Raw genomic sequence first — 62958 nt, 5'->3', positions numbered from 1 at the left:
TCGGTGAAATTTTCCATTCTAAATAAGTTTCTTCCTCCCTCTGTGGTAAGGATTTAATCGAAGATTTAACATCTTCTCTTTGTAGAGTGGCCTGTAGTTTCACTAAAATGAGAATAGGTGTGGATTTTTCTTTTTTTATACTTATCCTATTTGGGATTTGTTGAGATTCCTTAACCACAGGATTCATGTATTTCATCAGTCTGAAAATTTCTCAGCCACGATATTTTTAAATATTGTCTCTTTCCCATTCTCTCTATTCTTTCCTTCTAATATTCTAATTAGGTGAATGTTAGCTCTCATTTGGCCCTTCATGTTTCTTAAACTCTTTTTCATATTTTTGTTCTTTTATTTCTCTGTGCTTCATTCTGAAAATTTTCCTCAGATCTATTTTCCAATTTGCTAATTTTTCCTTCAGCTGTTATTAATCTCTTGTTTAACCTATACATTTTTTTATTTCAATTGCTGCATTTTTTTTCCTTTTTTTTTTTTTTTTTAAAAGATTTTGTTTTAGGCAATCTCTGTATCTGATGTGGGGCTCGAACTCACAAACCCAAGATCAAGAGTCACACACTCCACTGGCTGAGCCAGCCAGGCACCCCTGTAGTTGTTAAAGTTCCATTTATTTCTTTTTCAAATCTGTGAGTTCTTTTTTATATCTTTGTTATTATTATTCCTTATGTTCTGAGTACTTTAAAAAGCATTTAAAAGTATGTAAACATACTTAATTTTAAATAACAACAAAGGCATCAGTGACACTATATGCCAAGCACTGTATTAGACAATATTATTAACTCATTTCTTTTCATAACATCCCTGAATAAGGAAATGGAGACACAGAGAAGCTAATCAACTTACCCAAGGTCACCCGGATAGTAAATACAGCACTTGGAGTATAATCTAGGCAGGGTGACTTTAGAACCTATACCTTAGGGGCGCCTGGGTGGCACAGTCGGTTAAGCATCCGACTTCAGCCAGGTCACGATCTCGCGGTCCGTGAGTTCGAGCCCCGCGTCAGGCTCTGGGCTGATGGCTCAGAGCCTGGAGCCTGTTTCCAATTCTGTGTCTCCCTCTCTCTCTGCCCCTTCCCCGTTCATGCTCTGTCTCTCTCTGTCCCAAAAATAAATAAACGTTGGAAAAAAAAAAAATTTAGAACCTATACCTTAAACCACTGTACCTTACTGCCTCTTTTATAGTTGAGTTGTCATCTGAAAAATTATGTTATCCGAAATCCTTGCTATTTGCTACGTTTGTTCATCCTTGCTCATTGTGAATTATTTCTTTAGGCAGATCACTTTTCAGTTATTGTGGGAATCTTGCATGGGTTCAGGGAAGTTTTACACTGTTTCAGCCCAAGGGCATCCCTGGTCCAGACTACTTTTTTTTTTTTTTTAATGTTTTATTTATTTTTGAGAGAGAAAGAGAGAGAGAGAGCATGTGCATGTATGCTTGAGCAAGGAAGGGGCAGAGAGAGGGGGAGACAAAGGATCCAGGGGCGCCTGGGTGGCGCAGTCGGTTAAGCGTCCGACTTCAGCCAGGTCACGATCTCGCGGTCCGTGAGTTCGAGCCCCGCGTCGGGCTCTGGGCTGATGGCTCAGAGCCTGGAGCCTGTTTCTGATGCTGTGTCTCCCTCTCTCTCTGCCCCTCGCCCGTTCATGCTCTGTCTCTCTCTGTCCCAAAAATAAATAAAAAACGTTGGGAAAAAAAAAAAAAAAAAAAGATCCAAAGTGGGCTCTGCACTGAGAGCAGCGAGCCCAATGCAGGGCTCGAACTCACTAACCATGAGATCATGACCCGAGCCAAAGTCGGCATTCAACTGGCTGAGCCACCCAGGCACCCCCAGAACCACTTTTAATGCCAATTCCTTATCTTGGACATTCCTAGACAATAGGGTATTGATTTTTTTTTTTAATTGTGCTTGCATTTATTTATTTATGTATGTATGTATGTATGTATGTATGTATGTATGTATGTATGTAATCTCTACACCCAACATGGGGGTTGAACTCACGACCCCAAGATTAAGAGTCACATGCTCGGGGCTCCTGGGGGGCTCAGTCAGTTAGGCATTGACTGACTCTTTTCGGCTCAGGTCAATCTCACAGCTCATGATTTTGAGCCCCACATCAGGCTCTGTGCTGACAATGCAGAGCCTGCTTGGGATTCTCTCTCCCTCCCTCTCTCTCTGCCCCTCCTGTGTGTGTGTCCCTCTCTCAAGATAAACTTAAAAAGATTCACACACTCTATCCACTGAGCCAGCCAGGCACCCAACAGGGTATAGACTTGAATTCAAAATCAACACAAAAAATCATCTTGTAGTTACAAATTCTCAGGAAAGTTTCCTGTGTGTTTTATTTTCTTTTTTAATGATTATTTATTTTTGAGACAGAGAGAGAGAGGGACAGCATGAGTGGGGGAGAGGCCGAGAGAGAGGGACACAGTACCTGAAGCAGGCTCCAGGCTCTGAGCGGTCAGCACAGAGCCCAACGCAGGGCTCGAACTCACAAGCCGTGAGATCATGACCTGAGCTGAAATCAGACGCTTAACTGACCGAGCCATCCAGGTGCCCGTGTGTGTGTGTGTGTGTGTGTGTGTGTGTGTGTGTTTTCACCCAGAGCCAGAAGCAGGTAGAAAATCTTCCTTGTTACCTCCCCGGGGACGTGTGTGTGTGTGTTTTAAGTCCACCCTTCAAAGGGTGTAGCCTTTTGAGGGTCTTAGCTTTATTTGGAAATTTCTTTTTTTCAACTTTTATTTATTTTTGGGACAGAGAGAGACAGAGCATGAACGGGCGAGGGGCAGAGAGAGAGGGAGACACAGAATCGGAAACAGGCTCCAGGCTCCGAGCCATCAGCCCAGAGCCCGACGCGGGGCTCGAACTCACGGACCGCGAGATCGCGACCTGGCTGAAGTCGGACGCTTAACCGACTGCGCCACCCAGGCGCCCCTGGAAATTTCAATTCCAACCCCCTTTCTCACGCAGGCACCAAACTCTTCTGTCCCCTTGGAGGATTCAAACTCAAGCCACTTAATTCCTGCGACTGCACCATATCCCCAGCCATGGCTGCTTCACTTTAACATTACATGTTTACTGCTATGGTTTTACGTTCCTGCTTTGTTTTGGGTCCCTACAGACTTTCCTTACTTTCTTGTGAGCCCAGCTATGCATTTATTTATTTTTTTTTTAATTTTTTTAATGTTTTATTTATTTTTGACAGAGAGAGAGACAGAGCATGAGCAGGGGAGGGGCAGAGAGAGAGGGAGACACAGAATCGGAAGCAGGCTCCAGGCTCTGAGCTGTCAGCACAGAGCCCGAAGCGGGGCTCGAACTCACAGACCGCGAGATCATGACCTGAGCCAAAGTCGGATGCTCAACCGACTGAGCCACCCAGGAGCCCCCCCAGCTATGCATTTAAAAGCTAGCATTTGGGGCGCCTGGGTGGCGCAGTCGGTTAAGCGTCCGACTTCAGCCAGGTCACGATCTCACGGTCCGTGAGTTCGAGCCCCGCGTCAGGCTCTGGGCTGATGGCTCAGAGCCTGGAGCCTGTTTCCGATTCTGTGTCTCCCTCTCTCTCTGCCCCTCCCCCGTTCATGCTCTGTCTCTCTCTGTCCCAAAAATAAATAAACGTTGAAAAAAAAAATTAAAAAAAAAAAATATATATATATACTTGTTCTATTTCATCCTTAGGTAGCATCTATAGGTGTGGCAGGAGGATTTTCAGAATATTTCATCCAGCCACGTGCCAGAAGTGGAAATGTCGCAGGCGTGTTTGCACTATGTTCTGGCCGTGGCTGACTGGTCTCAGACCGGCTGCCCCAACTCTCCCCGTGTTTTTCTACGTGTTGTTCACTCTGCCTGGAATAACCTCGTACATTCTCACCCTCTCCCCTGACGTATCTAGCTAACTTGTATTTATCCTCAGAATTCAGCCCAGAAATCTTTTTTTTTTTTTTTTTTTCTTTTCTTCAACCAAGACCTTCCTTGGTTCTGGCCAGATGAAGTTAGTCTCTCCCTTCTTTGGATTTTGTGGGTAGTTTCCTTGTGATGCCCATTAAGACGCTCTTGATCTTTTTTTTTTTTTTTTTTTTAACGTTTATTTATTTTTGGGACAGAGAGAGACAGAGCATGAACGGGCGAGGGGCAGAGAGAGAGGGAGACACAGACTCGGAAACAGGCTCCAGGCTCTGAGCCATCAGCCCAGAGCCCGACGCGGGGCTCGAAGTCACGGACCGTGAGATCGTGACCTGGCTGAAGTCGGACGCTTAACCGACTGCGCCACCCAGGCGCCCCTTGACGCTCTTGATCTTAATTGCCTGTTTGCGTACGTATTTTCCTGCTGGTTTCGTGCTTGTCTAGGGCGGAAACTGGTATTATTCGTCCGGGCTGAAAAATTGAATTCCTAACGAGGGAGGAACTGGGCTTGAGGGGGAAGAGGGAAGATCTTGAGAGAAGGTGAGTTTGAAGACTCAGAAATGCCGTTGGAAAGAGAGATTTCCTGGCTTGTTATCCACAAGTTTGCTCTTTGCCACTATATCAACAGCATGTCTGTCTACACAGCAATCCTCTCAGGGTTCCCACAGTTTTTTGGCCTCCTTCAAGACAGCTAGTCTAACCCCAAAATGCCAGGTCCGGATTTGAGGTTTCCCAGCAACTTTTTTTTTTTTTTTTTTTTTTTTTTGGTGTTTTTTAAAAATGTCTCTTTTCTAACCGTGTATTACATTGCTGGACCTATTAAAAAAAAAACAATCAATTTTTTGCATTAGAATAAACAGTAGCCATGGTCGATAGCATCCATTCACAGTCTTAAGGTTTGAAACCGACCCTCGGGTTTATTAAAGGAAGCCTTTCAATATCATAGGAATGCTATTTGCCCTTAGCAAACAGAGTTAAAAACTCAATTATAACAAGATACACAAGTATAAACCACTAAGACTTTAGACAAGTATAACGTGAAGTATAAACTGAAATTTAATGCCGATCAGGAAATAATTGCCAACCTCTCATTTATCTAATAAATTTATCTAGCAGAGTTATCTTGTTTCCTTATGACATGTTTTCCCATCCTAATAATTTCTCATTACGTGACTAATTAAAGCTTGTCATCTCCAGCTTTGATTACATTTCTACCAAGTTTTAAATTGGAAATGAGGCTTAAAATTTTATTTCCAGGGGTGCCTGGCTGGCTCAGTCGGCAGAGCATGTGACTCTTGATCTCAGGGTAGTGAGTTCGAGCCCTGTGCTGCGTGCAGAGATTACTTAAAAATAAATCTTGGGGCGCCTGGGTGGCTCTGTCAGTCAAGCACCTGACTCTTGATTTTGGCTCAAGTCATGATCTCAGTTGTGAGATCGAGCCCTGTCTGGCTCCAAGCTGGGCATGGAGTCTGCTTAAGACTGACTCTCTCTCTCTCTCTCTCTCTCTCTCTCTCTCTGTCTCTCTCTCTCTCTAAGGGCCGCTGGGTGGCTCAGTCGGTTAAGCGTCCAGCTTCAGCTCAGGTCACAATCTCACAGCTTGTGGGTTTGAGCCCTGAGTCAGGCTCTGTGCTGAGAGAGCCCGGAGCCTGCTTTGGTTTCGGTGTCTCCCTTTCCCTCTGTCCCTCCCCTGCTCACATTCTGTCTCTTTCTCTCAAAAATAAACATTTAAAAAAAAAAAAGGTCCTTTACTGTTTTGTTGAGAGAGAATGCCCCTCCCCTGCTCATGTGCACACACGAGCTCTCTCTCTCAAAAATAAATAAATAGATAGATACCATAAAAATAAAATAAACAATCTTGTTGAAAAAGGCATATCTCCATTTTACAGATAAAGACTGAGTCTTAAAGAGATCACACAGCAATAGTGATGATGTCAGGATTCGAAACCTGCTAGTTTGACCCCCAAATTCACATTCTAAACATGACATTGAACTGCCTGATTTCCAGCAGGTCACAGGATAAACTTGATAACTTTGAGTGCGTCGGAGTAGAGCTTTATGATAAATCTGTATGTGAAAAACAAACAAACATGCAAAGAGATAATCCACATGAAAATATAATTTATTTTAGAGTTGGAACAGAAAGAGTACATTCACCACCCACTGACCTATGCCTCGTATTTATTTGATTTCATAGTTCTGTAAGGCAAATAGTATGAACCCTGTTTTAACATGTTCCTCGGTTTTACGTGGCCCGAGAACTCCCTTAACCATTAGGTTAAGAGCTTCTGGTTGGGACCCAGGCAGACTTGGGTTCAAATACTGACTTTACCTCTTAACCAAATACGTCAAACTGAAGAAGGCCGTTCTGTGAAATGAGGTAATCTGTAAAATGGGGGTAATAATACCTACTTAAAGGGTTGTCCTAAGGATTAAATCACATAACAGTTGAAGGAACCTGACACAATGCTTGCCATATGGTGAGGCTTCTATCAATGGTAGTTTATAACACTAAAGCCAAGAGAGAGTTGGTAATCTCAGAGATATGCAAATCCAGTTACGTGGTGAAGCCACCATAGGAACTCAAGTCTGTGTCATCCACACTCTTTCCACTATACTATGTTGGCAAGCTATTTTAAGTCTCAAGAGTCCAGAGTTCCAACTCTCCAGATGAGTAGAATTTTTAATATTTTTCTATTATAAATGTAATACACTCATAAAAATATAAATCAACCTTACTACACAATCCAGAATTAACCATTAATATTTTATTTTCTTCAATCCAGAATTAACCGTTAATATTTTATTTTCTTCCTATCCACATTTTCTGTAAAGGTTTCCTAACTCATATACTTTCACCGGCAACAGTATAGGACAGGGCTTGGCTCCCATTAATAAAAAGAATTCTGCTCTTTTGATAGATGTCAAATGGTGTGCTTAACCTACTATATGATTAGCGGAATTAAAAATTCTTTCCTTCAATGTGTATTTCTTCTTTAGCGGATTGCCTGTGCCTGTTCTTTGCTCGTTTTTCTACAGGGGTATTAAGTGTTTCATCCTTCGAATTTGCTTTTCACAATACAAAAAAATACAAAAAAAAAAAAAAATCTGCCTGGTAGTCCAGGACTGCTGAACTCCGGCCAAAGGCCACAAACCCCGATCGCCCACTAGCGAACTTTATAGACCAGCGGGCGCCTTTTTTCTCCAAGGTGGAAGCAAGGCTTCCACAAATCACGAGGGCGCGAATTGCTGCAAAGGCGTTGGCTCTCCCGGCTTCTGGAGGAACGTCTCGCGGGATCTCAGCCGTCCTTGGGGCCTCGGACTGAACTACAAATCCCGACATACAATGCGCCTCAAGGCCCAAGCGCCCGAATGAAGGCTCAGGTCCAAGGTCATGTGTCTAACTGCGTAAGACGCCCGGTCATCTCTCCCACGCCTTTTTCTGCAGCTTCCACCTTGGCCGCCATTTTGTGAGGGAGGTTATGGAACCTCTGAGCCCCGCCGACTCTATGGTTGAGCATTTCGGGGATCGACCATTCGGAAGCCAGATCTCGGAGGAAAGCCCCGCCTTCACCCGCAGGGAGGCGGGAACTGCCACGAAGCTCCTGTGGAGAGAGAGGAAGAAGCTGCGGAAAGCCAATAAGAAAGGAGGACTTGAGGACGCTAGCCAATAGGGATGCGGGGGGATTGCGGCCAATGAGAGTGGTGGGACCTCGGGACACGTGGGTGGGGGAGCTGGACGCTGAGACCTAGAGCTAAAGCTGGGAGGTGAGTCAGTCACCTTGAGCGGGGCAAGCGCTGTGGTCCGAGCAGGGGCAGCGGGGCAGTGGGAGTGCAGGTGACTTGGGGCCGGAAGCCAGCGATTGGCAGGGGTGTGGGCTGGGCTGTGCGAAAGGGCGTTTGCCCCCATGGCCGGGAGAAGCGATGGGCGTCTATATCCTTAACTATTAATGTTAATTCCCAACGGTAATGAGCGATTAACTGTCCCCACTAAGGCGGGCCGAGGACAGCTGTGTAAAATGGGCAAGACTCTGCACGGCACCTACCCAGTAGCTGCCTCCAAGTCTTCCGGGGGACCATCCTCTTTAGGAACATTTCCTTCCTGGGGTTCGGGCCTTTTTCCTCTACTGAAGATCTCCGTGACCTTCCTTTGCAGATCCTTTCGCGCTATCCTCTGACCTCTAATGCCCTCCTCATCTGGGGCACGGTGCAAGGAACAACGTGGTCCAGGGAGGACGGGCGGGGTGTAGGAGACGACCGAAGGGCGCCACTATAAGCAAACGACTAGGTTGCCAATGAATCTTTTTTTCCTCTGCAGAGTGAGAAAATGCAGACCACCGGGGCACTATTCATTCCTTCTGCTCTGGTAAGCTGCGGCTCCGGTGTGATCTGTAGTGCCCGATGTGGGAGCCATCGATGTTTAATGAATGAACTGAGAGGAGCTTGACATCCTGATGATGTTGGCTCTCTGGGGAGGCCGTAGTGATGCAGTTAACCCCTGTTTATTGAGACCTGTACACCAATCTTTCTTGGCTTTGGAATGTGATCTGAGTCTGGATATGACCTTTACCCCCATTCTGGCTTGGCCATAGCCGGATAGCCCACGGAGGCAGTCATTCTCAACCTCGGCTGCGTGTTGGAATCATCTGAGGAGCTTTAAAAAATCCTGATGGCCAGGCTACACCCTATGGTGGTGGAATCCATGCATCTGTATTTTTTAGAACTCCCCAGGTGATTCTCATGTTCAGCCATGTTTGAGAACCACTGCCTTCCACTGAAATATTTCAAGAAAGCCACGTTACAGAGGGCTCTGCTTAGATGGTTGTTTCAGGAGCCTCACCAGGCTTACTGGCCCAGTCCATTCAGGGAGTGTAACAGTGAGTACACTTCAACAAAATAAGATTTCCCCCTTCTGATTCTTTGGTGATCTGGCTCCAAACCCTCCTACCCGGTTTGATGTTAGTGTGGGTTCTTGTTCCCTTCTGACATACCGACAAGGGCTGTGCCCATGGAAGTGAACTTTGGTACCTGCTTTTAAATGGGAAAGTTGCCACTGCAAACTACATCTGGGTCTCAGGGCAGCGGTCTCTGGTGCAGGCCTATCCGGCAGGAACAGGAATACATTAATTGACCTTGAAATATATTGGGCTTTTTTCCTGTTGGTAATTGTAGTTGTTTTTGACAGAAGTTCGGCGTGTGGGTTTTTCTGTACCCCTTGCTTGATCTGGAGCATGTGTCTTTCACTTTGCAGATCCGCTGTTGTACCAGGGATCTCATCCGGCCTGTGTCTGCATCCTTCTTGAGTAGGTCAGAGATCCCATCTAAACAGGTAAAGGAATATGGGCCCTCTTATAAATTTGCCCAGGGGCACCTGGCTGGCTCAGACGGTGGAGCATGTGACTCTTTATCACAGGGTTGTACGTTTGACAACGTCCCTACGACGGGTGTAGAGATTACTTAAAAATAAAATTTTGGGAGGGGCGCCTGGGTGGCTCAGTCGGTTAAGCGTCCGACTTCGGCTCAGGTCGTGATCTCACAGTTCGTGAGTTCGAGCCCTGCGTTGGGCTCTGTGCTGACAGCTCAGAGCCTGGAGCCTGCTTCACGTTCTATGTCTCCCTCTCTCTCTGCCCCTTCCCTGCTCATGCTGTGTCTCTCTCTGTCTCAAAAATAAACATTAAAAAAATAAATAAAAAATAAATAAAATAAAATCTTGGGAAATAATTAATTTCTCCAGAGAGGGGTTCTTCAAGATAGTGGACTGCGGGCCAAAGGGGGAGGACAGACAACCCATGGTGCCTTAACAGTTCTGAGTGCCCCAAGGGGAGAGCACCAGAGGTGAGAAGTTTGCAAAAGTGAGGAGGTCTCCCTGGCCCCTGGTCTGAAAATGGGCCCCGAGACTAATTCCCGGCATGCCCTGCAACCTGGGCAGGCTATACCTGCCAGGCAGTTTGCCAACGGTTTCGGGGCCCCGGTAGGTCGGGTCGGGATGGAGTCAGCCACCTGTCCTTAGGCCTCACTACCTCTCCTTCCCGACTTGCCCCTCTAGCCGTCCTACCGCAGCTCCCCGCTCCAGGTGGCCCGGCGGGAGTTCCAGACCAGTGTCGTCTCCCGGGACATTGACACAGCAGCCAAGTTTATTGGCGCCGGGGCTGCCACAGTTGGTGTGGCTGGCTCAGGGGCTGGCATCGGAACAGTGTTTGGCAGCCTGATCATTGGCTATGCCAGGTAAGATGGGGGGTGGCCTAGAGCATCTCCTAACAAATGCCACCCTGTCTGGGAGAGGCCTCAGTGGGAGCTCCCACTAGCTTGGGGGGGATTTCATCGACCTCCTGTTCTCTCCAGGGATCTCCGAATTAGAATTTAAATACATTTCCAGCGTGACTCATTTAAACTTAACCTTGTTGGCACGCTGCTTCCCTGTCTAGATCCCCAGGATATAGACAGGCTAGGCCCTTTCCCAGTTTCAGCAGCCCCCAGTCACCTAACTGACGCGTGTCCTCTCTCCCTCCCCTCTTCCTCTCCCCTTGGCTGGCATCGATCTCTTGTCCCTGGCAGGAACCCGTCTCTCAAGCAGCAACTCTTCTCCTATGCCATTCTGGGCTTTGCCCTGTCTGAGGCCATGGGGCTCTTCTGTTTGATGGTCGCCTTCCTCATCCTCTTCGCCATGTGAGGTTCCACGAGGGTCGCTCACCCGTCCCTGCTGCTTGGACTTCAGGCCATGCCTGGTGCTGGAGTGTGCTAAGCTTTACCATTAAACACAACGTTTCTGTAAACCCATATGCCTGCGCCTCTCTCCTTTGCCCCTGGGGGGGTGGGGGGGAGGGGCTTGGTGGAAAGGAGGGACAGGGCAGCGGGATCGGGTCACCAGTTGGTGGTTTGGAACTCCCCAGGGCTGAGAAATAGCACTGCAGTGATGTAAGAACATGGAGGGTTCCCTTCGCTCCCCGGAGGGAGCACGGACTTGTCTGAGTGATTGGCGCTTGTTTTTCCCTTCAAATTTAATACAACAATAGGTCACCCTTTGGAGGGGCCTAATTTGCACCAAGGTCTCATCCAAGCGTTTTACGAGTGTGTCAGCCACCCTAGAATTCTAGGTACAGTGGTTATACCTGTTTGGCACATGAGGGGACCGAGGCTTAGGGAAGCACAGCGTAACGCGTCCAGTGTGACAGAGCTGGTAAGTGGAAGAACTGGGGAGCCCACCTCAGGCCTTTAACCCTTTAACTGCCTGTGTTGTCCCCTCTGTTTTCACTGTGGCCACACGATGAAGGTGGCACAGACAGGGAAACCGTCCCAAAGAAGTTACAGAGGCCCGTTGGAAAGAAATGGAGGGCGGCCTCCTGGCTGCGTTTAGCCCCGCTTGTACGTTTCATTTTCATTCTCAGTTAGCCTTCTTTGAGTGTCTGAACGTTCCGGGAGGTACAGTCCCTTTTCTTGGAGAATTTACAATCTTAGCCTTGGGAGGGGTAAGAAGGGTGAGGTTTTTTTTTTGTTTCTTGTTTGGTTTTGTTGGGATTTTTTTTTTTTTTTTTTGGTTGGTTGGTTGGTTGGTTTTTGGTTGAACCAACTAACAAATTGCTTAGAGAGCCTTGTGCCCATCTTTATCTCAGCCTGTGCCCAGCAGGCTTCCCCAGCTTGGCTAACGTGGGGCTGACGGCCCAGCTGGTAAGTCCACAGCGGCTGCTTCCATTAGCTACAGCTCGAGCAAAACGTACCACGCTTTGTCTCCAATTGGATGGCTTCTAAAGGAGTAAAAGTGGGGTCCGCTTGTGAAAACCCTATCCCTCAACTTAACTCACAACTTGAGGGAGACAGTGAAACCAAGAATATCCCTAATTAACGTCAAGAACACCTTCTTAGCTGAAGGGCAGCTAGCAAAGAGGGTTAAAGACCAAAAACTGTGAGTTTAATAAGAATGGATTGAATTGATATGCAAAGAACAATCCTCAAGTGGTAAATAAACACCCTCCTAGTTGTCCCGGGGAAGGCAAGGAAATCTAAGGTCCTGCCCTTAAGGAGTTTGGGGCCTGAAGAGAGTCCTTAAACCATGAACAGTATTGCAGGACCGTGAACAGTAAACGGTACTGCACGTTGAATACCTGGGTATGAAAGCCGCGTGCTAGGGGTGCCTGGGTGGCTCAGTTGGTTGAGCGGCCGACTTCGGCTCAGGTCATGATCTCACGGTCCGTGAGTTCAAGCCCCGCGTCGGGCTCTGTGCTGACAGCTTGGAGCCTGGAGCCTGTTTCAGATTCTGTGTCTCCCTCTCTCTGACCCTCCCCCGTTCATGCTCTGTCTCTCTCTGTCTCAAAAATAAATAAACGTTAAAAAAATTTAAAAAAAAATCATATCATTAAAAAAAAAAAGAAACAAAGCCACGTGCTATAGATGAGGAAAAGCAAGGAAGCTAGTGTTGTAATAACATCAGCTAACGTTTGAGGACCTGTATGTCTGGCATAGTGCTAAGCACTTTCTGTGAATGGCTTCCAACATCCCTATGAAATAAGTCATTTGGTGGGTAAGGAAAAAGAAAGGCAGGTGTGGGGACCTGTGAAAGGCACGCAGCAGATTAGTGAAGCCGGAATTCAAATTCCAGAACCCAGGCTCTTAGCACTGTGCCGATTCCTCTAAGCTTCACAGAAGTTCACCGACCTGCTCCGTATCACACACAGCAGGCCATGGATTCCAGTCCGGGCCCCTCTAAGATTCATTCAACAAGCGATGGTCGGCTACCACAGGGTTTCTCAACCTTGGCACGTCTGGGGCCAGACGATTCATTGTTGTGGTGGGTTGTCCCGCTTTGGCCCTCTTAGCCTCTTTCCCTTAAGTAATTCTCTCAAGGTTGTCCACAGCAAGCCAGTGACAGACCCTGAAGCGGAGCCCAGGAATCTCCAAGCAAAAGACAAGGAATGGAACTAAGGTCGAACTGGCTGCCGAGGTGTCCCCAAGGGAGCAATGGATTAACTGGTAATGTTATGAAAACGGAACGGAGTAACCCTTTGGGATGTCAGGCTGGCATCCTTGCCAGGTCGCTACCCTCTAATGGTAATCAAGGCGTGGCCTCCAGGGAAGATGGTTTTTGCCAAGGGGCTGGCGGGAATTTACCTTGGTCATCGGCTCCAAACAGCCTTGGAATCGCTGGACTTACAAGTCTAAATCAGCCAAGTTGAGAAGGTAGTTGGTGGACCTGTGGAACCCTAGAGAATCAGGGGAGAATGCTTCCCCAACCTGTAGCAAGGCTAGTCAGTCCATTACCAATGAGATTCTTTAGTCTATGGTCCGTGGGTGGAGCCATTTTGCTTAGTGCAAAATATTGGTAAGTAGACACAGAGGTGTATTGAGAGAGGACCCATTATGTTCATTATATTCATTATATTCTCAAGAGAGGTAGTGACCACTACCTTAAAAGTTCAGCATGGGGGCGCCTGGGTGGCGCAGTCGGTTAAGCGTCCGACTTCAGCCAGGTCACGATCTCGCGGTCTGTGAGTTCGAGCCCCGCGTCAGGCTCTGGGCTGATGGCTCAGAGCCTGGAGCCTGTTTCCGGTTCTGTGTCTCCCTCTCTCTCTGCCCCTCCCCCGTTCATGCTCTGTCTCTCTCTGTCCCAAAAATAAATAAACGTTGAAAAAAAAAAAAGTTCAGCATGGATTTGGGAGTCAGAGGGGAGTGCAAACGCCATCCCTGCCACTTCCTAACTGGGTGGTTCACTCCCCTGAGACTCAATTTCCTCATCTCTAAAATGGGGATGAGGACAATTCATGGTGGTTGGGACAACCACGTGAGCTAATACAAGTAAACACATACAAAAAACAATTTAATATAGCTATTATTACTTAGAAGCCTCAAACCGCCAGTCCAAGTTCTGAGTTTTCCTTTTAGTCCAGGGTTTATGACCTGGATGGGAGCTCTTAATCTATCCCTGGCATCGAGCCCAAGACCAAAGGCCGGGGGCCCTGTAGGGAAAGGACTGCTCCGGAGGGGCACAGGACTTTGGGGAAGGGAGGAGAAGGATCTTCATGATTTATCTTTTTTAGACAGGGTGGAGTGACCTGAACTCTAGGACACTCGCTGGCCTCTGTCCTTGGGGGAGGACACTTGCCTTGAGGTCATGAGCAGGGTGCTACCAAATTTTGTTGCACTAAGAGATGGCTCAGTGCAGGGCACTCTCCAGTGCTTGGATCCAAATTCAGGTGGGAAGATGGCTTAGTTGGTCATCTATCCCCAGAGGACATGGGAGAAGCTTCAGAAGGCACACGCCTGCCCTCTGGCCACGTTGCCAGAAAAGCCACCAGGTGTTTTCTTACAAAAGTCGGTCAACACTGGACGAAGTAATGCCAGCTTGAAACATTCTGCTAGCCTCTTCCTGGCCCTTCTCGTCCCCAGCTTAGAGGCTTCCTGGAGTTCCCCTGGTAAGTGGTGAGCTGGTCCTTTAAGCAGCTGCCATGCTCTACAGCCCGGTCAGGCCTTGACTTGAAGATTCATTGTGCAAGCTTGGCCCAGCCCCTTGGAAAGAAAATGGAGGAGGGGGGGAGGAAGGAGGGAGAATTCTAGAGATCATTCATGGCCGGGGAGGAGGCCAACTGGCTACCGTGGCCTCATTTCCTCTCTGTCCCCAGGTCTGCAGCAGTTACTAGTTCCTAGAGATCCAGGATGGGTGCCCCATGTTTTCTGCCCTCGATTATGTCATATGCAGTAGCTAGACAGATGAGTAACCAAACCACTAAAGTAAAAAGTAGGTGCTATAATAAAGGCATGAATTACTCCCGAGGATGGAGTAATTGTAAATGACTAGTTAATAGTAATAATAATACGCCTGGAGGTGGTAAGGTTTGGCAGAGAACGTAGTATTTCAACCTGCCTCGAAGATGAGTAAGAATAAGAGTTATTGAACATTCACTCCGGCCAGGTATGGTGCACATTCATTCTCACATCATCTCTGCTTTATAGCTACTGTCATGTTACCAATATTACTGATGAGGGACAGAGGCTCGGAGTTTCAAAAACTAGGATTTCCCCTGGTGGAGTAGAGGGGAAGAATATTCCAGATAGAGAAAATATGAGCAAAGGGGCGCCTGGGTGGCTCAGTCGGTGAAGCGTCTGACTTCGGCTCAGGTCATGATCTTGCGGTTCGTGAGTTTGAGCGGGCTCTGCGCTGACAGCTTGGAGCCCGCTTCGGATTCTGTGTCTCCCTCTCTCTCTGGCCCTTCCCTTCTCAAGCTCTCTCTCTCAAAATAAATAAACATGAAAAAATTAAAAAAAAAAATATGAGCAAAGGCCTGGAGGAGAGACGGGACCTGGGCAAATGGGAGGCTAATTATTTGGACGGTGCTTGCCACTCTACAAAACATTTCTGGGATTGTCACACATCACCCTCAGAAAAGCTCTGAGAGGTAGGAATCCTCACCATCCTCTGGATGCAGAAATAGACTCAAAAGAGGATATGTGCAGAGTGGTACAGATGAAGAGCTGGGCTCTCTTTCCTCTGGATCTAAGGTAAATGTTTTCTGTCCATTGAAAACAACAGTCCGGTAGTGAGGAGGGGAGGAACCCTCTCACCCCGTGGGCCAACTTCAGGCCTCTGCAGTCTGGAGCCGTGGAGTAATGGAGTATTGTTTTTCTTGGTGTGAGATTATCAGCGAGTCGACTTTTGACCATCTTCCTAAATAAACAATACCCAAACAAAATCTCAGAATCCTCCAAACATGAATAAAACATAATCCGAATAGGCAATAGATGCACACAGTGGTTAGAACTTTTTCTCTGGAGGGGCAGCTGGGGGGCTCAGTTGGGTGACTCTTGATTTCGGCTCACATCACGATCTCACGGTTCATGGGTTCAAGCCTTGCCCGGGCTCCACTCGGGTAGAGCCTGCTTGGGATTCTCTCTCTGCCCCTCCCCCACTCTCATGCGCGCGCGCGCGCGCGCACACACACACACACACACACACACTCTCTCTCTCTCTCTCTCTCTCTCTCTCAAAAATAAATACATTAAAAAAAAAACCAAAACAAAAAAACTTTTTCTCTGGAGTCAGACAGATTTGGCTTACAGCCCCAAATCTGTTGCTTGCTCTCAGCGTGACTTGTGTGAAGTGACAGAACCTCTGTAAGCCTCTGTTTTTCCATCTATCAGAAGGGACTAATAATAGTACTTCATAGAGTCGTTGAAAGGAATAAATAAGACAAGGTATACAAAGTACTTGGCACATATTAAGCACTCAATAAATGTCAGCTAAAGAAACAAACGTCGAGCCTCAATAAACGTTCGCCATTATCATGCAAGTCCATGGTCCCTTACTGGAAAATTCACGACACAGTGAAAACTGGACTTCTCTTCTAAAAAACAAGCCGGGCGGCTAAATATAATAGAGTGCGGCTAGTTGTTTGGCTTGTATGAATATTCATACACTTTGCTGTCGAAATACCAATGTTGTTACTGGGTGCTGCTCCAGACCTTCCTGGGAGCGTTACTCTAAATTCTGAAACACATCTGGCCAAGGGTGTCCCGATAAGACTATGAGCCTGTGTTCTTGCCAGGGAGACAAGGGAAAGCTTTTTTTAGAAGGCTTCTGTTTTTCTTAGTCCATAGTATGGTCTTTCACCCTACATGTCTCAGGGGTCTTGAGGAAGCCTCCCAGAATTTAAACTCACAGTCCCTTGATTCCTGTGTCTTCAAGGACTTGTGGGAAGAAAAAAAAACAGACACGAGCTTGGAGTCAGGAGGCCTGATTTTTCTTCCTTTTACCAAGCTTCTCTAGGTCTGTTTCGTTATTCCTATGGCAACGCCTAGCAACAGTGCCTGGCATTTAGTAGCCCCTCCATAAATGTATACTGGATACACTCAAATGCGGGCGTTTTTCACTCGCAGGCTCGGATTCCTTCCTCTTGGTCCTGTTGCACGCCGGGGGCAATGGCAGCCTGCCCTCCGTGGGTGAAGGTGCGGGGAGCAAGGATAAATTAGAGGTTTTCAGACAGTAAACGAGCCCTCAGCAAGTCGGCTCATCTAGTCGAAGCTCCCCCAAGGAAGCTGGATCCCCAATTCTATCCCACGGACACAACCGAGGGTCGCTCCCGCTAAGGGTGGGGAGAGGATCCTTCCTTCCTCCTCTTGTCACACTTGAAAATAAAATATTCCACGGCACTGGGCTCTCGGCCGCACCTCGACGTCCCGGCACGCCTCAGATCCTCCTCCCACAAAGCGGGGGACCGACGCAGGCCAGTAGCCCTGGCGGAGCCGGCTCGCTCCCACCCCCTCTCGCCCTGGAGGACCGTGGGTGGACGCTCTTGCAGAACGCCTCTCGCTGGTCGGGCGGGGGTGGGCGGAGCCAGCGCCGCCCGGGCTGTGGAAGCGGAGGGTGGGGACACTCTGGCCCGGCTCTCGGTGGTGCGGGAGCGGGAGGGAGCAGCGGCCGCTCTGGTCGGCGGACGTGCTGCCGAGCAGTCCCGGAAGCGAAGCAGCGATGGCGGAGAGTCCAACTGAGGAGGCGGCGACGGCGACGGCGGGCGCCGGGGCGGCAGGCCCCGGGGCGAGCGGCGTCGCCGGTGTTGTTGGCGTTAGCGGCAGCGGGTTCGGGCCGCCTTTCCTGCCGGATGTGTGGGCGGCGGCGGCGGCAGCGGGCGGGGCCGGGGGGCCGGGGAGCGGCCTGGCTCCGCTGCCCGGGCTCCCGCCCTCGGCCGCTGCCCACGGGGCCGCGCTGCTTAGCCACTGGGACCCCACACTCAGCTCCGACTGGGACGGCGAGCGAACCGCGCCGCAGTGTCTACTTCGGATCAAGCGGTGAGCCGGGGTTTTTCCTCCCCCAGCCCCGAGCTCCGGGGCTCGACCTTCCCCGCCCCCGCTTTTACCCACTACCCCCCCCCCCCCCGCCCCGCCGCCCGCTGCCTCCGCGCTTCCCTCGCGGCGGCCCAGCTCCAAGGCCCACGTCTTGCCAGCCCGGAACGTCGCGATCCAAGTCCCCTCTTCCCCCGCCCGCAGCTCCACACGTACCAAACCCCTCCTCGAGTGCCCAGGTCCGACCCCGCCCCTCGGCTCCTTCCCTTGAGCCCTTCGTCTCTGTGCCCCATACCCTCCCCCATACCTCCCGCCCGAAACCCGACCCTTTCGCGCTTCAGCAACACCCCCTCCCGTCTTCCGCGCCGCCTCTCTCCCCCCTTCCCCACCCCTGCCTCGCTAGATGCTGCCCGGAGGCCCCACCCATCGCCCCCCCCCCCCCCCGTGTCGTCTCCTCCGGAGCCCCGTTTGTAACACGGCTTGCTTTCCTTGGCTTCAGACTCGAGGCCAGCCTTTCTTTTTATTCCCCATCTCTTCAGACCCTCTCCCCAAGTCTGGATCGCTTCCCTCACGTACCCGCAGTCTCCCCTTGAATCACTTCTGCAGAACCCCGAAGCTGTCCGCTCTCACACCTGTTCCAGGAAACGCACGCTTTCTCTCCCCACCCCCCCCAGTCTCACTCTGGCTTGTAATATCCCACTCAAGACTTTCTTGTGTTTTTCTCTCTGGATCATCTGGTTTACTTTTCTGAAGCAAATCCACCCTGCTCAAATATAGGAACAAAGGCCCAAGTCCTTTCTGTGCCTATTTCTTGGGTGACTGACCTTAGATCCTATCATTTAATAGATCATGGTTTTTTTTTTGCAAAAATGCTTGGTGTAGTGTTTACTGCATAGGAAAAGAGTAATGCTTTTTAGCTGCTTCTAATCCTGAGACCTGTTTCTTGATGACCAGCCTCTTCCTCTCCCGGTACCCCCCACTGCAGCCATCCTCCCCTGGGTAGTCCCATCCCCCACGCTCGGAGTCCCTTCCCCGTGTCTCTACCTACCTTTCAAGGTGGTGATAAAATTGAGCAGCCCGCTATGTGTGAAGTGTCTGGCCCAGTGCCTGACACATGCCAGCTCCATCCGGGTTGCCACCTCTAACTTCAGAACCTCAGCACCCCCCTCTCTACTCCTGTACAGTCTTCCATCCCTGACTTACCTGTGAGTTGCGCCAGTACCTTTTCCCCTCTGCTCTGTCACTTGTGTGCCCTTGATGTCCCTATGTACCCTAGCAAGTCCCCAGGCTTTTCCCACCTAGAGTGTCCTTTAGACCCTTGCTGACGGCTGATGCATTCTAGGTTGTGCAATACACCCTACAAATCCTCCCGTCTACAGCAGCCGCTGTGTGTCCTTCTCTCCTTCCCGGTGTGAGATTCTCGGCTATTTCAGAGGGTCCTCCTCCCCCTCCCGTTCCCCGCCCCCGCCCCCCCCCCCCCCCCCCCCCCCGCCAGTCTGAAGAGATCTCTCCCCCGCCCTTGGACTCCTGGGCAGGCAGACCATTACTGCCCCTCGCTAGCTCACTTGCTTCCTACAGTCCCCTTGCCAACAACGGTCCACTGTATGGTTTACAGCATTCGTTTCTTAGTGGAGTTGGTGATGTCTTCCCAGCTACTGAGCACTCTTCATTTAGCATTCAGTGGTAGTACCTGGGAATCTCGGAGGTGGGGAGTGAATGAATTGCCCTGTGGGAGGAAGAGAGAGTAAATGGGATGTGGCTTTTCCAGGGTGACATCTGATGCCATTGGGATCTCTGATTTTTTTTTTCCCCCTCCCCCTGAGGAAACAATGCCCTTTTGATAATAATTCCGCTCTCTGCTTGCCTGACGAGTACTCAGCTGAGGTTTCTCAGCCAGCGAGACAGTGCAGACGTTTGTGGTACCAAGCACCACTTTCTCAAACCCTGGCCTCATTGAGGTGATCACAACTGTTCTGCTCAAGGGATTCCCCTTTTTTCTCCTTTCCCTCACTCCCTTCCCCACCTCCTCTTGGTGTTATACAGGGATATCATGTCCATTTATAAGGAGCCTCCTCCAGGAATGTTCGTTGTTCCTGATACTGTTGACATGACTAAGGTATGTAACTCGGAAGGGGTTGGGGGCTACTGGGAAATTGGGCCCAGAAAGTTGGAAGAGCCTAAAAGATTATCCAGCCCACATCTCTGATTACAGAAATGAATAAATCGAGATCCCAAGAGAGTCCGTGGCTTGCCCAAGGTCACCCAGTGAGGTGGAGCAGAGACTTGAACAGGTGTCTTTTATTTGGGTGCCAGTCGGTCTGGCTTGGAAAATCCCTGTTGATGCCTCTTGTCCCAGCCTAACTATTGTCAGGACACTCTTTCACTCTCAAAAATGCTCCAGTTTGGCTGATAAATTATATGATCACCCTGTTCCTTTTAACTACCCAGTTCTTCCCCCATCCTGCCACTCTTGGCTTTTAAGTAGGGTGCTGTAAATCAGATGCGGAGAAGGTTGGGATGGGGTGAGCCTGAGTAAGCAGTTTATGCTTAAAGGGCCTTGTTCAGGCTCCTGTCCTTACTGGTTACTGTCGAATATCCGTTCCATCCCAAAGACCATTCCTGTCTTGTCCTCCGCATAAACATGGAGGAAGCTTAAATTCCCTTGGCATGGATACCTAGGCCTCTCTGTCATTGAGTGCTCTACCCCGAGGAGTCAATGTTCACTTGATCTGATGTTGTGAAGAAATCAGATTTCCTAAATCGAGGAAACGCTCCGTAGTTTCACATTCCCTTACAGTTAAAAGTTCAGACGTTCTAGTGTTGGTATATCTATTTTTTTGTTTTGAATAGGTTTCCCTGTACATGGATTTTTTTTTCTTTTTATGTGGTTGGAAATGTTTTTCCTGGGACATCTTGTCCTCAGTCAAGTGTCACTGTTCCTATGCTAGTCCCCCGGGTCCCAGAACTGATGTCATGTTGATGCCATTTGAGCTTGTTATTCCAAATGACTGAGGGCAAAAAGATAATCCGGGGTGCCACCCGCGCAGAGTTGGGACTGAGGCATTGGATTGCAGGGCCTCTTTCGTCTTGCTGTTAAAATTCTGAGCAAACCTAAATGCCTAGGAGCCTTTGTAGAAAAAGAAATATAACGGGGTCCGTTCACCTTTTCCTCCTTTCAGGAGAGGAAGGCTCGTTCAATGATTGTGGCCAGAGGAAAAGAGTTTAGCGTTCTAAGTGCTGCTGATTTTTTTTTTTTTCCTTTTTAAACTAACCTACAGTATCGGGGAAATTTCTGGGGATGGTCTGATGGCTCCAAATGGACCCTGAGTTTTCCCCGTTACTCTGTGTGTCTTTGACCCAGCTGGAGGCTGCCTGAGCCACATCCTCCACAGTCGGTTTGATCCTGTGCACAGGAAGCAGACACCCTCGGCCTCCGTCACAGCCCTCAGCTCGGCGCTGTGACTGCCACTGGTGCTGTGGCCACCAATCCCTCTGCTCTTTTCCATTCATCTTACACCCCCCACCCCCAGCTTCGTACCACGTGAACAGGGTGGAGTTGCCTCATAGGCATGTTTAACCTAGGCAGATCCAAACGGACGGACTCCGTGAAAACATGTATTCGTTTCTTAAAATCAAACACGCTAGGATAATATTTTACAGATGCCTACTTTAACTCGCACAGCGGTGTTCCATCTGCATTTGTTATATCTAACACTGATCAGGGAGGCCCAAACAAAAAGCCCACCGCGAGGGAGTTTTCAGGGACCCTCGAGGGAGGGTGATTTTGACGCGGTTCGATCTCCACCTTGGGCTCTAACCTTAGAACCATAATCCCTGAGTAAGGCGCCCCTCCACCGGAGTGGGATTTCTCAGAATTCCAGACATAACTTCTCGGTATGAGTGAGGACAGGCTGTTCAGGCTGCACGGTGAGGATGTGGAGGATGGAAACCAGATGAAGGTCCTGCCTCTGGTGTGGGTAGCAAGTGGAAGCCAGGAGGGGTTGGGATGGGACATCACCTCACAATTTTGAGATGGGGTTTTATTTTGCAGATTCATGCATTGATCACAGGCCCATTTGACACTCCTTATGAAGGGGGTTTCTTCCTGTTCGTGTTTCGGTGTCCGCCCGACTATCCCATCCACCCACCTCGGGTCAAACTGATGACAACGGGCAATAACACAGTGAGGTTTAACCCCAACTTCTACCGCAATGGGAAAGTCTGCTTGAGTATTCTAGGGTAAGAGGAGACTTCTAAGTGGCCAAGTTGGTTGTTAGCAAATAATTACTGCAGGCCAGCCTGTATCAACCAGGGTTCCTCGTCCGAAGCATGGAACACAGCAAATGACTGGAGTGACTGTTTCCTCATTTTTCCCCAGGATGGTACACAACCGTATATCATTCTAGGTGCAAAAGAGAGAAGTTAATTTATGACCCACAACGGATGCTTCAGCGAAGCGATTTCTCCCTGAGCGCCAACGGCACCTGGGAACTTGTGGCCCTGCAGATTCTGGGGTTCCACCCTAGACTTAGCACATCAGAAACTCCAGGGGTAGGGCCCAGCAGTCCGTGTCTTCCAAGCCCTCCAGGCGATGTCTGGCGCAGTCCAGCCTGAGAACCACTCCCTTAGGGCCTCAGGGCTTAACCTCTCTCCTGAACAGGTTGAGAAAGGCTGCGGGTCTGTGCCATGTAAGGTTTTGGGTGTCTTGTTTCTGAGTCTCTCAGTGAGTGGCTTTGGAGGCGGTGGTAGTGATGAACACGATTCTGATATGTTAACAACTGAATGAAAAACGAGGTTGGAAATCACATCAGGTCAGAAACAAGCTCCAGGAACATTTTGAGTCTGAGTGCTACTGAGATTTTGCTCCATGCAGTTCTCACTCGTTCCCTTTCATTGCCCTTTGGGGGTTACCAGTTCAGAGTGGAAACGTCTTCTGGATAGGTCTTTCTCGTGTGGGTGAATTTCCCTGGGGCAGAGAACAAGTACAGGTTGAAGTTGGGAAAGTTGCCCAAACCGGCGGTACTGTTTCCTCTCTTGTCCAGCAATGTCTGTCTTGTCCAGCATGTTTCCCAGTGTGCGTGGGGGAAAAGGCAGCTGAACCAAACTAGAGATCAGGATTTTTTTTTTTTTTTTTTTAATCTCTTAGATCCAGGGATGTGTTCTGTGATGGTGGCAGTGAGGAAGTCCTTCAAAAGAGGCTGCCCTTAAAGAGATCTTTTATGTTGTCAGGGTTTTTGTCTCTGCTGGAGGATAGCGGTATATATAGCCCACAGTGGTGAGGCACTCCGTTGTCTCCGTGTGACATTTGTGCGTGACAGCGTCTCTGTACGAAGTTCGCCGCTAGGCCAGGATAAAACTGTTTTGAACAAACAACAGCCCACAGTAGAAACAGGGGAAGTAAGATGGCAGGGTGAAAGTGGCAGAAATGGGTGGGGTAGAAAAGGAGAAGCTACCTTGACATCGTGAACTTTTCCCATGAAGCGTCATAGGGTAGAAGATTGGCCAGTCAGCTTGAACAAGCCTGTCCTGGCTTAGGTTGTGTTCAGCCTCCAGATCAGGTGCCAGCTGAGCTAAGAAATGTCATGTCCAAGCTGCCTTCCTCCTCCGATACGCAGTCACGTATATGGAGGAGAGGACCGGTCTTGTTCTGGATGCTTTGCAACTCTATTATTTCAGACCCTCTGCAGTGTAGAAATGCCACCTACCCCCTTCCTGTCCTTTGGCAGCGTTCTGTAGTCTTCAGAGAATTTGACGCTCTCTGGGGGCTGGATCCAGAACGGGATCCCTGATCATCAACACCCCCCCCCCCCCCCAACATGGCCTCTAATCAGATGGCTCCGGGCCCCTCTGTGCCTGTATCTCCGCTTCTGTCTCCTCCTGACTCCTTCACCACCCTTAAATAAGGAAGCTCTGAGATCCACACAGGTTAACATTTAGACTGCCTTTGAGGCTGTTTTCTTACCTTATTCCTTTCATTTTGATGAATGGAACCTTCCCTGGTTACTGTTTCTTTCTTAGGCCAGTGAAAATCCCTTCAAAGTTATCTTGCTTGCTTTACCCTCTTTTCTTTTGTCCCACTTGATAAGAGGATTAGGCAGTTGACTGACTTCTGGTGAATGAGGGTGAGACAGGCTGGGAAATTCCAGAGCATTAATAGTGAAAGAGAAACGTTGAGTCACTGATGGTGCTGTGGTGTGGCCAGGCCCCAGGGTACTGGTGCGCTAGTCTTTCGGTGGTGGCGGCCTTCGCGCTGGCCTCACCCGGCTACTCCCCTCTGCTGTGTTTTGCAGTACGTGGACCGGCCCTGCCTGGAGCCCAGCCCAGAGCATCTCCTCTGTGCTCATCTCCATCCAGTCCCTAATGACTGAGAACCCCTATCACAATGAGCCTGGCTTTGAGCAGGTAAGACCGGGGCGGGGCGCGGAACTGTGGGCAGAATACTGGGTTTGAAGAGATCAGAGAGGTCTGCTTCGGGGTCCTATTTGTTTGTCACCATAGGAGGAAAAGGGAGCTGGTTCGTGGGCTCCTTAAAAATGAGTTTTTTGGGGCGCCTGGGTGGCGCAGTCGGTTAAGCGTCCGACTTCAGCCAGGTCACGATCTCGCGGTCCGTGAGTTCGAGCCCCGCGTCGGGCTCTGGGCTGATGGCTCAGAGCCTGGAGCCTGTTTCCGATTCTGTGTCTCCCTCTCTCTCTGCCCCTCGCCCGTTCATGCTCTGTCTCTCTCTGTCCCAAAAATAAATAAAAACGTTGAAAAAAGGAAAAAAAAAAAAAAATTTTTAAAAATGAGTTTTTTTTCCTCGTAAGCCCGGATAACACCGTCAAGTTCTTGCCACGTGACTTGGGTGAATCCGCAACGTGGGAATGAGTGGAGTCATCCGGAAATTAATTCTAAGCTTTGGGGGCTGTTTTGCAGCCAGTGGCTTCTTCTGCACGTGTCCATTCTGCACGTCTACTTCCAAGTGCTGTTACCTAAAGAGCCACAGGAGCTAGTCATTAGCCAGGGCAAGCGTTTTTTGGTCAAGGGACGCCTGGGGGGTTCGGTCGGTTAAGCGTCCCAACTCTTGATTTTGGCTCGGGTTGTGATCTCACGGTTCGTGGGTTCAAGCCCCGCATCAGGCTGCATCAGGCTGCATCAGGCTCTGCCTTGATGATGCGGTGCAGAGCCTGCCTGAGATTCTCCCACCCCACCTCCCTTCCTTCCTCCCTCCCTCTCTCTCTCTGTCTCTCTTTCCCTCTCTTGCTCTGCCCCTCCCCCACTCGTGCGCACATGCACGCTCTCAAAATAAATAAACCTTAAAAAAAAAAGGAAAAAAAGAATGCTACCGAAGAGAAGGCAGAGGAAAGTCGTATTTTCCAAAGGTTTGCTATTTGCCAGCTACTGCCGAATTTTGATATATAGTATCTCATTTAATCTCTACTTGGGGTAGATGTTGTTATCCCCACTGTCAGATGAGGTGTTGGTCACGTGGAGAGGTTGATTAACTTTCACAAAGACACCCAGATCGTGGTAGAACCCAGCATTTGCCTGGAACCCATCGTTCTTCCATTGTTTAAAACTGCCTGCCAGGATTACTCATGAGTACAAGAAAAGAGTTCTAGTGATAATCCCCAAAGATTATAATTCTGTCTAGGTGATTAAAACAGTTAACTGAGTTTTAAACTATTTGGAACAAAGGGAAGTACCTTTTAAGAATGAACAAAAGTTATTCCCAAAACCATCCTTTCCCAACAGTGTATTTGATTTCAGGCTTCGGTAGAAATGGAAAAGGGCCTTACTCACTAACCAAGGAGCTGATTTTAAGGTCTTTCCTTGTTTGGAAATTCAACAGAGGTGACTGATTCTTTTCTTTTTTTTTTTTTTTAAGATTTCATTTTTAAGTAATCTCTGCACCCACTGTGGGGTCCGAACTCACAACCCTGAGATCAAGAGTCGCACGCTCCGCTGACCGAGCCAGCCAGGCATCCTGTGACTTTTATTCTTAATACCCCGAAACATTCTCACTTCACAGCCCCCTGGTGTCCAGGTGGCTTTTTCACAGCTCCCCAGAAGGAAGGAAGTGCCCAGCTGATCCATTTCTTAAGTCTTTTTTTTTTTATATACGTTTATTTATTTTTGTTAGAGACAGAGCACAAGTGGGGGAGGGGCAGAGAGAGAGGGAGACACTGCATCCGAAGCAGGCTCCGGGCTCCGAGCTGTCAGCACAGAGCCCGACGTGGGGCTCAAACCCACAAACCGTGAGATCATGACCTGAGCCAAAGCTGGATGCTTCACCGACTGAGCCACCCAGGCGCCCCCGTTTCTTAAGTCTTAAGGCTAAGCAACTTCTTTCTTAAGTGACTAAAATGGCTTACTGACAGGAAGAGTACCCTTGTCGGGCCCCACCCAGCCTTGAAGATCTTGGAATCAGATGCGATCCACTGTCCTCATTTGTCTTCCCCGCTGTTTTCACGTGCTACTTGTTGTTTATCAAAGTAGTCACTGACAGTCCAGCGTCCCAAAGATAACGTATCACCAGAAAGAACATAATGCGGGTAACAAAAGAACTGACCCACGTGGGGGATGCCTGGGTGGCTCAGTCAGTTAAGTGTCCGACTCCCGATTTCGCCCCAGGTCCCTGATCTCATGGTTTGTGAGTTCGAGCCCTGCATCGGGCTCTGTGCTGACAGCGTGGAGCCTGCTTGGGGTTCGGAGAACTGACCTGCTGAGCGCCAGCTAGTAGTTTGCGTGGTGTTTGACAGGTGGGGACTACTGTGGCTCTCCTCAAAACGTTCAACACGCCCCACGGCACCCCTGTGATCTCACTGTGGTGCATTTTGGAAACCGTGGCAATACGCCGAGGGTGTGTATCTCTTTCTTGTTCGTGCTGGGTTTTTAATCAGAGGCCAGGGTTCTGATTGCCGGGCTGGTGGCAGGAGGAGCGTTGAAGAGTAAAGGAAGAGTTACGAGGATGGAAAACTGTACCCCCTTCCATTTATACCCGTGCGCTCGTGCCGGCTTTCTCCAAGTTGGAGTTTTGTTTTGGAAGATTCAGGTTCCCCTTCGATAGATTCATATTAGTTGGTGCAGTGATGGCGGATCCCTGCAGACCTGAAAAGGAGTTAACCGGGAAGCATCCTGGTGTCTATAGAGTTCTTCGCTGAGACTCCTGATAAGTGTGCCTTTTTTTTTTTTTGTCCCGCCACCATCCCTCCTGTTGGTTCTTTCCCACAGAATCGACCTCAGAGGCCTCTCGTTTCACCGTTAGGAAAACGGTGACGGACCTAGGTTGCTGCTTACAGGTCGAGTGACCTGTAACGGAGGATGGGTATTGGCCCTCGTGGCGGGGGAGGTGAATGGTCCCAAAAATAAAAACTTGGTTGCTCTTCGAGGATCTGCTACCCAGCCGGAAAGGTGTTCTCTGGATTCGTCTGCGTGGGTCACGTGCCCCATGCTCATCGTGAAGTCTCCTCCTGTTGACTTTTCTCTTTGCCCAAATTTTGTACTTGCATACTCTGGTATCTGTTAACGTTGCAGGAGAGGCATCCAGGAGACAGCAAAAATTACAATGAATGTATTCGGCATGAGACCATCAGAGTGGCGGTCTGCGACATGATGGAAGGAAAGTGTCCCTGCCCTGAACCTTTACGGTATGTATGCGTCAGGAGAGTCAGTACCCACTTGGTACTCGGTATTCTTTTTGGAGGTTTAGCTGGTTCGTACCTTTGAGAGTCTTCGGGGCAAAATCCAGCGTTGGGCACCAGGGGAGATACGGAAAAAGGAAAGATGTGGCTCGTGCCCGAGGGTTACTCGAGAGGAAGTTCGGAGAGCTTCTCTTTCCTGGGAGAGTGCCGAGCCTGCTGGGAAAGTATTAACAGTCACTCTCCTTGAATCATCCCTAAGGTAGGAGAGAAATCAGCCACGGGCCGTCGGCTGTTCCTTTTTCCATTTGCCACCGAAAGATTTCTGTAGGATGCCACACCCGGGCTCGGGAACTCTCACTTGGTTTGGCAGCGAGGCTAGATGACGAAGGGGGGAGCCCTCCCCCGCCGTGTTCCTCACGTCAGCTTCTCTGCCTCTTTTCCAGAGGGGTGATGGAGAAGTCCTTCCTGGAGTATTACGACTTCTATGAGGTGGCTTGCAAAGATCGGCTGCACCTTCAGGGCCAGACTATGCAGGTAACGCAGCCCCTGCCACTGACTCCAGACGCCTTCCCGCAGACCATGTAAGCCCCCCGCCCCGGCAAGGATAGCGCCCGCGGCTCTCAGAAGTCAGAGCTGAGAGCAGCTTGGCCCAGTTTGAGCGGCCGCGGCCCAGAGAGGAGACTGCCTTGCCTGAGACACGCGGCATCGCTTCTCCGTTCTTGGCCTAAACGAGGCGCTCACGAGTAGTCCGAACTGTCCTGCTTGCTCATCTGGAATGCCTTCCTTTCATAGTAGTCTTTTCAAACTCGAGAGCTTTCGGCCTTCTGGGAATCTCCGCGATTACAAGGGCGAATCTCCTATTGGAGTTCGGTCCCTAGGTCAGAGGGGTGCTCAGAGAACGAGGCCGAGGGAAGCGTTGGACGTGTGGCGTTGTGGGTTGGAGGATTCCCGTGGCGAAAGATAGCAAGCCCTTGTGTAGTCTCTGCCTGTACCGGGGAAACGTACGTTCCACTTCCAATAAGAATGCAGCGCTTAGGGGCGCCTGGGTGGCTCAGTCGGTTAGGCTTCCGTCGGCTCAGGTCACAATCTCTGGGTTCGTGAGATCGAGCCCCGCGTCGGGCTCAGTGCTGACAGTGTGGAACCCGCTTGGGATTCCCTCTCTCTCTCTCCCTCCCTCCCCTCCTCATGCCCTCCCTCTCAAGTGCACTCTCTCACGTGCTCTCTTTCTTAAAATAAACTTTAAAACTCCTTAAAAAAAAAAAAAAAAGAATGCAGAGTTTAGACTTGTTTTCAAGAGGAGATTCTTACTAAACCAAATTGTAAATGGTCTCAAATATAAAAAAACCCGCTTGTTAAGAGGACGAGACTCCTGCTCTCCCGAGGACCAGGTCTTGTGTCTTTTGGCTCATTTACTGGCCATCTTGCTTTAGAATCCTGCTGACTTGGGTAAGTGACTGACATGTCCTTGAGGTCCCTCCCCAGCTCTTTCTGAGCCATTTCCCCCGCCCGGTCCTCGCCACCAGCCGCAGGGGTGAATGTCTTCTTTCCTCCGCTGCTGCTTAGAAATGGCGGTGTCCCTTTCCTTCCTTCACGGACTTTCCACCCACCTGCCACGTGCAGACTCACAGGGCAGGGGCGCCTGGCTGGCTCAGTGGGTAGGATGTGCGACTCTTGATCTCAGGGTTGGAAGTTTGAGCCCCAGCGTTGGGTGTGGAGGTTACTTGAACAAACAAAACGAAACGACCTCAGAGGGCAGGGGCGGCTCGGGGTTAACTTGTTTCCCAACCCCGTTTTTAGAGGACATGGGAGGTGCTTCCTCCCATGGTTTCAGGAACCCTTAGTGCTGGTATTTAAAAGCATTTCCATCGTTCACCCTGTGGAGGAAAAATAACTCGTGATGAGAGAAGGAGAGGGAGGGGCAGCGTCTGGGGAGGAGGGAAGTGGGTGGCTGTGGAGCCCGGGATGAAAAAGGGAAGGTTTGAAAAATTGACCGCCTCGGAGGGAGTGTGGCATCCAGCCTCGGCGGAGCGTAGCCCTCGTAAGTGGCAACACGCTGGAGCCCCGGGGACTGTGATCTGTGTTCCCTGGCCCCTGACCCTGAGGGTGACGTGTAGGTAAGAGTGTGGAAGGCGTTTATGTGCGAGAAGCAGAATGTGAGGGGAAAACCGGCTGGCTTTTCGGGACTCTCGAGGAAGGCGGTCCCCTCGCCTGAACCCCGGCCCCGCTGCTTGGCCGCCCTGTTCTCTCTCTGGCATTTTAAATTCCTTTTGTTTTTGCCCTGCGCTCCAACCATAGTTCTTCTTGAGACTCTTGGGACCGTGAACCCCTCTCTGCAGAGTGTTTGGAGATCTTTGATCTAGGATTGAGCTGGGTGGCCCTGGAGTCATGCCCAGGAACCTGGACAGGGAGGTGGTGACAGGTCTCCGTGGAAGAGTGCACGGGTGCTTAATCTGGAAGTCAGAGCTCCTGAGTTCTCGACCTGCCTGTGACGTTGGAAAAGCAAGTTCCCCTTTGCCGAGTGTGGGAAAGGAGGGTAATTTTTCTCTCGTGTGGTTTTTGTGAAGTGAATTGAAAACCAACCCAGGCACGCTTCACGATTACGGTTCTGGTCTTCAATTTCTGTTCCTTATCTACCTCTCCTTTCCCCTGACCTCCCGCATAGTGGCTTGATTTCAGGGAACAAAAGTACATTTTCACGTTGGCCCCAGCCAGACCTGTCTGGGGTGGTTCACATGCCATAACGTTCCTGAACTAGTCCTGTGTCATGTCGTCCGCTGTTGGCCCCTGTCGGTGCGACGCCCTCCTCCGCTCCCGGGACTCGGAAGCGGAGCGGGCGTCCCGCGTGGGCCCGGAGCTGCTGTCTCTAGGGTGAGCCGTCCAGACTCCGAATCTTCCATCCCGCTTGTCTCCTTTCCCCCACAGGACCCTTTTGGAGAGAAGCGTGGCCACTTTGACTACCAGTCCCTCTTGATGCGCCTGGGACTGATTCGTCAGAAAGTGCTGGAGAGGCTCCATAATGAGAACGCCGAAATGGACTCTGATAGCAGTTCGTCTGGGACAGAGACAGACCTGCACGGGAGCCTGAGGGTTTAGACCCTGCTCCCTTCTCCCCTTCCCCCACTCAAGAGTCCCAGCAAAGTCCCTTCCCCCCCACCCCAGGGACGGAGAGGCAGTGTGTATCTCCCTCCAGACGTGACGTCATCCTGCAAGATGGCAAGAACCGAGCAAGCTCGGATCCCAGGGTGTGGGAGCGGGGAGGCCGTTCCTGATCTGACCTCCCTGGCTCTCGAGCATCCGGGGCCATGTTCATCCCATAGCAGGGGCCCAGGTACCTATGCAGGAGCACCCGGGGCGAGGGCCTCTGGCAAAAACACGGCAACCGACACACCTCTCCACAGGGCCGGCTCCTTAGGGATAGGTGGGAGACAGGCTGTAATCCCAAGAGGGAGTGTGCCCACGCGACGTATGGGGTTATCTGGAAGGGAGCTTTGGGGGGGGGGTGTCTGTGACACTTACGCAGTCTGGGTGGTTGTCTGTCTGTCTGTCTGCAGTCTCGAAGCAGGGCTTCCCAGCGCCCTTTTCCCCCCTGCCTCTCTTCTCCCACTACTTCCCATGGGCCAGCATAATTTTGTGTTTCCTAATTTATAGTCACTGTTCTAGACAGACCAAAGAGAAGGAACAGTGGTGGAGTCTAGGCTGCTGATCAGTAAGCTTTACCTAGCACCTGAGCACCTTTCTCCTCTGCCCCGCATTCCCGCGCCCCTTCCCGGATTGAAGACGGAAGGGGACTGGCACCGGGACCGAACCGAGTCTTGGTTAAAGCCCGCACAGGCACCCTGAGAGGCTGATTTTGTTCCCGCAATCACTGATTTGAGAAGTTCCCCACACAGCCAGCTGCTGTGTATATGGGATTGGAGCCACTACATAGAATAGTTTCTTACAGATTTTCAAAAAGGCTGGTAGCCACGATGAGGGCACTTCTGAGGGCGGGGTGCGGCAGGGAGACTGATGCTCATCCTGTTGTGTTTCCGTTTGGCTGTCCTTGTGTATTTTCACCCCAGCCCCTCCCGCGCGCCCCCCCCCCCCCCGCCTCAACTTCAATGCCCAGGAACCTGTGGGGAGCAAGGTAGCCAATGGCAGGGGGGCGGGGGGGGGATGGCTGGGACTCTGGGCTCCCCTTCTCGCCACTCCCCTCCCTCTCCCTCCCAGCTGCTCTGCCGCTGGCTCTAAGGGGTGTCCCCTGGCTGTGTCGCTTCTCTGTATCTAGCTACAGTGATTCTTTAGCCGGTTGGCTCGGAAAAATGGGCTTTAGGTGCCCTGTGGTACTGGGCGTTGAGGGAATCCAGCCTTCCCCTTTTTGGTGTGTTTGCCCCATATTTTCCGGATTCTTCCCGTTAAGGCTCCCAGTGGGGTGTCGGTGACCCATGTGACGCAGGGCCTCAGGCAGCATCCAGCCACGTGGAAGGGAGAAGGGAGAGGAGCCGGCGTACCTGCCCCGCCCCTGCCGGGGAGGCGTCTGCCTGGGGGTCGTGGTGGGACTTCCCTGGGGGAGTTCCGGGGGTGGGGGGCACAAAGGAGAATGTCCTACTTGGGAGGGCAGGAAGCTGAGAAACTGGACAGGACGTGGGCTTGGGGAACGGAAGCTTATCTTGGATACCGAAGGCGGAGTCTCTTAACGAGACTCAAAAGAGGGACCCTGCTTCCCATTTCCCTCTTCCATTCCCAGAGCTAGCGCAGGGCTTAGAAGAATGCCCTTGGTCTGTTGGTCCAGTGGTCGTCTGTCATCCATTTTAAGTGTTCCCACTTTCAAGTGACAATCCTCTCCCTGGCCCTGCCATGGGCAGAGCATGTCTGGCATACGGGCCCGACTTTTACGCCCTAATCTTGAGTTGAGGAAATATATGCACAGGAGTCAAAGAGATGTCTTTATATCTGACTGTACATAAATGAAGTTTTTTGTTTTTTGGTTTTTTTTTCTTTTTGGTGCAATAAAGTTTGTTTTGGCAGAAGGAGGAAGCGCCTGTGGGTGTGGGAGGGTTTGCGCGAAGGGAGCGTGGGTCTCCTCGACAACCACACCTCTCCCCTGGGTCTGGAACCGTCAGGGAGGAAGAAAGCGCTCCGTGAACTGTCGAAGCTGGAAGCTCCCGGCAACGTGACCTGGGTGGATGGATGCAGGGCTGCTGGTGACCAGTTTCCCGCCCACCAGAAGGAGAAGAGCATTTCGTGAGCCCCCCCTCGGGCCGCCAAGGAGAGGAGTGCCACCTCGGCCTCAGCCGCTTCCAGAGAGATGCAGGTCCCACAAGGACGGGCAGGCCTCGAGTCTGGGCGCCTGGGCTTGGCCCGAGTGTCCCCTGGTAAGGACAGGGTGTCCACGTTCGGGATAATCCAAACCACTGGGTTTTCTGTTTTCTGGCACTTAACCAGCCCTCAGGAGCCCAGCGTTCGGAGACCATGGAGACGCTGCTTCGCGCAGCCTCCGCCCCACACCCCCGTCCCTACTGGGTAAAGGGAGGCCCCCGCTTTCCGGCGCAGAGGCTTTTCCTCCTGGCTGACCACGGGCGTGGGGAGAAACTTCGCGAAATGCCGCCCCGTGCCGTGTGCAGCCAGGATACGGGAAAGTGAGGGGGTCTGGTGGGAGTGGACCTAGGCTCTGGCTTTTCTCTTTGCTTCTTCTGCCTGGCGGCCTCTGGTAGAGGACTTGGACCCTTCGCCTGAGACATTAAGGAGACCTACTTACCCAAGTCAAGTCGTGAAGATTAGAGGGGATTCGCAAATGGGGTAGGTGGGGTAGGTGCTCAGTAAACGATGCCCTTGCCGCCACTGAGGCTAGAGGGACCCGGTGAGCGACGGGAGAGGGAAAGCCACTAGGAAACGGGAGAACTACCACCGTGTAGGGCCACTGTTGGTCAGTTCCCCCAGATTCCACGGTTTCCTCTAACCACCACTTGACTTTGACCTCTGTTTCACACTCAGCCGTGTCTGTCAGAACCTGCAGGGCCTCAAGGAAGCTGGATGAGACCGGACGAGTGGCTATGACTTACGGGTCCGTGAGGGTCTGCTGGTTTGAGATCAAAACCTCTTTCTAGGGACCAGCTTTGAGCCAGCGGGCTGTGATTTATGCCTCAGGGCTAGAGAGAGACTAGGCTGTCGAGCCAGGAGGCGGACAGCCTTCGTTCTAGACCCAGCTTTGCCGTGAGCTTGGAAGACCGGCCCGTAGAGGTCCTGCCCTCCGTGCTCGCTGTTCTGTGTAACTCGGGTCCTCCTTACTGGATAAATGAGGTTTTTCTCCACTAAAGATGCTACGGGAAGGCACTTTAAGAAAAAACAAGCCAATGGGTGAAGCGTACAGAGGGCGCAAGAAAACTTGGAACTCTTTCTTCTTGAAAGAAAACAGAGACAAAAGCAAAGTTGTTCGGGTTTTATTCGCCAACCGCTCTCCCCTCCTCTCCCTGCCAGCTGCTGGGCCCCCACCCCCCGGGCGCTCCCAGAGTCAGGGGAGGGCTTCTCTGGCCTCCTCGGCTGTAATCTCCTGGGAGTAGAGGTCCGTGAAAAGAGCGGGCAGCCAGTAGTGGGCCTCCCCGGGGGCCTGTAGGTCCAGCCAGGCCAGCCCTTCCTTCAGCAGGTGTTCCTGGAGGGAACGGGGAGGAAGAATCCTCTGGGACAAGGGAGCCCCCGTAGGGTAGACTGACAACCCCCCACACCTGTTTTGGCTTCAGTGGGGTTTTCAGGCTACATCTACACGAGTGCCTTCCCGTATTTACACAATGGGAGCCACCGTGCTTAGTTCCGAGTCCGTTACCTCGAGGGTAAACCTTTAGGGAGAAGGTAACGAAAGGGCTGTGTTAGCTTAGAATGGACTCCCCATTCCTACAGCTGGAAAGAGGCCCAAGAGGGGCTGGTTGTGCCCCACAGCATTAAATAGGTGTTTCTGTTACCCTGCTTTCCAGAAAAAAAAGGAGATCTAGTTTAACTGCCTGGATGAGGAAGAAGGTATGGAAGGCCAGGGTTTACAGTCTCACGCTCCTTCTCCGTAACATCGGCCTCTCGTTAGCGCCACGAAATCTGTATCTACAGAACTGTAACTACAACACGCAATGTAACAACGTGATCGTGGATGTGTCATTAAGTAGTTCACAACCCCCTCACTCTGTATTAACAGCGTTACTTCTGATACAAACTACGTGGTCTGACCAGGCTCTACAGGCCGGAGACAGGAGGGGGGGTGGGGGGGCTCGCCTGCCGCAGTCAGGAGCCTGCCTCAGTTGTACCTCTCAGGGCCACCCTCAGAGACATGGGGTCACTTCTGTGGGCCTTCAAGGCAAGAGGCCAGCGGAGCGAGGCTAGGTCCTGCCCGTGTGCTGCCTGTCCGCCCTCCTCCTCCCACCTGGGGCCCATCTTTTCTGGGCCATTCCAAAATTCACATACCAGCACTTGCCGTGCTCGCTCGGTCTCCCATTTAAGACTGGCTTTGATATCGCTGACGGTCACGTAGCCATTTTTCTGAAGAAAGGAGGGATGGGGAGTCAGGTAACAGCGTACTTTCCCTAAGAGCCCAGCATCCGCCCAGGAACAGCGGGTTTACCCACACGGGACAAAGAACTGCCCTTGGGCGAAGCCTATGAGAGCACAGAAAAAGAATGTTTAGAAGTCCCAGCAGAGAGAGAGAGAAGCAACTTTCAGGGTGACGAGGTGTGTGGGGGGAGGGGGGTGAGTCTTAAAAAGTGGGGTCCCTGGTACTAAAACCTTAGACTTTCTCAGAGAACTTTGGAGTCTGATCTGATTCAGGACAATGAACGGACAGGAAGGGACGGTGACCATTCCCCAGGGAGAAAAGCCCTCTCCTTCTTGAGTTTTGTTCGGGGGTATAGATTTAAGAAACCCGAACCCCTCTTTCCTAAAGCCATGGTAAGGATTTGGGGGGGGGGGACGTGCTGAGGAACAGGGGGAACGGTAAACAAGATTACACATTTGTTCTGCGGAATCGATACCCAGTTTTAAGAAGACCTCAAAGAACCCGTCTACCCAAGAAAATACAGTTCGTTGTCTGCATGTCCGCCTATTCCGCTAGACTGTAAGCTCCCGCAGAGCAGGAACCATGTGGTACCCGTCGTTCTGCGCCCCGCAGCCTGGCCCGGTGCTTGGCACTGTAGCTGCTCAATAAACGTCTTCTAAAGAAGCTCAGGTCTGACTGGTGCATCCGCTAGACAGTCTGGGCAGAAGACCCCCCCCCCCCCACCTCCCCGCCCCCCTGCCCCCCACCCCGCCCCAAGCCCCGCCCAGGCCGCCCCGCCCACACATGTGCACGCACACGCCTCGCCTCCCCTCCCCTCCCCGCGAGCCCTGGCCCCTCGCGAGGCCCGCGGTACCTCCGCCAGCTGCAGCACCACCGTGTGGTCCATATTGAGCTCAGCCGGAACAGACTGAATGAGGTAGGTGCCACCCACGGGGATGATGCCAAAGCCAGTGCCGAGCGCCTTCAGCTTCTTGATGGCCCTGATAAGGTCGTCTCTGAGAGGAGGAAACGCTGCTGAAACACCTTGGGCCGAGCGGACCTGGCAACGACGCACTTCCGGCTCGGCCCTTGGCAGGAGGCCCCGAGAGAAGACCCAAGAGGGCGGGCGACCTTCAGTGACATTAGCGAAGAGGCGGGGTCAAAGGGCACCAAATGATGCCGCTGCCAGTCAAGGGAGCGACGGTGCCCGGCGATCAGCCCGCGCACTCAGCAGACCATCCTAACCCCAGACAGAGGTCAAAAATACGCCTACGGGGGCCCGTCAGGAAATGTGAACGAAGGAGCTAAAGGCAGGGGACAGCAGGGAGCGGCGTGGACTACGGCCAAGTGCAAAACGCTTCTCCATTTTAGAGGGCCACCCGGCTGATTACTGCCATGTGGCTTTTCCCTAGTTCCCCACTAACTCAAACCAGGGAAAAAGAAAACCCGCAACACGGTGGGTTCGTATACCCAGCCCACATACTGACAGCATTTCTTTTTGTTTTGTTAAACCTTTTCTCACCCTGAGGTCCCACAGAGAGGCTGGCGAACCAGATCAATCTATCTCCCCTATCTTCTGGCCCCCACCCCTCTCCCCAGCCTTTCTCCGTGCGGGCGCGCTAGCTTCCTGAACCCCAAGTAATCCAGGGTCTACACAGCCCCAAGTTTAAAGAAAAAAAAAAAAAAAGCAACAATACATACGTAGACATGAAAAAAATAAATAAATAATGCTTAGAAGGAAATACACCGGAACGCTGGCAGTTGTAATCTCTCGGTGGAGAAGTTACAGGTGGTTTTTGGTTTTTTATATCTGTGCACTTTTGGCATTCTAAAAAAACATGCTGGAATAAAATGATTCCTAAAGAAGCCCAGACATACGAGCCGTAAAGAGAAAAGATTTCATGTGATTTCTAGAAGGGCTTTTCTACGCTCCAAGGGACTGGAGGGCACGACCTACTGGCTGACATCCTGTGCGAATTTGCCCCTTCCTTTTAACACCTGCTGATGTAGTTCCTCCAGAGTTATCAGACCTGTTGGAGGGGACAGGAAAGCAGATGAAGTCCGCTACACCAAACCAATTAAAAAAAAAGCAAAGGCAGCAGCATCTCCGAAAAGCTACAAACACTCGCTCAACGTCGAGGCTGTTATCTATTTACGGCCAGTGATTTCTAACTGGGTCTAAGCTCGCTTGCTTTCTTGACTTCAACACAGCCCATTCGATGCGCTCATTAGGAGGACGCCGCTGGAGGCCCGTTTTGGGGAGCACAGAAACTCGGCATCACCCTACTTTCCTGGGAATGGCAGGGCAGACCTAGAGTTCCTCGTGATAAAGTCATAACCCAGACAGGTGTATCAGGGGAAAAGGCCTTAGCTCCTACCTCCCTACTGTTCTCTATACTAACCAGGGGCTGGACCTCCCCGGGGCAAAGGTCTCTAGAGAACAGAGACAATCATCCAGGCCATTCCATTTACCCCTGGCCATGGAGACCTGGTATAGATTCAAGGGCATGAAGCGGCTGAGACGCTTCAGAAGACCAAACGGTTTCTCAAGATCTCACTGGCCTGCAGACTGAAAGCTGGAAAAGCTCATCTTTCAGGGCTCTCTCTCTCTCTCTCTCTCAGGGAAGCCCAAAGCCCAGTCAAGAGACTTCGCCACACTCACCTCCATTCCGGTGCTTCAGGGCCAGGCACACTTCGATGATCTGAACACCCAGCTCATAATAGAAATCTCCCACGCCCAGCATCTCAGACCAAAATCCTTTTCCAGCTAAAAGACAGAAAGGCAACAGTCTAGGTCATATGTTAGCCTACGTCCATAGTTTCTTTCAAAGCTAGATCAAAACATCTATCCTGTAAGAAGCCTGCCCTGCCTAGCCTAACACCTTGTGCTCCATTTACTACTCAGGATCCCCAAACAGTTGGAACTCTTGGAAATTCCTGCTAAAAAACAGGCTCAGACAGTTGTAAAGGGTGGGCCTTCTAAAAGGCATTTCTGTTTGGCTAAGTGGCTCCAGGATACTAGGAAACTGAGTTTTCCTTTCCCAGAGCATACAGGGAAATATAATGGGACAAGGCTAAGAAAAAAGAATATGCAGGGGTGCCTGGGTGGCTCAGTCGGTTGAGCGACCGACTTCGGCTCGGGTCACGGTCTCACGGTTTGCGGGTTCGAGCCCCGCGTCAGGCTGTCTGCTGACAGCTCAGAGCCTGGAGCCTGCTTCGGATTCTGTGTCTCCTCCTCTCTCTGCCCCTCCCCTGCTCATGCTCTGTCTCTCTCTGTCTCTCAATAATAAATAAACGTTAAAAAAAAAACAAAAACAATATGCAGACCAGGCATTCAAAAATCCATTGAAGGCCATAGTTTATGGAGTAAAAAATGCAGGCTATAGACTAGTAATTATAGCATAATCCAATATGTTAAAAAAAAAAGTGTATAAATACAATGTATGTGTCCAGCAAGATAACCTTAGACTGTTAATATGTATCCCTGCAATTAGGGGACAGGATCAGGAGACTTCTATTTTCTGTTTTTCTCTTTTCACCTTTGTTGACCGACTGCATAATTACACGCTACTTTCATTAAAATGAAATTCTTTTTTTTTTTTTAATGTTTTATTTATTTAAAAAAAAATTTTTTTTCAACATTTTTATTTATTTTTGGGACAGAGAGAGACAGAGCATGAACAGGGGAGGGGCGGAGAGAGAGGGAGACACAGAATCGGAAACAGGCTCCAGGCTCCGAGCCACCAGCCCAGAGCCCGACGCGGGGCTCGAACTCACGGACCGCGAGATCGTGACCTGGCTGAAGTCGGACGCTTAACCGACTGCGCCACCCAGGCGCCCCATGTTTTATTTATTTTTGAAAGAGAGAGAGAGCGAGAGCGAGTAGGGGAGGGGCAGAGAGAGGAGACACAGAATCTGAAGCAGGCTCCAGGCTCTGAGCTGTCAGCTCAGAGCCCGATGCGGGGCTCGAACCCACAAACCATGAGATCATGACCTGAACCGAAGTCGGTCGCTCAACCGACTGAGCCACTCAGGCGCCCCCGAAATTCTTTTTTAATAGGGGAAAAAACCCATTACAAAATCCCACTGTAGATCATTCAAGGGGAGGTCAGGCACACTGGCTACCAACCTACTCTCCAGCCTCTCCAGCTTTCCCATCAAAGCGGGCCCTCAGCCACCCTGCCAGGCCCGCACCAAAGACTACATCCTCTGGCTCTCCCTGCAGGCCCTTCTAGAAGATGCCCTGACAACAGTGATGACAAGGAGATGCGCTCCTGTCCCTAGGAGAATACCACACCCCTACAGCCAACTCCTTACAGGCCAGAGGATCCACGCCGATGGTGGCGCACATGTCCTGGAACTGCACCCGGAATTCTGGATTCTTCCGGATCTCCTGCTTATGCTTGCTGGCAAATTCCTCCAGGTTGGTCTTGAACATGTCCAACTGCTTTGACATCTGTAGGGTGGACAAGGAGGAGGTTAGGGGCAGCCCAGCTAGGTGATAGATGTCAAAAATAAGTTCCTGGCCCAGTGGCAGGGCAAGGGTTAAAATAACCCATTTCCTCCAGGCCTACTATTATGCTGTTTCTTATTCCCCCTTTCTTTTAAAAAAAAATTTTTTTTTAATGTTTATTCATTTTTGAGAGAGAGAGAGGCCGAGGAGGGGAAGGGCAGAGAGGGAAACACAGTATCCGAAGCAGGCTCTGAGCTGTCAGGACAGAACCCGATGCAGGGCTCGAACTCACGAACCGCGATCATGACCTGAGCCGCAGTCAGATGCTCAACCGACTGAGCCACCCGGGCGCCCCTTGTTCCTTCTCTATTTATCCCTAACTCTCCTTCATGGTTCTGCTGTCAGCTGACTTGGATGCTATAATGTTTCCTCAATTCTAAAACACACATTTTGGGGGACGCCTGGCTGGCTCTGTCAGTGGAGCACAAAACTCTTGATCTCAGGGTTGTGAGTTTGAGCCCCACATTGGGTGGAGTTTACTTAACAATAAAATGTTTTAGGGGCGCCCGGGTGGCTCAGTCGGTTGAGCGTCCGACTTCAGCTCAGGTCATGATCTCACGGTTCATGAGTTCAAGCCCCGTGTCGGGCTCTGTGCTGACAGCTCGGAGCCTGGAGCCTGCTTCAGATTTTGTGTCTTCCTCTCTCTCTGCCCCATCCCCACTCATGCTCTCTCTCTCTCTCTCTCTCTCTGTCTTAAAAATAAATAAAAAAACATTAAAAAAATATTTTAGGGGTGCTGGGTGGCTCAGTCAGTTAAGCGGCCGACTTCAGCTCAGGTCATGATCTCACGGTTCACGGGTTCGAGCCCCATGTCGGGCTCTGCACTGACAGCTCAGAGCCTGGAACCTGCTTCAGATTCTGTGTCTCCTTCTCTCTCTGCCCCTCCCCCACTCACCCTCTGTCTCTCAAAAATAAATTTTAAAAAAATTAAAATTTTTAAAAATAAATCAAACAAGGTATTTTAAAAAGAAACATAAATAAAAAATAAAACACATTTTTCCCCCCACGTGTTCCTGTTCTAAAGACAGGATGCCTCTAACAATCAGTGGCACATCTAATGTAGTGCCTTCTTTTTCTTTTTCCCACAGAAACTGTCATTACGTTGAAGGTGCACCTCATAATCCATTTTGTCTTAAAAATGAGGGGGGGGGGGAATGCCTGAGTGGCTCAGTCCGTCAAACATCTGACTCTTGATTTCAGCTCAGCTCATGATCTCATGGTTCCTGAGATGGAGCCCTGCAGCGAGGAACCTGCTTGGGATCCCCTCTCTCCCTCATGAGTACTCGCAAGCTTGCTCTCTCTCCCTCTCTAAATAAACTTTTAAAAACGAGGGAATGCAGCATTCAGAGAGAGGGAAATCTCCAGCCACGGACAGAAAGGCTGAATAGGAGAAAATGAATTAGGTGCGCAGTGACTATTTAATCTTTCGGTCATGGACCTTCTTGGAATCAACTCCAAAAAAAAGAATCCCTAAGGGAGGGGTGGGGGCCTACCAGACTGCATTCCAAAGCTACGGTGCTAATGATCTGGGGACTTTCTGACTCATGGCTGTGACTCCTTCCCTTTCTGTAATTGACAAAGCCTACTTTCTACTGCAGGGAGAGTAACCGCTCCTGGCCCAACAACTCCTCACTTGCTACATATTAGAAACATTATAATCACCATTTCCAGTTGATTCCCCGTATGTCATCTCCCTTATGAGTGGGAGCTTTTGAAGAGCACAGCCTGTGTCTCTTTCCTCGGTTCAAGGACCCCCATTTCCTTGCTTAACTGCTTCCTCCTCTCCTTCCCCAGTCGTCATAACTGAGTAAACTTGGGGCACGGACAGAAAAGGGAAGTGTTAGAAAAGGAAACCGCGGGCCCCGCACCCCATCACTGACACGCACTTCTGGAGGGGACAGCGGTGGTGCTGGATGGCACAGAGTAAGCAATATTTTCATGTCATCCCCCGGCAGGTCAAGTGAAAGCCTCCAAAGATCTAAGTCAAACGGCTCTACCAACTACTATCCAGGTAACCTTGGACAAACCACCTGAATGTCCTCAATTCTAAACTGGGAAGAAGGGAGCTCTCTCCTGATAGGACTGTCAGGATGAATGAACAAGACAGGGTGGAGAAAAAACGGGCACGCGCATGGGAGGATGAAAGCACGTAATCATTCAAAGATGTCAGCTATCACTGTCATTAGCAAGTCGGTAAATGGTCTGAGCAGTCCAGAAACCAAGATTTGCCAAAGAGTCGAGTTTTAGTTTGATCGGAACAACCTAGGGGCACCCCGGTGGCTCAGTCGGTCAAGCCTCCGACTTGGGCTCAGGTCACGACCTCGGGGGTTCTTGAGTTCAGCCCCCCCGCGGGAGGCTCTGTGCTGACAGCTCAGAGCCTGGAGCCTGCTTCGGATTCTGGGTCTCCCTCTCTCTCTGTTCCTCCCCCGCTCACACTCTGTCGCTCTCTCTCAAAAATAAATAAAGCTTTCAAAATGTTAATCCACACAATCTAGTTTACATCAAAGGCGTCCTGTCCACCCGGTCGGGTCTCCCTTCCTGCCTGGAGTCCTCCAACCGACTCACCTGGGCCAGCTGGTCCTCAGCCAAGACAGTTCCTCGCTCCTTGTATTTGGCCTGTCAGACAAAGAGACCGGCGTGAGTTGAGAGTCCTCCCACTTGTACTGCCCCGGCTGAAGTATGAAAAGAGGAGGGTGTCTTTTAAATGGTTTTTCTTAGGGAGAGGGATGAGGAAGAACAATAGACGACTGGTCTGTAGCCAAATTTGGGGACGCGGGGGGAAAGGGCTGGTGGACCCGGGGATGCTGACATTCCAACCCACCGGAAGCTGAAGAGTCTCAGTTCCCCGGGACCCGAGCAGCCTGCTGTCAGACTGCGATGGGGGGCGATTTGAGGGTACAGAGCTCTCCGCTCCAAGACTTCAGTCTCTGTCGGGTCGGGGGTGGCTGTGGGTCGGCCTTCGCCCCCTCACCTCGGCCAGCTTCTTCTTGGCGATGGCGCCGGCTCCCACCCCGCGGCGATGCATCCCAGCCCCGGGCCCGCGGGCCGCCCCGCTGCCGGGACCCCGGGTCTCCGCGTCCCGGGATCCGCCGCCGGCTCCCGACGCGGAAGCGCGGGCCGCGCGTCATCTCCGCGCGCCGGAAGCTACGCGCCGACTTCCTGCCGCGGGGCAGAGCGGCCCCGCCTTCCTCGGGTGGCCGGGTTGGGAGAAGCCCCGGCGGAGCCCCGCGGCGGGGAAGGACGAGGCGGCGAGGACGCGTGGCGGCGGCCTCCTTGTCGGCCGCGCGTCCCCCCACCCACGTGGGTGCCTGGGACCCTCGCTTGTTGGCGCGGCTGCCCTTCCGCCGCCACCCAGCCTCCGGCCGCCTGATACGGGGCCAGGCGCGGAGTCGCCCCGAAGCTTCCACATTGAGCATGGAACCCAACCCATTCTGCTCTAATGGAGCCGACCCCGTTGGAGTCAAACGCGGAGGTTCTGACTGGGGCAGGTCTTGCAGTTAAGAACTTGGACTCTGGAATCGGAAAGCCTGGCCCCAGAGCCCACGACCGCTGCTTATGATCTAGTAGCTTCCGGCAAAGTCCTGAACCTCTCGTGGTCTACTGGCCACGGTTGGTTTAGAGTAACCTACTCGTGAGGTGGTTGTGAGGATGAAGGGAGAAAATACGTAACCAAGCATTTAGGGCTATGCCTGACACATAAGTAAACATCCGCTATGATTGTTATTCACCAGATGTGGGGTGGAATCCGTCTGTGTGTTTACGAAGCTCCATAAGTTGTTTTTTTTTTTAATTTTTTTATTTTTTTAATGTTTATTTATTTTTGAGGCAGAGAGAGAGATAGAAAATGAGTGGGGGAGGGGCAGAGAGAGAGAGGGAGACACAGAATCCGAAGCAGGCTCCAGACTCTGAGCTGTCAGCACAGAGCCCGATGCAGGGCTCGAACTCACGAGCGGTGAGATCATGACCTGGAAGTCAGGCACTCAACGACCTGAGCTGCCCAGGTGCCCCTCCATAAGTGATTGCTATAGCATTGAGCCTGACAAAAGGACTAGTGAAGGATTCTTAGGGAGTAAGAAGATCAAATTCTGGTTTTTGGAAAAATTAGTGACAGCCCAGGACTCCTGGGTGGCTCAGTTGGGTAAGCATCCGACTTTTGATTTCTGCTCAGGTCATGATCTCCTGGTTCCCAAGACCAAGCCCCACATGGGGCTCTGCGCTGGCAGTGGGGAGCCTGCTTGGGATCCTCTTTCTCCCCTTTCACTGCCCCTCCCCCTGCTAACATGCGCCCTCTCTCTTTCTCTCTCTAAAAATAAATAAACTTTAAAAACAGAAAAATCGGTGACAACCTAGAGAGACTTAAGTCAGTCATAGCAATCCAACCTAGGAATGAGAGCTAGAGGGTGCCTGGCTGGCTCAGCCCCAGGAGCATGCCCACTCTTGATCCCAGAGTTGTGGATTTGAGTCCCACACTGGGTGTCGAGATTACTTAAATAAATAAAACTCACAAAAAAAGGAATGGTGAACGCTAGGACTAAGAGAGTGGCCACGAGGACAGGGAGAATGGGATAGACGGGATATTTGGGACAGACGGGTATTTGGAAGGCAGAATGGTAAAACCGATAGATGAGGGCAGTGTGGGTGGGGGGAAATGCTCCCGTTTCCTGGCTTGGGCAACAGGGGGGTGCTATTCAGAGAAGGGGTGTGGGGACAGGGATTGACACCACAGGATGAAGCTGGAGAGGTAATTAAGAGTGGTTTTGAACATGTTGAAATTGAGGTCTCTGTAACATCACAGGAGAGATGGCCAGTGGTCCTCTGGATGTGCTGGCAGAAAGGTCCACAGAAAGAGCTGGGCAGAGCTACACAGATCCAGAATCCGCAGCAAGGTAAAATCGTGAATGTGAGTAATGTTACCAGAGGTTTCAAGTTAAAGGATTAGAAGAGGATGGGCGATCGTCCGCCACCATTTTGGTCCTTAAGGGATAATGGAGCCAGGAGCCAATGAGCCTGGGTCCCTCAGGATTTCATGCAGCGGAACTGTCACTGTCACACCGGCCGTGAGCTCCCTGCCTCTGGATGATCTTTATTTTTGAGAGAGACAGAGACAGAGCGAGCGCGGGGAGCGGGGAACGGGCAGAGAGAAAGGGAGACACAGAATCTGAAGCAGGCTCCTGGCTCCGAGCTGTCAGCACAGAGCCTGATGCGGGGCTTGAGCTCATGGACTGTGAGATCCTGACCTGAGCCGAAGTCGGACACCTGAGCCGAAGTCGGACGCCTGACCGACTGAGCCGGGTTTTATTTTTTAGTAATCTCCACACCCAACGTGGGGCTCAAGCTCACAGCCCAGAGATCAAGAGTTGCTCGCTCCACTGACTGAGCCAGCCAGGTGCCCCTCATACCGTCATATTCTTCCTACGCCACTCCCTGACACAAAAACTTGGTCCCTTCGTGACTCACTGACACAAATAGACACACCTGCTTCATTTCTCACTCTTTGACTCACACCGTATGACCCCTTAAGATACATGCGCTGATCCCTCCCTCACACCCATATCTTCAAATTGAACTATCCATACCCTCAAATGCACACACACACATACTCACTCCCATAGGTGCAAACACCTGGCCCGAGACAAACCTTGTGACCACACTTACGCGGACACCCTCACTCCCTTATTCGGACACGTTTGTTCTCTCTTACAATTTTAGAGAAAGTATGTTGACCAGTAATGTGCTGGTAAATGTTTAACGAGCCCCTCTCCCGGCTGGGAGGGAGGAGCTCTGATTTATGGCACTTGTCAATTTCCACGGTGCACCCTGGCCATGGCCAATTTCAAGCTAACAATGATTCTACAACCTGCCCACAAAATTCCTGACAACTTAACCACGGCTCCCAGAAGCGCTCAGCCCCAGTATACGCTGTGTGCAGCCCATCACATTTGTCATCCCTTGCTTTCAGTGACTCACTGGCCTTAGCCGGAGCACAGGACTTCAGTTCTCTACCTCACGGAGGCAGTGTAGTGCATGGTTAACAGCTATTACGTTCTTCTCTTAAAATGATGTCATGAGGCTTTAAGTGATGTTTGTAAGGTACTGAGCACAATGCCTGGCCCGTAATAAGAACACTGTACCAAGATTATTTTAAATCATCCTTTCTGATTCGCTGACCCCCGGACAACCCAAGACTCCAGAGACAGAGATCCAACTTCTCCCCAGGACAACCAGCTCTACCATAGAGAATCACTAAACTATATCCTCTGAGCAAAGGCATGCTCTGAATTGTGTGACACACATTCTCTCCGACCTCAAGGAGTTTAGGGGAGAGGAAATCTACAATATCGGAGTTGGAAGACAGTGCCTGGCAGCCCTCAGGCAAATTCAGTTCTCAAAAGCGTTTTGTTTGGTCAGCAGAAAGCGTGTCTCTTCCATTTTCACAGTCCCCATCCTTCCCATTGTCTTACAGCCTCCCCACTTTTCTCAATTATGCTACTGGCCCGGCCCTTCAGCCGATCCAGCTGGCCACTCCCTGATTTAAAACCAATACCCTTGTATTTCTAAATTGAGGTTTAGGTGGGTAAATGATAACAAAAGTTAACTTTTATTGACCATTTACTTTGTGCCAGGCATTATCTGAATTAATACCTCAACCCTAGGAGTTGGGTAGTTAGGAATCTTCTTTTTCACAGACAGGAAACAGGCCAAGAGTGAGGAACTAACTAACTAACTTGCCAAGTCACGGACTGAGTAAGCGATTTGAATCTTTGAATCGAGGTGCGTTTGGCTCTTGTCTCCTAAAATAGGACTAGATCGAGGGGAGAGAGGGCATTCCAGGTAAGATAACCCGAGTGAAAGGGGTGGGTAGACAGCCCTGTTTTCTGTGGACACCAGGCACTGGGGGGAAGGCGGTGGGCGGAGGGGGGGAAGGGGGGCTTTGAACACTGGAAGATAAAGGTACTGGCGTTTGGACAAACGGAGTTGGCCCCTTTCCTTTCACTCCTACCACCATCATGCCAGGGTAAGCCTGGAATCCTGCAGTGGTCTTCCCTTCCCGCTTTCATCTCTGTTCATCTCAGTATATAGTCCTCACTCATGATTGTTTGGGAACGCTCCTAGGTCTTCCAACCTGCCCCTGCTCAGAATCCTTCAGGACCTTGCCCTTGGTCTGAGGATAAACTCCAAAAGCTTCACTATGACCTTTAAGACCCTGCCTCTGCCTACCCATCCAGCATCTGTCCGTGCTAATCTCCCATTGCCTGTTTTGCTTTGTGATAACACTGGGGCGATATCTATTAAGGCTCGCCTCATCCCTTGGCCATTTTATCCTTGCAAGTTCACTCCGCTTGGACGTCACGTTCTCAAAGGGGCCCTTCCGACCCCCCCCCCCACCCTATCTAGATGAGGCTGCTCCGTTCTTTCTCACAGCACCCTACTCTTTTCTTCACATGGCTTAGGATGTTAGGTGATTATTAATGTGTGTGTGTGTGTGTGCACGCGTGTGTATGTATGTTGAAGATTAAAGTCTGTCTCCATCACGGGACTGCAAATTCCTCAAGGGCAAGGACTGTGCTCATTTCCTTGGCTGCCGTATTCCCAGTGGTGACCACAGTCCCTGCCAACGTTAGCTTTCCAATAAGTGTTTGTAGACTAAAGAGACGAACTATGGGTGCCGGTGGGAGCCGTAGCTCCTTTGCATTGGGTGGCGCACACACACACACAGAAGACCATTCCCTGGTAGCGCTCGGTAGACGTCGGAATAAGTTTCGACCGTGGGCACAAGGATTCATTTCAGCTTAAACTTTATTGGTTTGGCTTCTCTCGGGGGCCCTGGGGTGCAGCTGAGGCCTGAGCAAATGAAGGGCAGAGTCCGGACCTGAGCTGGGTTTGGTCCGAGTCACTGAAACCTGGGGAGAGTGGAAAGAGGAGGGGTAGTGGTTGGAGAGGGGGGTCATTATCCACTTAGAGTCGGCAAAGCAAATCCATCCTGGTGCCCAGCCATGGTTCAGCTGCTCCTACCTCCCAATTACCTTCTTAATTATAAGTCATCAAAGTAAGTCCAGAAAGCACCCACCACCTTCCTACGGGGAGAATTTCTCACACTCTTCTCCATTGTTCTGATCCCGCCCCCCTCCCCCTTTCCCTTCCTGCCCCCTACAGGAAGCCATCCCAGATTTGGTCCCCGGCTTGCCAGCATGGAAGCCTGAGATGTATTTCGGTTTCCACGCCTCAGTGTTTGCAGCTTGAAATGAGTGTCCTTGGGGCGCCTGGGTGGCGCAGTCGGTTGAGCGTCCGACTTCAGCTCAGGTCACGATCTCGCGGTCTGTGAGTTCGAGCCCCGCGTCGGGCTCTGGGCTGATGGCTCGGAGCCTGGAGCCTGTTTCCGATTCTGTGTCTCCCTCTCTCTCTGCCCCTCCCCCCGTTCATGCTCTGTCTCTCTCTGTCCCAAAAATAAATAAAAAAACGTTGGGGAAAAAAAAAATTTAAAAGAAATGAGTGTCCTTTAGGTGGGCGGATCTCTTCACGGTGTTAGTCATCCCTTGCTTCTGGGACATAATAGATGAAAGGACTTCCTAGCCGGTGAGGTCGATTCAAGGACCACTGAGACCCACAGAGAGAGGAAACATGCCTCCAACTCTACAAGTGCCGTCACTGGGAAGGGGCCATGGGACAAGGATACAGTGGGAAAGCCGAGAATAGGATGGGGTGGGCGGGGAGGTGAGCGCAGCCTGTCACCTGGACGCAGTGGAGACAGAAGTTCAAGAAGGGATAATAGCCGCCAACATCACTGAACTCCTATTCCTCACAGGTTGCTCTCGGCTCTCTCCCTGGATTATCTCGCTTAAACCTGACAACAGTCCCATGAAGTGGTCTGAATAAGCCTTGATTTTCGTGAAAACACGGAGGTTCAGAGAGGCTTATGGGTTTGCTGGGGTGACGATCTGAACCCATGCGCGGCCCCAAAGCCCAAGCTTATGAGCGCTGTGTATGATGCCCAAAGCCGCCGACCGCCGCCCCCACCTGAGCCTGCAGATTTCCATCTGATCCGCCATCCAAGCCAGCAGCTCTCGAATCAGTAAATCCTTTAGCAGATCTTCATCACTGGGGTTCTTGGGTAGGGAGCTGCCAAGAAGAAAGCCTTCAGCGGGCTTGGCCATTTTTTTTTTTTTTTTTTAGCCTCGGCCCCACCCGGAGTGAGTAAATAGAGGGCCCGGGACTCCAAGGGGCAGCGGGGGTGGGGGGAGGGAGTCAACACAGCTGCTCTCTCTCTCTCATCTCAGCTTTCAAAGCTCCACCCTGGTCTGCAGGCCACAGGGGAATAGGGGGTCTTCGATACAGACGTCCCACCCACCCACCCACCCAGAATGCCTTCCCCAAACCCGAGAGGTGATTTAGCGCACATTCACTCTCTAGAATGATCCGAAGCTTCCTCAGCTTTCTCGGAGAGGGGGCAACTGACGTCAAGGGACTGGCTTTGGAAGGGTCCCCATTCCTCAAACACGGCCTTCCTGAAGTTTGTCGGGGAGAAGCGGGGAAGCCAGATTCCTGAGGTCTCTTGCCCTGCCCCCTCTCCTTGCCTCTGTGACTCTGCGTACTAGGTCATCAATCGTCGGGACTCTGGCCCCCAAACCCCTCCTTGGACCCCAGCCCCGATTTCTCCCAGGCTTCTCCCCTTAAGCTTGGGCTGGCCTCCGGGAACTCAGAGAAGACCCCTCTTTGAACAGAGAGTGGAAGGGGATGCTTATCTGGGGCCTTGCCCTGCTCCAGGGTCTGGGAGAGGGAACAATGAGGCCCTGCCCCCACTCCTTCCCTTGTGGGCTGACTCACCCCTGCTGCGCCCTCGCCGCCCCCTCCTTCCTGTTAGATTGATGGGCCAGCTCCAGGGCCCCGGCCTCCCTCTGGGTGATGTTGTGCTTCCAGCTGGTCAGGTAAAGATTAGGGGGTGGGTGGGGCTGGGGAGACTCCAGATGTCCCCCCCCCGTCCCCAAGCGCTCCGATCTTTGGGGACCTTAACCCAAGTCGCAGAGGGGACGTCTTTGTTCAACGGCCCCACTGCCTGTCTTCAGCTGCCAGAGAGGAGCTTTTCGGCGTCTACCGTGCTGAGCAAACAGCAAGGGCAGGGGAAGGGACTTGGCCAAGAGAAGAAGAAGGACAAGGGCAGTGTATCCTATTTCCTGAGTCCGAAGTGACCACCACCAAATCGTCATTGTCAGCAGCTCAGCGATCTCTGTCTTAGTCCCCAGCCCAGTGGGGATCCTCTGTGAGCCCCCCCAACCCCCCCCCACCCCCCGCCCGCCATCTTCCCTGATCCTTCTCCTTAGAAGAAGACTGGAAAATTGCCTTAGTCCCACGCCAGACTGGGCTACCGCCTGAGCCCTGGTCAGGGCCACCATGTTGCCCAGCTCCCCATCGGTGCCTAAGGGAAAGGCACAGCCTGGAGTTGAAGTACAGGCCCGCGTGGCACATGTGACATCCGGTCTACACGAAGGAAGGCACAGCCAGCCTGGGGCCAAGAGAGGGCAGGTGCATTGACTTACTCATTCTTCTTCCCCTTCTGGGCCAGCAGCCAGTTCACAAAGTCTTGTTGGCGGATCTTGTCCATAGCGATGCTGTAGTCACTGATGAAAGTCCCCTCGGCGTACCTGGGGCCTCGAGGTCGGGGGCCACTGACCCTAGTGTGGAGTCTGGGGGGGCAGGGAGGGGAGACGAGAGAGAAAGCAGGACACCGTGGGAGGGGCAGGGGGCGAGGGGACTCACGATGCGGGGACAAACGATCGATCGTCACTGACAGGAGGCTGATGTTTGAAAACAACCCTCCCCCCTTTCTTGGGAGTCAGTTTTTATGGAGACGCCCTGTTGTCTAAGCATCAAGCCCCTGGGACTCTGTCCTCAGCCCAAGGGCCCACTGCATCCTTAGTGGGTGTGGCTCTCGCTTCCGGGCAGAGAGGGATCAGGGGTCCCCCTGAACTCAGGGGACTGATCTCAGGTCCCTCCTCTACTCCTCTTGCCTGGCCCAACCCCATTCAAGTCTTCGTTCTTGATCCATACCAACAGTAGTGAGCCCTCACATAACGGCACTTACTCTGTTCCAGATCCTCTATAAGCCCTTTACTGCGTAAACTCATGTGATCCTGATAACACCCCTACAAGGTAGACACCATATTTTTAAAAACTTTTTTTTTTAACGCTTATTCATTTTTTTGAGAGACAGAGCGTGAGTGAGGGAGGAGAAGAGAGAGAGGAAGACACAGAATCTGAAGCAGGCTCCGGGCTCTGAGCTGTCAGCCCAGAGCCCGATGCGGGGCTCGAACTCACAGACCGTGAGATCGTGACCTGAGCCGAAGTCGGATGCCCAACCGACTGAGCCACCCAGGTGCCCCCAGACACCATATTTTTTTGTGTATTTATTTATTTTGAGAGAGAGAGAGAGAGAGAGAGGAAGAGAGAATCCCAAGCAGGCACCAAGTGTGGAGCCTGATGCGGGGCTTGAACCCACGAACCATGAGATCACGGCCTGAGCCGCAGTCGGACATTCAACCCCCTGAGCCACCCAGGCGCCCCAGGCAGACGCTCTTTCTATCCCTTTTTGGGAACGAGGAAACCAAGGTGCGGCGAGATTGATGTAGCACACACAGTGCAGGGGGCAGATCTAGGATCCACCCTCGGGCAGTGTGAGCCCACGTTCCCAGCTTCTATGTGACGGCCCCTGTCCTCGTCCACATCTGACGTGGCTGATTTGTGGGGAAGACGGCTAGTCCTTGCCTCCGACAAGGCCCAGCTCTTTGCTCAGACAAGTCCCTCCTGGTCCTCCGGAGCACAGAGGCCCCATGCTCCACGGGCTCAGAACATTCTGCCTTTCCTCGCGGTGCTCGGCACAGCCTGCAACTCGCCTAGGTGGTTCTTTGTCCCCCGCTTTGGGCCTGTACGTTCCGCGAGGCATTTGTGGACCACTCGGCGCGTTTATGTCCTGTGGGTGGCGCCCAGGAGGCCTTCGCTACAGTTTGACCAAAGACTGAACATACGTGAACGCTGAAGGCTTTCGCTAGGAAGGGAGGCGCCGTCCTCTAGTTCAGACACTGAGCCACTGAGGAGGAAGTCCTTCCAGAGATCTAACCACAGTCTCTCTTGTGGCAGTGGGAGCTCGGAATAAATACCCTCTGGTTCTGTCCTCACTCGGCGCACACACACTGCTGGCAGGTTCTCCCTCCAGTTCTTCCCTCTTGGCCTGGGATTCCTCCCTTTCTCACCCCCTCCGCCCCCTCAAAGCCAGAACCCGGCCATCCTCTGCGGCCTCCTCCCCTGCACCCCTACCTGGAGTGACCCTCCCCTTTCTCTGCCAGCACCGCGGCCAGGAGCAGGGACCCCAGCAGCAGATTGAAGATCTTCGTGGCTCCCATCTTCCAAGGGTTATTTCCTGAGCGAAGAGACAAAAGGGGACCAGGATGAGGGAAGCAGCGTGCTCAGGGACAGCCGGTGTGGCCGGCCACGTCCCGCTGACGCCTCAGAGCGTTGTGCGGGTTCTGAAAGCTGGGGACCCTGAGCTCTGGGGATCAGGGCTTTTCTGGGAGGCTGGAGCCGCGCCTTGGGGAGCGGCAGGGGCTCTCAGATCGGCCGTCACCTAAACCATCACAGAACCTCCTGCCCGGAGTGAAAGTCACCAGCAGGACCGGACCGTCTCATCCTCTCCTTCTCGAGCTTCATTGTTTCTACCCGGGGTCCCCCTGCAGGAAGACGAGCCCGGACATCTCTAGGTCTGGCTTGGGCTTCTTGGGGCTTGGGAGGAAGGTTCATTACTGCTTTTCACCCCTTTTCAAGACGCCCCCCCCCCCCGGATGAAATGGGGTCAGACCTGCTGCGCCCTCCTTCCTTGGCCACCTGGGTGTTACAGGAATCCTGAGAACCGCCGCCTTATTTCTCACGTAGAGGAAAAGAAAGAGGTGCCGGGGTGACGGTGCTGAGCATTAACGGGTGCCAAGATCCACTGCCCCTCCAGTATCCCGTCCGTTCCCTGTCCCAGCTGCTCTCTTACCTGGCTTCCTTTCCAGCTCTTCCTTAGATCGAGGACAGGGCAGGGATTGCTTCCTCCCACCTTCTGGACCTTTGGAGCCTCTCTCAAGAGAGTCGGCGGTAGCCCCTTTATATCCAGGCATCGCACACCTGCTGATTAGCCTAAAAGCATCTTATCTCAAAAAATTAAGTCCGCAGCTCCTGCCACATTAAGTCCATTTTACGCGTAATAAAGCTGCCCTTTCCACCTGAACTGTGCTAATCGATGATTAACATTTGGGTATCTCGGCTGCCTCAGACGGCAGGCTACCTTAAGGGTCCCCTTTCTTCTCCCCCCGCCCCCACTTCTGGGCACGGGGCCCTGTATTCTTCCCGCCCCACTTCCTTTACAGGTGCTCTCAGAAGGGATGCCCTGGGTGAGGGCACACTTGGGTAGGGTGGCATTGCCTGGGGTAGGACCGCTCCCACAGGCCACAGGCCGCCCCTGGATCAGAGAGAGCGGGGCACAGTCCTTTGAACCCCGGCCCCGGATAGTGGCCCACAGCTTTGGCAGTGAAGCGATGTCCCCGCTGCGAAATCTAGGGGGATATCCCAGCTGGCTGGGGGAAAGGGCTGGAGAGTGAGACCGTTGAGGGGACACGAAGAATGGGGGGTTCCTGGGGTAGCCGGGAACCACAAACTTACAGCCAAGCTGCCTTCCTCCGTAGGGGCAGGGTAGAGGCAGGGGGGTGGGGTGGGGAAAGAGGCACATTTACCCCTTGGGAACTCGAGGGAAGGCGGGCAGCTACAATTCTATCTGTAAAGATTTATTGGGGCGCCTGGGTGGCTCAGTTGGTTGAGCGTCCAACTCCCGATTTCGACTCCGGTCATGATTTCATGGTCCGTGAGTTGGAGCCCCTCCCAGGCTCTACGCTGACAGCGTGGAGCCTGCTTGGGATTCTCTCTCTCCCTCTCCCTCCCCACCCTGCCCCTCTCCCCCTGCTCACATACTCTCTCTCTAAAATATAAAATAAATCCTAAAAAAAAAAAAAGTTATGATATCCAAGCCTCTCTCCTCAAATGCCCTACACAAGAGAATGCCCTATACAAGAGAAGTCTGTGGTTCTGTCTCTGCCATCAGACTGGGGGATCTGAGGGTATGCTGTCCCTGTCAGGCTGGAGGGCTCACCAGGGCATGGCTTTGTCTCCCTGATCAGACCTGGGGGGGGGGGGGGCTCTCTGAGATCAGGAGTATGAACCAAAGGCTACCTGTTCCCCATCCCACAGAAGCTTCCGGAGTGAGGCTAAGGGTCATCCTGAAGGAGCTGCCTCTGACTCTCTCCAAGCACTAAGCACATGGCTCTGTCTTCAGGGCTCAGGCTCGAAGGGGCAGGGCAGACACTGCATTTGGGGCAGACCCCCAAGGCCTCCTTCCTAGGCTCTTCCTTCTCCGCTCGCCGTGGTACTTTGAACCCCAAACAACCAAGCTCGTGCCCTGCCTATTAGCTCCAGGCTCGGCTGATAAAGGCCACTTTCCTTTCCAGGTAAACTGTGCAGCCGGGAAGCAGCTCCAGCGTGAAGTTAAGTGCTTGTGTGGGACGAGGGGGTAACTGGACTAGGGGAGCAACTCGTCTCTGCTCCCTAGAAACCTCGCCCACCCGCCGCCTATGTTTCACCGTCGAGAAGAACTTCTCTCCCGGCAAGCTCTGCAAATTCCATCTCCCGGCTCTCAATGGGGAGAGATTAGGCATCATTTCAGATCTGGCCTCCAGAGGGGATGTGGGGGTGCTTGTGATCCTGTTTCCTGTTGAGCAACAGTTGATGGGCTCGCTCGGAAGGGTGTGTGTCAAAACCTGGGCACCCCTGCCTGGAGGCACAAGGTATCCAGGAAGGGTGAACATCATTCCCTGGGACCCCTAGGTCTAATGCCCAACAAGACTTGAGGGTTCTGGGATGGGTCCTGGCAGCCCTAAGTCACTGCCTGGTTCTCTGGGGATTAGTTTGGGGGCCAGGCTCCTCCGAAGGCCAGTTGTGCCTCAAACCCGCACGTCACCCCGTCTTGGAGGGGACCCCCAACCTGTTTCCCTTTGATCTTTGGCTCTCAGGCAGTGGACAGACTAGAGAGAATGTGCCCTGGGCCCTGGGGGAGGAAGGAATGTAGGGAGGGCCAGAGGAGGAGATCAGAGAAGATGCCAGATGCCCAGGGAGACCCCCAGCCCCCAACCCAGGGCATATTGGGAGGTTGGAGAATGGAAAAGGTGGCCTTCCGCGTTTCCGGGGATCAGAGACTGCTGAACTTGATCAAAAATAGTTCAGTCAATCCCCTGCAACCCCACCAGCCCGTCCACGCACGATAAGTGCCCGAGGGTGCAGATTCCAGCACAGTGCAGCCGTGGGGACAGGGAGGGGGACCCTGGACGTGGCAGACCCTCAGTCCACTGGGGAAACTTTCCAGGATGTGGGGGGTCAGAGAGGTCACAGGGGACGGGAAGGCAGAAGCCCGGCTACAAAGGCCAATGGCCCAGACAGGTGGAGAGCGGGTGTGTGTGTGCATGTTTTTGGGGGGGGGGGTCCTAAGGACTCATAGAAGCCAGGGAATCAGCACAGGAAGGGATAATGGCAGTATTGTTGCAAGAGAACCCAGGGTCCTGCTCCCCAGAGCCTCCTGATTCTGGATTGAGGCCCCAGGATGAGAACCCGAGCAGCAGAGAGGCTTTGGGGGTTGCCGGCTTTTCCAGCAAGAAAAACTGGAAGGTGGTGACTCACCCCCGCCCCCCAACCCTCCAACCCCCCCCACAGCCCAAGGGCCACAGCGGACATTCCAGGCCCAGCACCACAGCCAGGCCAGGGTGACTCAGAGGGCTGGTTGTAGCCTCCCTGCCAGGGACTCCGCCTCAGAGGTCGACTCGGGCTTCAAGCTCATGGGCTGACTCAGAAAGCAGATATCCCTCTCTGATCTCTCTTACACCAGGTGGCAGATTTATACTTCCTCTCCTGCAGAGGAGACAGAGACGCAAGCTTTGCTGAGCCATGTGCTCTGCGCCTTGCCTCCCCAGTCACCTCTCGAGCGCGGTCGTGGGCCCAAACATGTCTGTGCACGCCAGCCCCGGTACCACTCCGGTCAAGATAGGTCCTTTGCCGGAGGAATCTTCGAGAAAGAAGATACTTGGTCCAGGAGATCGTAATACCCTGGCATGATGACAGATAGGTTAACCACCCTTACGGCGGTGAGCGATTTTTAATGGATTATAATTGTCAGGTCACTATGCCATACACCCCAGGCCAATATCTGAACTAGACTTTGATGAAAATAAATAAATAAATAAAGGGGCGCCTGGGTGGCTCCGTCGGTCAGCCTCTGACTCTCTTGACTTCGGCTCGGGTCGTGATCTCGGGGTGCGTGAGTTCAAGCCCCGCGTCCCGGCTCCGCCCTGCCCTCGCGGAGCCTGCTTGGGATTCTCTTGTCTCCCTCTCTCTCCGCCCCTCCCCTGCTCATGCTCTCTCTCAAAATAGGTAACTAAACTTTAAATAAATAAAATAAAAGTCTTCGTTAAAAACAGGGAATGTGCTACCTACCGCCTCTCTTGGCCAGCTGCTATAAGGAAGCCGTTTGGAAGTCCCTCTCAATGCCGACCCCAATCCCTCTTGCTGTTTTCAAAGGCTCTCTTTTGTCTGCCTTGGTCAAAAAAGGGCTCAGCCCTTAGTAGTCGCAGCCTAATCAGTGGGAGGAGAGCTGCGGCGGCGCGGCGAAGAGGCAGAACTGGGGAGTGGGGGGTGGGGGGGCCACAAGGCTCTCATCCCCCCCCCCCCCCGCCCCCAGGAAGAGAGGGAAAAGCTGGAGGTGTTTTTAGGATGAAAAGCCAAAGGGCTGGGCCTCCCAGAGAAAGCTGCATTCCTGACCCTTTCTCTGCCCCAGGTGGGAGCACATTCCAGGGGGGAGGGAGGTGAGGGGGTGAGAAGAGAGGGCCTGCCCTTCGTTTTCCCTGCAGGGGGACAACTTCCAGGGTCCCCAGCGAGCCCCCCCCCCCCCCATTCCTGGGCTAGGTGAGGGGCGAGCCCTCTATAACCTCAGCCACCAACCAATCACACCCTTCTTTAAGTAGATTAGGGAGGAGCCTGTGGGGCGGAGAGGGGGCATTCCAGCCGCCCGCCCCTCCCCAGGTGAGGTCTGGCTTTGGGCAAAGCCCTTATCCGGGCGGAGCTTTCGTCTGCCCATCTCGGAACTGGAGATAAGACGGGAGAATCCAGGAGCGCCTGGCTGGCTCAGCAGGGTTGATCTCAGGGTGGTGAGTTCAAGCCCCACAGTGGGGCATAGAGCCTCCTTCAAAAGCACACGAACAGCCGCCGCCACCCCCCCCACCCCAAACAAAAACAGAATCGGTCCTCCCTACCCCGTGGGCAAGTGTGGCATTGATGTCTGGTTCGCCTGAAGGCATCCTGCCAGTGTTGGCAGGTGGCATTCTCTGGAAAGATCTCCACCTCACTCTAATGGCGAGAATTCAGTAAGACGGAATAACAAATCCAGGCCGACTCGGCCCTTCGCCTGGCGCAGGGAAGGTTCATGACATCCGCCTGTTAGGGGTGAGGGCTGTGGAGACAGACCCGCCTAGGCTAGCAGCAGGGTGGTTTAGAGCAACTAAATCAAAGGTGCTTCGGATCAGCTTTCTGGAAAATGGAGAATGTCATGATTCCTGCCTCAGAGAATTGATTTGGGAAACATGTCTACTGAGCAGATACATTGTGTTACCTTGTATGTTGATACATTCCTGATCTTTTGCAGGGGAACAAATTACTCCAAACCTTAGTTTATTTTTTATTTTTATTTATTTATGTATCTATGTATTTATTTTGAGAGAGAGAGAGAGACTGAGCACGGGTCGGGGAGGGGCCGAGAGAGAGGGAGACACAGAATCCGAAGCAGGCTCCAGGCTCCGAGCTGTCAGCCCGGAGCCCGACGTGGGGTTGGGACCCACGGACCGTGAGATCGTGACCAGCCGGAGTCGGACACTTGAACGACTGAATCACCCAAGTGCCCCTAAAGATTTTATTTGTAAGCAGTCTCTACACCCAACGTGGGGCTCAAACTCAACAACCCTGAGATCAAGAGTCTCACGCTCCACCCACTCAGCCAGCCAGGCGCCCCCAAACTCTAACAGTTCAAAGCCACAGACGGTTGACCTCTCACCGTTTCTGAGGATCAGGACTCTGGCGGTGGCTTAGTTGGGTGGTTCTAGCTGAGGGTCTTTCATAAAGTTGAGGTCAGCTGTCAGTGGAGTCGCTGACACCCCCAGAACCCTGGGGCCTTAGATCACCTTCCAACACCTTCCAAGCTTGTTGCAGCGACTGTAGACAGAAGGCTTCAGCGCCTCCCCGTGTGGACCTCTCTGCGCTTCTTCCCCCAGAGCAAAGTCACACACTTAAAATGACAGCCTAGGTGAAACTCAGAAATGGCATGCTATCCCACCAGCTTTATGCTATTGGTCACAGAGACCAACCAGATTCACGAAGCATTTCTTTTCATGGCCGTAAACTCTGGCCATTTAAGATCTACTTATGCGGGGCGCCTGGGTGGCGCAGTCGGTTAAGCGTCCGACTTCAGCCAGGTCACGATCTCGCGGTCCGTGAGTTCGAGCCGCGCGTCGGGCTCTGGGCTGATGGCTCAGAGCCTGGAGCCTGTTTCCAATTCTGTGTCTCCCTCTCTCTCTGCCCCTCCCCCGTTCATGCTCTGTCTCTCTCTATCCCAAAAATGAATAAACGTGAAAAAAAAAATTTAATATCTACTTATTGAGAACTGAGATGATTTTGCATCCTGAAGACAGGCAAAGCAAGTAATTTCCCTGATATTCCACAAAGACCCAGCAGAGTACAGACATCAAAATGAGTTGGATTCCAAGCCTGTACTTGCTTTTTAGGCAGAAAATACTGCTTGGGACATACTTACACCAAAAAAAAAAAAAAGTGGTTTGTTGTTGTTTTTAATTTTTTAATGTTTATTTATTATTTATTTTTGAAAGAGAGCAAGCAGGGGAGGGGCAGAGAGAGGGACACAGAATCCCAAGCAGCCTCCAGGCTCTGTGCTGTCAGCACAGAGCCCGATGCGGGGCTTGAACCGTGAGATCACGACCTGAGCCAAAACCAAGAGTGAGACGCTTGACCAACTGAGCCACCCGCGCACCTCACCTAAAATAAGTTTTTAAATTGTTGTTTATCTGAAATTCAGATTTGGGGAGCTTGAGTGGCTCATAGGGTTGAGCCTCCGACTCTTGATTTCAGCTCAGACCATGATCCCAGGGTCACGGGATTGAGTCCGATGTTGGGCTTTGCACTGAGCATGGAGACTAAGATCCTGTCTCTCCCTTTGCCCCTCTCCCCCACTTGCACTCTCTCTCTCTCTCTCAGATATATTTTCTACAAAACTTAACTGCACATCCTGCCCTGTTATTTGCCAAATCTGGCACCCTGGCCTGGAAAGCTTTTTAAAACCCCAATACCTCGGGGTGCCTGGCTGGCTGAGTTCATAGGGTATGTGACTCTTGATCTCAGGGCTGTGAGTTCGAGCCCCATGTTGGGTGTGGTGCCTACTTAAAAAAAAAAAAATCCCAATGCCTCAGTGCCATTCCCAAAGACTCTGATGTAATGACTCTGGAGATTTTTTTTAAAGCTTTTATTTTGAAATAATTTAAAACCGGGGCTCAGTTGAGCATCCCACTCTTGGTTTTGGCTCAGGTCATGGTCCCAGGGTTGTGGGATTGAGCCCCAGTCGGGCTCTGTGCTGGAAGTTGCAAAAATAATACAGACAACTCCAATATACCCACAGATTCATCAACTTTTAGCAATTTGCCACTTTTGTGGTATCATTCCATTATTTTTTTCTGAACATGTGAACATAGGTTATACATGTCATGTTTCTTTACCACTTAATAATTCCACGTGTATTTCCTAAGAACAAGGATATTCGCACACATAACAGCAATAAGTAAATCATGAGATTCAACAAGTTTAACATTGGTTTAAAGCATATAGTCCGTATTGCAATTTTTTCAATTGTCCCAATAGTGTCTTCTGGGGTATTTTATTTTCCCTTCGTTGTCAGATTCACCCCAGGATCATGTATCGCATTTCATTGTCATGTCTCTTTATTTTCCTTCAATTTCTCAGCCTTTCTTTGTCTTTCGTGATACTGACATTTCAGAGAGTAGAAATTCGTTGTGTTATTGAACGTTTCTTAATTTGGCTTTGTCTGATCTCTCTTCCAGATGAAATTCGGGTTATGCAGGGTGGCCAGCATACTATACAATTTAAAGTGTGTCCTTTTGGGGTGTCTGGGTGGCTCAGCCAGTTAAGCAACCGACTCTTGGTGTCCGCTCAGGTCATGATCTCAACGATTTGTGAGTTCGAGCCCCGCATCAGGCTCTGTGGTGACAGGGTGGGAACCCTGCTTGGGATTCTCTCTCCCTCTCTCTCTCTGCCCCTTCCCCACTTGCTCTCATCTCTCTCTCAAAAACAAACAAACAAATGAACATAAAAAAATCTTAAAGTGTGTCCTTGCTAAGGGATTGCACTTAGAGGATCAAAATGTCTACCTGCCCATGAGTGATGGAGATTTTCACGCTGTAGAGTTACGATTTTCCTCTTTTTAAAAAAAAAAAAAAATTAATGTTTATTTTTGAGAGAGAGAGAGAGAGAGAGACAGAGTGTGAGCAGGAGCGGGGCAGAGACGAGACACAGAATCTGAAGCAGGTTCCAGACTGTCAGCACAGAGCCTGACACGGGGCTGAAACTCACAAGCTGGGAGATCATGACCTGAGCTGAAGTCAGGCATGTAACCGATTGAGCCAACCAGGCGCCCCTCTATTTTCCTTTTTATAACTAAAATATAAAACGCTCATTTTCCAATTCGCCCCAGTGCTATCCAGGTATAACTGACACATAATTAACTGCATATATTTAATTTAAAGCGCACAGGGGCGCCTGGGTGGCTCAGTCGGTTGAGCGTCCGACTTCAGCCCAGGTCATGATCTCGCGGTCCGTGGGTTCGAGCCCCGCATCGGGCTCTGTGCTGACGGCTCAGAGCCCGGAGCCTGTTTCAGATTCTGTGTCTCCCTCTCTCTCTGACCCTCCCCCGTTCATGCTCTGTCTCTCTCTGTCTCAAAAATAAAGAAACATTAAAAAAAATTAAAAAAAAAAAATAAAGTGCACAGTGTGAGGGGTGCCTGGCTGGCTTCGTCAGTGGAGCATGTGAGTCTCGATCTCGCAGTTGTGAGGTCAAGCCCCACGTTGAACATATAGACTAATTAAAAATAAAAAAATCTTGGAGTGCCTGGGTGGCTCGGTCGGGTAACCGCCCGACTCCTGATTTTAGCGAGGTCATGATCTCACGGTTTGTGAGACTGAGCCCGAGCTGGGCTCCTAGATATCAGCACAGAGCCTGCTTGGGATTCTCTCCCTTCCTCTCTGCCCCTCCCCTGCCCTCTTGCTCACGCTTGCACACACAGACACTCTTGCTCTCTCTCTCAAAATGAACATGTAAACTTTAAGAAAGAAAAAGAAAAAATCTAGAAAAACCAAAGGGCACATTTTGACGGTTTTTTTTTTTTTTAACGTTTATTTATTTTTGAGACAGAGAGAGACAGAGCATGAACGGGGAAGGGGCAGAGAGAGAGGGAGACACAGAATCGGAAGCAGGCTCCAGGCTCTGAGCCCATCAGCCCAGAGCCTGACGCGGGGCTAGAACTCACGGACCGCGAGATCATGACCTGACCTGAGCCGAAGTCGGACGCTCAACCGACTGAGCCACCCAGGCGCCCCACATTTTCACGTTTTGAAATACATCTTCTCCCGTTAAATTGTCACTACAGTTAAAGTAATAAACACCGGGGCGCCTGGCTGGCTCAGTTGGAAGGGAATGCCACACTTGATCTCCGGGTTGTGAGTTTGAGCCCCACATTGGGTGTAGTGAACATACCTATCACCCCCCCACCCCCCAATTTCCTTGAACTCTCTCTCTCATGCTCACCCCTCTTCCAACCGCTGATCCGCTTTCTGTCGCTATAGATTAGTTTGCATCTCCTAAAACTTTGTACAAATGGAATTATATAGTATGTATTCTTTTTTCATCTGGCTCCTTTCATTCAGCGTACTTATTTTGAGATGTAAGTGTAGCACGATCAGTTGTCTGTTCTTTTTTATGGCTGAGTAATATTCTTCCGTCATACGGATATATCACAGTTTATCCATTCACCTGTTGATGGACATTTACGTTGTTTCAAGTTTTAGGCTATTACAAATAAAGCCGCTGTGAATATCTGTGGCCAAGTTGTTATGTGGATGGATGCTTTCTTTTTTCTTCGGTGAATACCAAGGATTGGGGTTGTGTTGAACTTTTTAAGAATCTGCCTTCTCTGCCCCTCCCCTGCCAGTGCTCTGTCTCTCTCTCTCTCAAAAATAAATAAACATTTAAAAAGAAAGGAAGGAAGGAAGGAAGGAAGGAAGGAAGGAAGGAAGGAAGGAAGGGAAAGAAATAAAGAAAGAGAAAGAAAGAAAGAAAGAAAAGAAAGAAAGAGAAAGAAAGAAAGAAAGAAAAGAAAGAAAGAAAAAGAAAGAAAGAAAGAAAGAAAGAACGAAAGAAAGAAAGAAAGAAAGAAAAAGAGAGAAGGAAAGAAACTGACAAACTGTTTTCCTGAAGTGATTGTAACATGTTTCATTTCCATCAGCTGTAAGAGAGCTCTGGTTTTTCTGCAGTCTTGCCGAAACTAGATACGGTCAGGCTTTTTAATTTGAGCCATTCTCATCTGTGCGTAGTGGTATCTCTGTGATTTTAACTTGCGCTGCTCTAATGATGGTGTCTTTTCATGGGCTTATGTGCCACCTGTACCTCTTCTTTGGCGAAATGTCTGTTCAATTTTTTCTCCCATTTTGGAGGGAGAGGGATGTTAGTGTTCTTGTTATTGCGTTTTGAGACTTCTTTATGTATTTTGGGTACAAGTCCTTTGTGAGATACGTGATTTATAAATTTTTCCTCCCAGTCTGTGGCTGTTCTGTTCATTGCCTTACAAGTTACCTTCTAGAGGGGCGGCTGGGGGGCTCAGTCGGTGAAGCGTCCGACTTCGGCTCAGGTCGTGATCTCACAGTCTGTGAGTTCGAGCCCTGCATGGGGCTCTGTGCTGACAGCTCAGAGCCTGGAGCCTGCTTCGGATTCTGGGTCTCCCTCTCTCTCTCTCTGCCCTCTCCCGCTGTCTCTCTCTGTCTCTCAAAAATAAATAAACATTAAAAAAAAAAAAAAAAGAGTTACCTTCTAGAACCAAGAGGGTTTTTTCTTTCTTTCTTTCTTTTTGAAATTTTGATGAAGTCCAATTTATCGATTTGGCTTTTCATGAAGTTTGGTTTTGGTGGCGTACCTAAGATATCTTCGCCTAACTCAAGGTCACAAAGGTTTTCTCCTAGAAGCCTTATAGCTTTTGGTTTTATAGTTGACCTACATGATTACATTTAAGTGTGTGATTGAGTTAATTTCTGTGTATAGGATGGGATGTGGAAGGAAGTTTTTCGGGGGGACATGAACATGCACTTGTTCCAGCACTATTTGTTGAAAGGATTATCCTTTCTCTGTCGAGCTGTCTGTACACCTCCGTATAAAATAAATTGTGATGGGGCGCCTGGGTGGCGCAGTCGGTTAAGCGTCCGA

At 51.4% G+C, this 62958-nt stretch overlaps 4 protein-coding genes across 6 annotated transcripts; 2 read left to right on the top strand and 2 right to left on the bottom strand.

The window, feature by feature from the left end:
• The first annotated feature begins 7572 nt into the window (after positions 1-7572).
• On the top strand, positions 7573-10677 carry ATP5MC1 (ATP synthase membrane subunit c locus 1). Of its 2 annotated transcripts, none has more exons than XM_025917546.2 (5): positions 7573-7672; positions 8223-8270; positions 9156-9233; positions 9951-10129; positions 10460-10677. In XM_025917546.2, exons 2-5 carry the CDS (start codon positions 8232-8234, stop codon positions 10572-10574), a joined length of 411 nt encoding a protein of 136 aa, XP_025773331.1. In that variant the 5' UTR covers positions 7573-7672; positions 8223-8231; the 3' UTR covers positions 10575-10677. The 2 variants fall into 2 exon arrangements, with proteins under 2 accessions (XP_025773331.1, XP_025773332.1); XM_025917547.2 differs by having other exon boundaries at positions 7635-7742.
• Positions 10678-17245: 6568 nt separating this feature from the next.
• On the top strand, positions 17246-32250 carry UBE2Z (ubiquitin conjugating enzyme E2 Z). The gene is made up of 7 exons (XM_025917625.2): positions 17246-17674; positions 19712-19784; positions 21720-21907; positions 23959-24070; positions 27182-27294; positions 27732-27822; positions 30211-32250. Exons 1-7 carry the CDS (start codon positions 17358-17360, stop codon positions 30379-30381), a joined length of 1065 nt encoding a protein of 354 aa, XP_025773410.1. The 5' UTR covers positions 17246-17357; the 3' UTR covers positions 30382-32250.
• A 1441-nt stretch (positions 32251-33691) lies between these two features.
• SNF8 (SNF8 subunit of ESCRT-II) lies at positions 33692-42416 on the bottom strand. Of its 2 annotated transcripts, none has more exons than XM_086687071.1 (8): positions 42265-42416; positions 41859-41909; positions 39098-39236; positions 37443-37547; positions 36738-36810; positions 35655-35796; positions 34714-34788; positions 33692-33916 (listed from the first exon to the last, which is right to left on the bottom strand). In XM_086687071.1, exons 1-8 carry the CDS (start codon positions 42316-42318, stop codon positions 33779-33781), a joined length of 777 nt encoding a protein of 258 aa, XP_086543197.1. In that variant the 5' UTR covers positions 42319-42416; the 3' UTR covers positions 33692-33778. The 2 variants fall into 2 exon arrangements, with proteins under 2 accessions (XP_086543197.1, XP_086543198.1); XM_086687072.1 differs by lacking the exon at positions 42265-42416 and adding an exon at positions 42115-42258.
• Positions 42417-47107: 4691 nt separating this feature from the next.
• GIP (gastric inhibitory polypeptide) lies at positions 47108-51685 on the bottom strand. Its single transcript, XM_086685606.1, has 5 exons — positions 51600-51685; positions 49826-49972; positions 49116-49208; positions 48309-48410; positions 47108-47194 (listed from the first exon to the last, which is right to left on the bottom strand). The coding sequence occupies exons 1-5, from the start codon at positions 51683-51685 to the stop codon at positions 47185-47187; spliced, it is 438 nt and encodes a 145-aa protein (XP_086541732.1). The 3' UTR covers positions 47108-47184.
• Positions 51686-62958: the final 11273 nt, after the last annotated feature.

Source organism: Puma concolor, chromosome E1 (assembly GCF_028749965.1).
Source record: "Puma concolor isolate L17-30 chromosome E1, mPumCon1.1.hap2, whole genome shotgun sequence".
In the NCBI taxonomy this organism is placed as follows: domain Eukaryota; kingdom Metazoa; phylum Chordata; class Mammalia; order Carnivora; family Felidae; genus Puma; species Puma concolor.
This window is presented reverse-complemented; position numbering and strand designations above follow the sequence as displayed.

Excerpts from the sequence above, each read along its gene's own strand:
- ATP5MC1 (XM_025917546.2), top strand. The coding sequence starts at position 8,232 with ATGCAGACCACCGGGGCACTATTCATTCCTTCTGCTCTG. Across the intron at positions 9,234-9,950 it reads CAGAGATCCCATCTAAACAG|CCGTCCTACCGCAGCTCCCC; the intron begins GTAAAGGAATAT and ends TTGCCCCTCTAG. Across the intron at positions 10,130-10,459 it reads CTGATCATTGGCTATGCCAG|GAACCCGTCTCTCAAGCAGC; the intron begins GTAAGATGGGGG and ends TGTCCCTGGCAG.
- UBE2Z (XM_025917625.2), top strand. The coding sequence starts at position 17,358 with ATGGCGGAGAGTCCAACTGAGGAGGCGGCGACGGCGACGGCGGGCGCC. Across the intron at positions 19,785-21,719 it reads ATACTGTTGACATGACTAAG|ATTCATGCATTGATCACAGG; the intron begins GTATGTAACTCG and ends TTTATTTTGCAG. Across the intron at positions 24,071-27,181 it reads ATGAGCCTGGCTTTGAGCAG|GAGAGGCATCCAGGAGACAG; the intron begins GTAAGACCGGGG and ends TTAACGTTGCAG.
- SNF8 (XM_086687071.1), bottom strand. The coding sequence starts at position 42,318 with ATGCATCGCCGCGGGGTGGGAGCCGGCGCCATCGCCAAGAAGAAGCTG. Across the intron at positions 41,910-42,264 it reads CCAAGAAGAAGCTGGCCGAG|GCCAAATACAAGGAGCGAGG; the intron begins GTGAGGGGGCGA and ends TTTGTCTGACAG. Across the intron at positions 36,811-37,442 it reads CCTGAAGCACCGGAATGGAG|GTCTGATAACTCTGGAGGAA; the intron begins GTGAGTGTGGCG and ends CCCCTCCAACAG.
- GIP (XM_086685606.1), bottom strand. The coding sequence starts at position 51,685 with ATGGGAGCCACGAAGATCTTCAATCTGCTGCTGGGGTCCCTGCTCCTG. Across the intron at positions 49,973-51,599 it reads AAAGGGGAGGGTCACTCCAG|ACTCCACACTAGGGTCAGTG; the intron begins GTAGGGGTGCAG and ends CTGCCCCCCCAG. Across the intron at positions 49,209-49,825 it reads CAGAAGGGGAAGAAGAATGA|CTGGAAGCACAACATCACCC; the intron begins GTAAGTCAATGC and ends TTACCTGACCAG.